Source organism: Cibotium barometz, chromosome 9 (genome assembly GCF_041138505.1).
Source record: "Cibotium barometz isolate CiBa-2024 chromosome 9, ASM4113850v1, whole genome shotgun sequence".
In the NCBI taxonomy this organism is placed as follows: domain Eukaryota; kingdom Viridiplantae; phylum Streptophyta; class Polypodiopsida; order Cyatheales; family Cibotiaceae; genus Cibotium; species Cibotium barometz.
The window spans coordinates 44,601,630-44,671,662 of NC_141054.1; the positions used below are offsets into that span (position 1 = coordinate 44,601,630).

General features: G+C 42.1%; 1 protein-coding gene across 2 annotated transcripts; it reads left to right on the forward strand.

The window, feature by feature from the left end:
• Positions 1-29,082: 29,082 nt before the first annotated feature.
• LOC147635616 (uncharacterized) lies at positions 29,083-59,571 on the forward strand. Of its 2 annotated transcripts, XM_086802989.1 has the most exons (6): positions 29,083-29,412; positions 31,199-32,931; positions 33,022-33,069; positions 33,338-33,436; positions 58,898-59,056; positions 59,139-59,571. In XM_086802989.1, exons 2-6 carry the CDS (start codon positions 31,537-31,539, stop codon positions 59,277-59,279), a joined length of 1,842 nt encoding a protein of 613 aa, XP_086659115.1. In that variant the 5' UTR covers positions 29,083-29,412; positions 31,199-31,536; the 3' UTR covers positions 59,280-59,571. The 2 variants fall into 2 exon arrangements, with proteins under 2 accessions (XP_086659115.1, XP_086659116.1); XM_086802990.1 differs by lacking the exon at positions 33,338-33,436 and having other exon boundaries at positions 29,120-29,412.
• The last annotated feature ends 10,462 nt before the right edge of the window (positions 59,572-70,033 follow it).

Genomic DNA, 70,033 nt, shown 5'->3' on the forward strand with positions numbered 1-70,033 from the left:
ATGCATAGAAATTAAATTCAATGAAAATAACTCTTTTATAATAATTTTTTTTTCATTATGTATCTTTCTATGCATAGAAATTAAATTCAATAATTAATATCAGTGATATCCATGCATATTCATAGGTGAATATGTACATGGAGTAAATAAGAATATTTCTTTTAGAATGCACAAACGGTGGGAATTACTCTTTTAGAATAACATAAAGATAAACTTTCTTTTCCAAAAAATTCAAGAAAATTTTACCGTAACCTCCTTTGTATAGCTGACTATTTCTCAATTTTTAACATTCTATTTTCTATTTAAATTAACCTCAATAAGATATAAAAGACTCTAATCTACACACTTTTTAATTTCAAGAGAGTAAACAATAAGAAAAGTTTAATTAATCTATTTGTTAATCATTCTAGGACAAAGAAAGGCTGAATTTTTAAGGAAGAGAAGGGGATGGCTTTTTCATCAAGGCATAGCATCAAAATTCACTTTAATCAAGTTAAAAAAATAAGAAAATAAAAAACCATAGAATTTAAAATTAAAAATAAAAATTTTAACTTACATGGAGTTTTGTAAGCTTTCCTTTGGCTTGAGGGATTGAGGGTTCTACTCTTGTTTGGATCAAGAGTGGCCACCAATTTCTTTGGAGAGGATTTAGTAAAAAATAATTGAATTAGAGTTGAATTATGAAGAGAATTCAATGTAATTAAACAATTGAATTATGAAGAGAATTCAATGTAATTAACTCTAGGTAGGAGTAGAGTAACATTGCATAAACACTATTAAGCTTTTATACAAAGGGGGAGGCTTCTATTTATAGGAAAAAGTGAACCTCTAACCAAGCAAACTGATTCTATATTTATCCAGATCAGTTTGGTCAATTTTTGACCATTTTTGGATCAATTCAGCTTACTTTTTGGAACTAGACTTGAAATAGGAGAGATGAGAGATGAAAATATCTTATTATTTTTGAGTTTAAAACTCCTCCACACATGTGAAATAGGTGCCTCTTTCGTGAGGGGGAATCCCCACTCTGAGGTGTCAAAATTTTATTTTTTTAATGTTTCCTTTGGTCCTTAGTTCACTCTTCATCTTATGTGAGTATTTACTCATTTTTGAATTATGCTCCAATTAAGGTTCCTATGGACCAATAAGATTAATCCAAATATAAGGACGAGATAAATTGAAGAATAAAATAAAATCTCCCAAAAATGAGTAAATGCTCACATAAGATGAAGGACAAGGTTTATTAGTTAAAAAAGGAGATATTTAGAGGAAATGATACATTTTTAACACCTAAGTGTGGGGATCTCCCCTCATGAAGGAGGCGCCTATTTCACATGTGTGGATGAGTTTTAAACTCACAAATAATGAGATATTTTCATCTCTCCTCTCTCTTGTTTCAACAACTAGATCCAAAAAGTGAACTAAACTGACCCAAAAATGGTCAAAAATTGACCAAACTGATCTGGGAAATTCTAGAATCAGTTTGCTTGGTTAGAGTTTCATTTTTTCCTAAAAATAGAAGCCTCCTCCTTTGTAAAAGGTTAATAGTGTTTATGCACTGTTACTCTACTCCTCCCCAGAGCCAAAAACATTGAATTCACTTGATAATTCAATTGTTTTTGACTAAAATCCTCTACAAAGAATTGGTTGCCACTCTTGATCCAAAGAGTAGAACCCTTAATCCCTCAAGCCAGAGGAAAAAGTTCATAAAACTCCTTTTAAGTTAAAAATTTTACTTTTTTCTAAATTTTAATCTATGGTTTTCTGATTTCTTTGCTTTTTTTGTTGATTAAAGTGAATCTTGATGATTATGCCTTGATGAAAAGGCTTCCCCCTTCTCTTCATTAAGAATTCAAACTTTCTTTATCCTAAAATGAGTAACAAATAAATTGATTTAAACTTTATTATTATTTACTCACTTGAAAGTGAAAATTGAGTAGATTAGAGTATTATACTTCAACTTGGGATCAATTTTAAAGTGTATTAGAATGTAAAAATTGAGAAATGGATAGCCATACAAAGGAGGTTATGGTAAAATTTTCTTAAATTTTATGGAAATAAAGTTTATCTTTATGTTATTCTAAAAGAGTAATCCCCACTATTTGTGCATCCTAAAAGAATTTTTTTAAAACTATAAAAGTGTTATTTTCATTAGATTAAAATTTTATGCATAGAAAGATGCATAAAAGATTTATTTTTATTTCAAAAGTTTTATTCTCATTAAAATTGAATTTATGCATAGAAAGATGCATAAAAGATTTATTTTTATGTCAAAAGTGTTATTCTCATTAAAATTGAATTTATGCATAGAAAGATGCATAAAAGATTTATTTTTATTTCAAAAGTGTTATTTTCCTTAATTTTGAATTATGCATACATAGATGCATAAAAGGATTTTTATAAAAGTGTTATTCCCAGTGAAGTTGATTTTTATGCATAAATAGATGCGTAAAGAATCTTTATATCAAAATTAGAATCCTCTTAAAATCTATGTTTAAATTCTATGATTGGATGTAAATGTGAAAAGAGGTGATGAGAATGTGAGGTGATGAGATGCGATCTCGTCGCATGGGCGAACATAATGAAAAACTAACAATCCAAAGAAAATCAAAAAATGAAACAAGTTCTAGTACGTCACTTAGTGAGGATGAAACAAGTTCTGATTCGTCTCAGTGCACTTCACAGACCAATGAAGAAACTAGAAACCACCTAACCACCCCAAATGGAAAATTATAATGATATGACATATGCGAAACTCAAAAAGCAAGCTCAAGAGAGCATGCTTAGCTTGGTTGAATGTCTTACAGGATCACCGGTTATGATTGAGCCTCATAATGCCAATCCTAAAAAAATAACGAAAATACAAATCCCAGAGGAGTATTGCTTCCCCTTTCAAGAGGAAGACATACTCTCTACAGAAGAGTTAAATTTGAGATAGATTGCATGAATAACAAACATCACTTACATCAGGAATATCTAAAATTTTCTTTATTAAAAGATAGGTGTTTAGGGACATCCTCCATACACAATTGACATCATTTGGCTGGACTGGCACCCTTATCCTACGATATGTCATGCGTTGAACAAGGTTCAGCTCCATTAGGAGATGTTCCAATGCATATACAAACTTTTGAGCACATATGAGAGGTCAAAAAATCCGCATCGACACCTTGGTAAAACTCTATGAAATGAATACCAAGGCACGAAAGATACAGTTGAAGAATGAACTTCATACTATGGAGAAAAAGAGTATGTCTGTGAGTGAGTATGCATTGAAGATCAAGGGTATTGTGGAATCCCTTGCATCTATTGGCATTTCAGTAGATGATGGATGATAAGGTGGAAGTCTGTCTACGTGGTCTCGGGCCACAATACAAGGCGTTCAAGACGTCTATTCAGACTCGGGAAAACATTCCCAATTTCACAGATTTGGTGTCTATGTTGATTATAGAAGAGAAGAGCTTGGGTGAAGACCAACAGCCTCCACAAAACAAAAATAGTTCAGAGCAACAGGCCTTCTACAACAAGTTCAAGAAGAGGACGAGGTAGAGGAGACCGTGGACGTGGCCAAGGAGGTGGCCGAACAGGTAATCAGAATTATGGCGGCCAGCCCCACAGTCCCAAAATTCACAACAACACAACACGCAGGTGGAAGAGGCCAATTCAGAGACAGCGGGAGTCAAAGAGGTTGTGGAAATTAGCAAAGGCAGTATAATGATACACGTGGATGCTTTTATTGTGGTGGTAAGCCTGGACATGTGTAGGCAGATTGTTATAAGAAGCAGGCTAACATGAAAAATGAGAAATTGCAGCAAAACAACTATGCATCCTCAAGCAAAAACAATGAGGATAATGGAAGGTTGTTTGTTATGCAGCATGTTGTTAATGCCATGTCTGAAAATGTTGAAGCAACACATAAAGATGATGTATGGTACGTTGATTCAGGTGCTTCAAACCACATGACAAGTCATGGGGAGTGGTTCAAGGAGATGAAAAACCTTGAAAGACTAGGTTTTGTGGAAGCAGGGGATGACACTGCTTATCCAATTGCCCATGTTGGAGATGTGCCATTGTCTGTGCAGGATGGCAAAGTGAAGTACCTTGCAGATGTACTTCATGTTTCGAACATAACAAAGAATTTGGTTTCAGTTGGCCAGATGATTGAGCAGGGTTTGCAGGTTCGGTTTAACCCTGATGGTTGTTATGTTGAAGACTTTAAAGACAAGTGCAGGTTGGTTACAAAAGGCAACAGAGTGGGCAAAATGTTTACATTGAATGTAAACATGCCTGAAGTGAGTGCTGTAATGTTTGCAAATGGTTCAGGAATTGTTGTAGACACAGACATTTGGCATAAACGAATTGGACATGTGAATGTGCAGAGAATGAAGTCTATGCAGACTAAAGAAATTGTGACAGGGCTGCCAAAGTTTAAAGTTGAAGGTATGCAGAAAATATATGAAGCATGCTAATTTGGAAAGCAAACAAAGCATGTATTTTCACGTAATAGAAATGTGAGTAGAAATGCACTAGATGTTGTGCATTCAGATGTATGGGGTCCTACGAAGACCATGTCTATGGGAGGCTGCAGGTATTATGTGAGATTTATTGATGACCACACAAGGAAAGTGTGGGTATACTTCATGAAGGAGAAGGGTGAGGTGCACTCATTTTCAAATTTCAGAGTTATGGTTGAAAAGCAAACAGGGAAATATGTAAAGTGCCTAAGGTCAGATGGAGGGGGAGAGTACTTCTCCAATGAGTTCTCTGAATTTTCGAAGAAGAATGGTATTCGGAGACAGTTTACATGCAGATACACTCCACAGCAAAATGGAGTTGCTAAGCGAAAAAACAGGCATATTGCTGAGATTGCACAAGCATTGATGGGAGAGAAGAATATGCTGCATAGATAGCTATTGGGCTGAGGCTGTTTCTACAGCAGTTTACATCATGAATAGGACTCCAACTGCAGCCATACATGATGTAACTCCAGAGGAGAGGTTTACTGGCAGAAAACCTGATTTGTCTCATTTGAAAGGATGCATTGTATATGTGCATGTGCCAGATGAGCTGAGAACTAAGCTGGATCCAAAAGCTGAAAAATGTGTGTTTATTGGATATTCCCTTGAGCAAAAAGGATACAGGTGTTATAACCCTGCTACACGTGAGTTGAGGGTAAGCAGGGATGTTGTTTTTAATGAGATGAGCAGCTGGTATGCTACTGAAAAAGAAGCTGTTGGGGCTGATGTGAGTGAAAATGTGGTTGCACAGAATGCAAGTCAGCAATCACAGTCTTTGAGTGGACCAGGAGAGTCCTCATTTAGTGGTTCAGTTTTGATAGACCATGGAGTGGTAGGCTGCGTCATAATACCAGTCCTGCAAATGTGATTAGTACATCACATAAAGGCAAAGAGAAAGTGGTTGAGCCCCTTAGTATGCCTGACATTTCTGCAGGGCATTCTCATGTTGATAGAGAGTCTAGTGGCTCAGAGATGAGCCTTGATGAGGATCTTGGGATACCAGCTATATGAGAATACCTAGTGTAAAGAAGGCTATGGAAGCCATGAATGCAAAGCTGCGAAGATTTGGGAGAGTGAAGAATCTTGTGCAGAGGTTTACCTATGATGGTTATGTGGCACATCACTATGCATACATGGCAAAAGTTGTACAGGTTGTAGAACCCACATGCATTGATGAGGCTATTGGAGATGTATGTTGGGAGAAAGCTATGGATGAGGAGATGGATGCACTATATGGAAATGAGACTTGGGATTTAGTGCAATTTCCTGAAGGAAAGAAAGCCATTGGATGCAAGTGGGTGTACAAAGTAAAACATAACAGTGATGGAAGCATAAGCAAGTATAAGGCTAGATTGGTAGCCAAAGGATATGCACAGACATATGGCATTGATTATGAGGAAACTTTCAGCCCAGTTGCCAAGATGGCAACAGTGAGAGTTGTGATAGTAGTGGCTACGTCAAAGCAATGGTCTTAACATTAGATGGATGTAAAGAATGCATTCTTGCATGGGGATTTGCAGGAAGAGGTGTATATGTTACAGCCACCTGGTTATGAGGATGTGAGTCACCCCTGAGCATGTTTGCAGGTTGAAGAAAGCCTTGTATGGCTTAAAACAAGCACCAAGAGCATGGTATAACAAGATTTCTAAATATCTTGTCACTGTTGAAGTATGGTATGACAGGCTATAAGCCTATCTCAGTGCCATTGGATCAGAATGGCAGTTGAGTGCAGATTCAGGAGAGATTTTGGAGGATCCTGCTATGTATAGGCGCATAGTAGGAAGCTTGATCTACATGACGATCACCAGGCCAGATTTGAGCTATGTTGTTGGGTTGGTGAGTCAGTTTATGCAGGTTCCTCGGAAGCTGCATTTGGATGCATTGAGAAGCATATTGAGGTATGTGAGGTCTACTTTGCATTGTGGACTATTTTATGAAACTGGGATAGAGATATGTGTACATGGGTACACAGATGCTGATTGGGCTGGTAGTATCTCGGCAAATAGAAGATCTACTAGTGGCTTCATATTTTCTTTGGGGAGTGCTGCTGTGACTAGGAGTAGCAAGAAGCAGCCTACAGTCGCTCTATCCAATACTACAGAGGCCGAGTATAGAGGTGCTACTATGGCAGCATGTGAGGTAGCTTGGTTGAGAAAGCTACTTGCAGATTTGGGTCTATCAGTGGATAGACAAGTAGTCATTTTTTGTGACAACATTAGCAGTATACAGTTGGCAAGGAACCCAGTTTTTCATGCTCACACGAAGCTTATAGAGGTCCACTACCATTTTGTCAGAGAGAAGGTTTTGGCAGGAGACGTTGACCTTGTTTATGTTAGCACCACACAGGATCAGGTCACTGACACTTCACCAAAGCATTGGGTACAAAGAAGCTCTGTAGATTCAGGGCTTCGCTTGGTGTACATGAGATGGAGTTGAGCTCAGGGGAGTGTTGAGATATCGAGCTCATCTAGTGAGGTGGTGGACACTGTGATGACCCGCCTAGGGGATATGCCCCACACTTACACCACTGGCATGGTTGGTGAGATCATGGGTGATATGCGGCCAGTGGCATGACAGGCTGTGTGACAGCCATTCTAGAGACTGGCATAGTTATAGCGCCAGCTCATTTAGTTGGGTTCACACTATAGAGAACCCTAGTATGTATTTGGTTGAGTACCTTTTCATAGTGTGTGTACTCTTATCTTTGTATATAGTGTGTTGAGTGTAGAAGAAGAAGATTTTCAGCCTCTCACCTTGTGTGTTCTCTTTTAGGGTTTTGTGAGTGTGTGTGTGCTTGCAAGAGCTCAAGCTCTCTTCTCCCCTGTATCTTTTCAGACCTCGGCCGAGACGTCCTCCATTGACTCTCCATCGGCTATTGTAACTTATGAGATTAGGTCTCCCCATGACCTCATTCACAAGACAGTCAAAATGCTTCCTCAGCATTCTTGACATAAAACAATCATTTAAAAACAGGTCATAAATACAAATTCTATAACGAACTCTTGTCTTTCCACATTGCTCCGCATCAAACCACATTATTTAATTCCACAACCATTTCATATGAATTCCTATTCTCATCCAATCACATCATTTTTCATCTCATCACATCTTTCCTCAACTTATCCTCATCAGATCTCATCCACTCGCATCTACCCATATCCACATCTCATCACATCACATTCATTCACATCACATCCATTTAGACCACATCACATTCACTCACATCTCATCCATTCAGACCACATCACATTCACGCACATCACATCTCATCGATTCAGACCAGATCACATCTCATCCATTCAGACCACATCACATTCATGCACATCACATTCATGCACATCACATTCATGCACATCACATCTCATTCATTTTACCTCACATCTCATTCATTCACATCTATCCCGATTCACATCCCATCGCATCACATTTATTCATATCCATCACATTCATTCTCATCACCACCCCATCACATCACATCTATCCATATCATATCTCATTCATACACATCTCATCTCATTCATCCACATCCATCCAATCGTTCACAAGTACGATTGCCCATATCTATTCATACATTCATATCTATCACTTCACATCCATATATATTCATGTCACATCACATCTCTTTACATCACTTCACATTCTTTCACATACACATCTATATCCATTCTTTCACATACATCCACATCTATTCTTTCACATACTCATTCACATCCATTCTTCTCATACACATTCACATCCATTCTTCACATACACATTCACATCCATTCTTTTCACATACACATTCACATCCATTATCATCACATACATTCACTCACATCCCATATCATTCATTTACGTTTTGATTCACATGACATCACATCTCATCCATTCCTTCACATTTATCTGATTCACATCACATCTCATCACATCTATTCACCTCACATCTCAATACCTCTATTCACATCACATCCATCCATCCATTCAGTCCCATCTATCTGATTCGCATCACATCTCATCACATCTATTGACCTCTCATTCTCATCACCTCTATTCACATCGCATCCATCCATCCATTTATTCCCATCTATCTGATTCGCATCACATCTATTTACCTCTCATTCTCATCACCTCTATTCACATCACATCCATCCATCAATTGATTCCCATCTATCTGATCCACATCACATCTCATCACATCTATTCACCTCACATTCTCATCACCTCTATTCACATTGCATCCATCCATCCATTCATTCCCATCTATCTGATTCACATCACATCCATCCATCCATTCATTCCCATTTATCTGATCCACATCACATCTCATTGTCCCTTGTTTTTTTTGGGTTTAGAAGGTTTTGATTTTTCTTTTGGGTTCTACTTTAAAGCATGTTCTTCTACCCATGTTTAGGTACTTCTGCATTATGTGTATCTTTTGGCTCTTTTGTGTTTATGTCCCCTTTTGGGTTTATGTTCTCCACAGGCTCCTTTTCCCTGTCCTTTAATTCAACCCTGTTTTCGATAGTTTGTTGTCCCTTGTTTTTCTTGGGTTTAGAAGGTTTTGATTTTTCTTTTGGGTTCTGCTTTAAAGCATGTTCTTCTACCCATGTTGAGGTATTGTCTTTTGTGTTCTTTTTGACCGTCTCTCGTGCCTTGGCTTGTAAGCGTGTAAGCACATTCAAGGGTACCATGGACAATTGCCTGTTTTGTATACTTAAGATGTTAAGAGTTATATTTTGTGAGACAAGTTGCATTGAAGCAACTCATCTTGGGCAATCTTAGAACATGTGATTAATGCCACATTGTTCACACATGGGTCACAAAGTGTCAGTGACTATGGACATGGAAGTATTCCAAACTGTGCAGTCTGCCACCTTGTGAGGTCCACGATAATAGAAACACTGAAGTGTTCAATTAACTACTTCTTGAGCAGTTTCTACCCTTTGGACTGTTTCTAACTAGTTAGTGCACGGGAGGGAGGTTTTGAGTCATTTTTATGGATGAAGTGCCACACTTTTTGGTGTCATGATCAAAGGTTTTACAATACATGCAGTATAGAAAAACAGGTGCCTTGTATGCACAATGAGGATTGGGATGGTCATAGTAATTGCACTCAACATAAGGCATTTCATTCCTCACTCTTGTAGAGGCATTAAGCCTTAGCGTTTTACGCCCTGAAGCGGACTTCATAGAAAAGTTAAACTCAATTTTCTTTTTTTTTTGGCCACGTGAACGAAGGGTTTCACGCATGAAGCGGACTTCATGAAAAAGTTAAATTAGTTTTTTTTATGAACGAAGAGTTTCATGCCATGAAGGCAGCCCCGTTTCAATTAATAGCAAGAATGCTTTACAAGGAGGGTTGTGATGGCATCACATTTACAAGGAGGGTCAAGATAGCGGGAATGCTTTACAAGGAAGGTCAAGATGGCATCATGAGGAAATACATTCATGAAGATAACTTTATTGCCATTATTAGAAAGCGTATTCTTGCATAGGTGGAGGACATTTTTCCAGGGACATGCCAGGTTTTCTAGGTTAAATTTTGGTGGCCTACCCTCTTTGGAGATGCAGCTAAGTTTGTCAAACACTGTGAGCAATGAATGCCAAAGGTTTCCATAGTCCATAAGAAGGACTGAAGTCCCTAACCCTAGTAATTTTAACAACCATTTGAAAAATGGTCTTTAGATTTTGTAGGTCCCAATAGCCTGCTAATGGAACCCATGCATGTTTCATCATTGTGCATCATAGATTATTTCACAAAGTGAGCCAAGGCCAAAGCAATGCAAAAGGCTAATGTGAGATCTACCAAGTTCCTCTACGAGAATGTGATTACCCATTTTGGTTGCCCACTAGTGAGAAAAATAATACTCATTTTGGTTGCCCACTAGTGAGAAAAATAATACTCATTTTATCCCCATAAAGTGATATTCTTGCTCTCAAAGAAATAATAGTGAGCAAAATAATACTCATTCTATCCATAAAGTGATAGAGTCCTTGCTCTCAAAGAGTTCCTTGTGGTGCACAGAAAGTCAACACCCTAGTACCCACAAGCAAACAGCTAGATCAAAAGCATAAACAAGACTTTATGGCACTATTCTCACCAAGACAATAGAAGCATCAAGGAGCAATTGGGAGCACAAGTTTCACTTTGCTCTATGGGCTTATCACACATCATACAAGATGGTTGTCAACAGCACACCTTTTTAGCTTACATTTGGGCTTGATGTAATCATGCAAATGGAACACTTACTTCCAAGCCTCCGAACTGTGGCCAGGACATAGCTTCCAGGGAAACCCTCTCATTAAGAGATTAGTTACCTTTTAGAGAAACTTATTGAACAAAGACTCCTGTGATTTTCTTTATGGATTAATGATTGAAAAAATACGATGCAAGTAGTGGTTTGATGACAAATTAAGGATAAGTGTATGGAGATATAAGACATGATTCTAATAATAGTGATAATGTATAGTATCAAGAACACCAAACAGAAACTTAAGTATAAATTCTAAGGTCCCTACCGAGTGACATAAGATTTCTCCTCAAGGTACGTAGTAAAGATAGAGACCCTAGATGGGATTGAAATGGAAGGATACTTTCATGATAGCAAACTTATATGCTACTATATGGACCTCTCACCCCCCAGGATATGCTCTTCCAAATCCACAAGAAAAAAGAGGAAAAATGGGAGGCTGACAACAAAAAACGAGGGCATGCCTCAAGGTAGCTAACAAAAGAAGACATAAAGAGGCCCCTAACCATACAAATCTATGTACATGCAATTGATCTTCATGATGTAGTCAAAGTAGAAACACCCATGGAACTCACTCACGCTTTGAGCTGGAGTTCCCCCAAGAAGGCCATCTAGCACTATAGCTAGCCTTGGATGACACCAGGGCTAGCCACAATGTTTTGTCTTGGGAGACGTGGACCTCACTAGGCCATTTGTCCCTCACAGCGAGAAGGATCATAATGCTCAAGCTCCCCCTTTTAAATGTTTACCATGAACAAGGTACCACCTCAGGTAACCTCTAACACTATGCAACATTCTCACCTCACCATGCGTCCATAGGCCACCCCCTCTTAACCTATGGGAAAACCAAAACCTTGCCAAGACACATAAGAAGACCACCCCCCAAACTTTAACCTTAGCAACCCTTTTGGGAGGTCACTAAGAAGGAATGGGTTACCCTGGCCAGCTAGGGAAAGTACGATGCCCCTACAAAGACCTGGCACCGTTTGGCCCAAAGCCTAACCACGAGCGGAGATATACCAAAGAGAGAACCCCATGCAATAGTGTTCTACCCAAATTATGAGCCCAATTGGAAGCTCATCAAGTTGCTAGAAGCCCAAGACTTCTACAAGGGGAACCCGTCAGTTTGGGTCCCAACAAAAAGCTCGTTGTCTTCGCTACACCACAAACCCTAAAGCCAAACAAATCCAAGAAATTATTCACCCTCACTTGTCTTTGAGTGCACGTACGATAAGCCTAAAACCCTAAGCCCATGTGTAACGTAACCCCCTTGCTCAAGTGTACAGTCAACGACCTTCATTGGGAATGACAAAAACGTAAAAAACCCAAAAACATAACATGAAATGTCAAAAAACAACTAAAAATATGTATATTCTCAATTACATGTGCACATTCACTTGCACTCTTATGTGCACACACATTCTCACACTTGTATGCACCCCACACATGCCCATTTACATCGCATGTGCACGTGCGTTTGCACTTCATACACACACATGCACACCCCCTCACGTACACGCATGCACACCCCCTGATGTACATGAACTTTGCACATGCACAATCACCCCTCATGTACATGAACTCGTGTGTACACCCACAATCACTCGGGGAGTCACTCATGCACGTGCACACATACACTTACATCCCACATTCAGACGCGCTCCCATTTACACCCCACATTCAGACGTGTACATTAAGTTACACTTGCACATGCACCCCACATAGTCACATTTGCACATTCGTGTGCATACATTCACTCACATACACATGCACCCACATGTGCACATTCACTTACACTCACGTGCACACACCCTACCACTGCACATGCACCCTAAACATTCTTACCTTTGCATGTGCACACACGCAACAATTTGCACGCACATGCACACCCATTTTCTACACATATTCAAATTTTCATGTTCACGTTCCTGCCCCCCATGTGAGAGGAAAAAATATATTGATAGTAGGAAAAAGATGAACTATTATTGATACAGAATATATAACTTAAGGACAGGTCTAGGCTTAGCAAATGGGGAAGAACCAGAAATCGTTGATTTTCACCCATCATTCCAAAGCAAGTCATCTTTTTGGTTATCCTGTACTAGAAGTACTAGGTAGCCCAATTCAAGGGAGTGGTCTCCTATAGGTATTAGTACCCTACTCATCTCTGGACAAAAAAGCGATGAATACATTCACACATGCACAAATATATTGTGCAAACATTTGATACTCTTGGGGGATAAGACTACATTGTTGAGATATCGAGCTCGTCTAGTGAGGCGGTGGACACTGATGACCCGCGTGGGGGATAGGCCCCACACTTACACCACTTGCATGGTTGGTGAGATCTTGGGTGATATGCGGCCAGTGGGATGACAGGCTATGTGACAGCCATTCTAGAGACTGGCATAGTTATAGCACCAGCTCATTTAGTCGGGTTCAGACTATAGAGAACCCGTGTATGTATTGGTTGAGTACCTTTCATATTATGTGTACTCTTATCTTGTATATGGCGTGTTGAGTGTTGAGTAGAGAAAAAGAAGATTTTCAGCCTCTCACCTTGTGTGTTCTCTATTAGGGTTTTGTGAGTGTGTGTGTGTGCTTGCAAGAGCTCAAGCTCTCTTCCCCCCTGCATCTTTTCATGGTATGAGAGCCTGGTTTGTGCTAAGGGCTGAGCTACAAGCAAGGGAACCACAAGAAGCGGTACGAGGGTAAGAGCTTCAACTACTCTTCCCTATTTATGTTGGTGACTACACCCTTGTCGGGAGCTCTACGGGAGGCACCGGCACAACGATCTTTGATTGAGGAGCTTTCTTCGCGGGAGTAAAGCTATAGGGCAACTATACTATCTTATCGGACGACTTTTTCTTGGCCGAAAATGCGTTTCGGGCGCGTCTGGACCTCCGTTTTTCAGAAAGCAGGCGATTTTGAGCACTGCAGGTAAGTCATCGATTCTCTGCAGAACTCTGTTTTAAGAACTGCAGGAAGACAGATTGACTGTGCAGACACTGTGGGTGCTGCAAAGAGGTCTACAGTTGCCATTGGGTGTATGTATGCACATTGAGATCACTGGTTGTGACATTTGAGAGTACTACAGTACCGCTGCAGATAATACAGTAGTTTGTGCAGGAAAAACCAGTGCTGTTTCTGGTAAAATTGTGTGTTTGGCAAAATGTCAAATGATGGGATAACCCAGATTGTGGCTGAGAAGCTTGATAAGAATAACTTCCATACTTGGAGGTTCAGGTTGACGAATTTCCTGATGGGAAAGGGCTATTGGGACTACATAGAAGGTGAGCATGAAGAGGCACCATAGATACCGGATATAAATCCGAGTGCTGCAGATGTGAAAGAGTTTAAAGACTGGAACCAAGGAGCCAGGAAGGTTATGTATTGGCTATCCATTAGTATACAGGACACCATGATTGGGCACATTCAGGATGCCAAGTCCCCCAAGGAGGCGTGGGACACCTTGGTAAAGCTTTATGAAACAAATACCAAGGCACGCAAGATACAGTTGAAGAATGAACTTCATATTGTGGAGAAAAAGAGCATGTCTATGAATGACTATGTGTTGAAGATAAAGGGTATTGTGGAATCCCTTGCATCTATTGGTGTGTCAGTAGATGATGATGATAAGGTGGAGGTCTATCTACGTGGTCTCGGGCCACAATACAAGGCGTTCAAGATGTCTATTCAGACTCGGAAAAACATTCCCAACTTTACAGATTTGGTGTCTATGCTGATTATCGAAGAGAAGAGCTTGGGTGAAGACCAACAATCTTCACAAAGCAAAAACAGTTCAAAGCAACAGGCCTTCTACATGAGTTCAGGAAGAGGACGAGGCAGAGGAGGCCGTGGACGCGGTCAAGGAGGTGGCCGAACAGGTAATCAGAATTATGGCCAGCAGAGCAGCAGCAACAACAACAGTCCCAGAATCAACAACAACAACAACAACACGCAGGTGGAAGAGGCAAATTCAAAGGCAGGGGCAGTCAAAGAGGCCGTGGAAATTGGCAAAGGCAATATAATGATGCACGTGAATGCTATTATTGTGGTAAGCCTGGACATGTGCAGGCAGAATGCTATAAGAAGCAGGCTGACATGCAAAATGGGAAAGTGCAGCAAAACAACTATGCATCCTCAAGCAGAAATAATGAGGATAATGAAAGGTTGTTTGTTATGCAGCATGTCGTGAATGCCATGTCTGAAAATGTTGACGCAGCACAAAAAGATGATGTATGGTATGTGGATTCAGGTGCTTCGAACCACGTGACAAGTCATGGGGAGTGGTTCAAGGAGATGAAAAACCCGGAAAGACCAGGTTTTGTGGAAACAGGGGATGACACTGCTCATCCAATTGCCCATATTGGAGATGTGCCATTGTCTATGCAGGATGGCAAAGTGAAGTACCTTGCAGATGTACTTCACGTTTCAAACATAACAAAGAATCTGGTTTCAGTTGGCCAGATGATTGAGCAGGGTTTGTAGGTTCGGTTTAACCCTGATGGTTGTTATGTTGAAGATTTTAAAGATAAGTGCAGGTTGGTTGCAAAAGGCAACAGAGTGGGCAAAATGTTTACATTGAATGTAGACATGCCTGAAATGAGTGCTGCGATGTTTGCAAATGGTTCAGGAATTGTTGCAGACACAGACATATGGCATAAAAGAATTGGACATGTGAATGTGCAGAGATTGAAGTCTATGTAGACAAAAGGAATTGTGACAGGGCTGCCAAAATTTAAAGTGGAAGGTATGCAGAAAATATGTGAAGCATGCCAATTTGGGAAGCAAACAAAGCATGTGTTTCCACGTAACAGATATGTGAGCAGAAATGCACTAGATGTTGTGCATTCAGATGTATGGGGTGCTACGAAGACCATATCTATGGGAGGCTGCAGGTATTATGTGACTTTCATTGATGACCACACAAGGAAAGTGTGGGTATATTTCATGAAAGAGAAGAGTGAGGTGTTCACTCACTTTCAGAATTTCAGAGTTTTGGTTGAAAAACAAACAGGGAAATATGTAAAGTGCCTAAGGTCAGATGGAGGGGGAGAGTACTTCTCCAATGAGTTCTCTGAATTTTTTAAGAAGAATGGTATTCGGAGACAGTTTACATGCACATACTCTCCGCAACAAAATGGAGTTGCTGAGCGGAAAAACAGGCACATTACTGAGATTGCGCGAGCATTGATGGAAGAGAAGAATATGCCGCATAGCTATTGGGCTGAGGCTGTTTCCATAGCAATATACATCATGAACAGGACTCCAACTGTAGCCATACATGATGTAACTCCAGAGGAGAGGTTTACTGGCAGAAAACCATATTTGTCTCATCTGAAAGTCTTTGCATGCATTGCATATGTGCATGTGCCAGATGAGCTGAGAACTAAGCTGGATCCGAAAGCTGAAAAATGTATGTTTATTGGATACTCCCTTGAGCAAAAGGGATACAGGTGTTATAACCCTGCTACACGTGAGTTGAGGGTAAGCAGGGATGTTGTCTTTGATGAGATGAGCAGCTGGTATACTCCCTTGAGCAAAAGGGATACAGGTGTTATAACCCTGCTGCTACACGTGAGTTGAGGGTAAGCAGGGATGTTGTCTTTGATGAGATGAGCAGCTGGTATGCTGCTGAAAAAGAAGCTGTTGGGGCTGATGTGAGTGGAAGTGTGGTTGCACAGAATGCAGGTCAGCAATCACAGTCTTTGAGTGGACCAGGAGAGTCCTCATCTAGTGGGTCTGTTGATAGACCATGGAGTGGCAGGCTGTGTCATAATACCAGTCCTGCAAATGTGATTAGTACATCAAGTAAAGGAAAAGAGAAAGTGGTTGAGCCCCTGGTATGCCTGACATTTCTGCAGGGCATTCTCATGTTGATGGAGAGTCTAGTGGCTCAGATATGAGCCTTGATGAGGAGCTTGGGATCCCAGCTTCTATGAGAACACCTGGTGTAAAGAAGGCTATGGAAGCCATGAATGAAAAGCTGCAAAGATCTGGGAGAGTGAAAAATCCTGTGCAGAGATTTACCTATGATGGTTATGTGGCACATCACTATGCATATATGGCAAAGGTTGTGCAGGTTGTTGAGCCCACATGCATTGATGAGGCTGTTGGAAATGTGTGTTGGGAGAAAGCTATGGATGAGGAGATGGATGCACTATATGGAAATGAGACTTGGGACTTAGTGCAATTGCCTGAAGGCAAGAAAGCCATTGGATGCAAGTGGGTGTACAAAGTAAAACATAATAGTGATGGAAGAATAAACAGGTACAAGGCTAGATTGGTAGCCAAAGGATATGTGCAGACATATGGCATTGATTATGAGGAAACTTTCAGCCCAGTTGCCAAGATGGCAACTGTGAGAGTTGTGATAGCAGTGGCTGCGTCAAAGCAATGGTCTTTACATCAGATGGATGTAAAGAATACATTCTTGCATGGGGATTTGCAAGAAGAGGTGTATATGTTGCAGCCACCTGGATATGAGGATGTGAGTCACCCCGAGCATGTTTGCAGGTTGAAGAAAGCCTTGTATGGCTTAAAACAAGCACCAAGAGCATGGTCTGACAAGATTTCTGAATATCTTGTCACTATTGGTTTTCATGTAGCCAATGCAGATTTCTCATTGTATGTGAGACATGGTGATAGAGGGGTTGTGCTTGTTGTCATCTATGTAGATGACTTGATCATTACGGGGGACCATGATGCAGAGATCTTTGATGTAAAGATCTTGCTTAGACAGAAGTTTGAGATGAAGGGTCTGGGGGAGCTCAGATATTTCTTGGGCATTGAGGTGATTAGGTCACCACATGGTATTGGATTACTACAGAGACAGTATGGCTTGGACATGTTGTCCAAGTATGGTATGACAGGCTGTAAGCCTATTTCCGTGCCATTGGATCAGAATGGCAAGTTGAGTGTAGATTCAGGAGAGATCTTGGAGGATCCTACTATGTATAGGCACATAGTAAGAAGTTTGATCTACATGACGATCACCAGACCATATTTGAGCTATGCTGTTGGGTTGGTGAGTCAGTTTATGCAAGTTCCATGGAAACCGCATTTGGATGCAGTGAGACGCATACTGAGGTATGTGAGGTCTACTTTGCATTGTGGACTATTCTATGAGACTGGGACAGAGATATGTGTACATGGGTACACAGATGCTGATTGGGCTGGTAGTATCTCAGATAGAAGATCTACCAGTGGCTTCATGTTCTCTTTGGGGAGTGCTGCTGTGACTTGGAGCAGCAAGAAGCAGCCTACGGTTGCTCTATCGAGTACAGAGGCCGAGTACAGAGGAGCTGCTATGGCAGCATGTGAGGTAGCTTGGTTGAGAAAGCTACTTGCAGATTTGGGTCTATCAGTGGATGGACAAGTTGTCATTTTTTGTGACAACATTAGCAGTATACAGTTGGCCAGGAACCGAGTATTTCATGCTCATACGAAGCATATAGAGGTCCACTACCACTTCGTCAGAGAGGTCTTGGCAGGAGACCTTGACCTTGTTTATGTCAGCACAGAGGATCAGGTAGCTGACATCTTCACCAAAGCATTGGATACAGAGAAGCTCCGTAGATTCAAGGCTTCGCTTGGTGTACATGAGATGGAGTTGAGCTCGAGGGGGAATGTTGAGATATCGAGCTTGTCTAGTGAGGCGGTGGACACTGATGACCCGCCTGGGGGATAGGCCCACACTTACACCACTTGCATGGTTGGTGAGATCTTGGGTGATATGCAGCCAGTGGGATGAGGCTGTGTGACAGCCATTCTAGAGACTAGCATAGTTATAGCGCCAGCTCATTTAGTCGGGCTCACAATATAGAGAACCCGTGTATGTATTGGTTGAGTACCTTTCATATTATGTGTACTCTTATCTTGTATATGGCGTGTTGAGTGTTGAGTAGAGAAAAAGAAGATTTTCAGCCTCACCTTGTGTGTTCTCTATTAGGGTTTTGTGAGTGTGTGTGTGTGCTTGCAAGAGCTCAAGCTCTCTTCCCCCCTGCATCTTTTCATGGTATCAGAGCCTGGTTTGTGCTAAGGGCTGAGCTGCAAGCAAGGGAACCACAGGAAGCGGTACGAGGGTAAGAGCTTCAACTACTCTTCCCTATTTATGTTGGTGACTACACCCTTGTTGGGAGCTCTACGGGAGGCACCAGCAACGATCTCTGATTGAGGAGCTTTCTTCGCGGGAGTAAAGCTATAGGGCAACTATACTGTCCTATCGGACAGATTTCCACACCCGAGACTCCATGACCCAACACTCATACATGGCAAAGGCTAGTTGCAATGGTGGGTGAGTGAAATGAGTGCTTGTACAAGTTGCACGTCCACAGGGCTCTTCCCGTCGTGTAAAGAATCGGGTCAAAATCACATGTCCATTTCCACACCCGGGACTCCATGACCCAACACTCATACATGGCAAAGGCTAGTTGCAATGGTGGGTGAGTGAAATGAGTGCTTGTACAAGTTGCACGTCCACAGGGCTCTTCCTGTCGTGTAAAGAATCGGGTCAAAATCACAATCGATGTGTAGTTTGGTTTGACACATCACATCCTTGTTTGGAACCCTTGGTATGCGGATGATTCTGATGGCTGTTGGTACCCAAGATGTTGCATTTGGCAATAACACTATGCTCTAAGTTTCTCTTACTAAACGAAGGTGGGAGACCAACTCTGCTATGGGAAAAGGAGATTCTTCATATATAGATCTCAAGGGTTTGGGTCTTCAAAAGCTTCCAAATTTGAAAAGGTTTATGCTATTCTCACAAATTTTCAACCATTCAAACATCCCGACAATGGTGGAGCTTGAAAGCTAGGGAGTGAGAGGCATTATGAGAGAAAGAGAGGGAAATATCTATTTCCTTCTAACTATTAACTGGCATCTCTCATGGGGTTTACATGCTATCTTCTTTTAGGTACAAAAAGGAAGAGTGTGTGGAGAGAGAGTGGAAGAGCGAGCATGACATTTTCTTAAACTCTCAAGGCTAATGATTGCTCATGCTCATGTGATAATGACCTTCTTTTATAGCATTTTGCAATGATGGTGTTGTGTATTTCCTCAAGTAGCCAAAATCATCTTGTTTTTAGAGCCATACTTAATATTAGGCACATCTAGCTTTAACTAGTACTGGAATAAGTCCATTTTTTTTTGGGATCAATAGTATATATTTATATATAACTACTGAAAAAGGTCCAATACACTTTTAGGACAAAAACATCAGAACCTTCCTCACTACAGACCACTACTTTTCACTCTTGACTTTGTTAAGGAGTTTACAAAGCAAAGACCATCTCTCTTCCTCTAACAAAAAGCTAGACTGCTCCCAAGAAATCTGATAACCCAACATGATGCAAGCCTCCATCATTGCTTCTGTGGTACAACCCCTTGGGATTTGCTTTCCCAAACAACCTCCTTTCTTTGACCAAATTTTTACTATGGGTCTCGTTCCCACTGGATGCAACAAAGGTATGATCAATCTGTTTTTCATTGAGGTACCATCTTCTAGTCCTAGGCCCAAAATTGGGTAGTCTGCATTTCCAGCCTACACACAATCTCTCCTGCAAAAGAGAAGCCAAGGTTTTGGAGCCCCCCCCCCAATATGCTTGAGGTCCTACCATACATCAAGTAATGGTCCTTTACAGATTCAATAGGAGTAGATCCAGTCCATCACCTCTCAGCCTATTCAAATTACATATAGACCAACACATGCACACACATCTATGCATAACATTTGTTGCATCAATAAAGGAGACCTTCTGAAAAACAATAGCATTCTTGGTGCTCCAAATTTCCCATTAAAAACATGCCTTGATTATGTTAAACAGGAGCCCTATATTTTCATCAATGGCAGACCATTTGCCAAGAATCCAGTCCCCCCAAAGTAGTAGGGCACTCCCAAAAGGCATGCTTACCATCCTCAATTGCAAATCTGCACCTGGGACAACATCCACTAGAGATATTTTTTTGAAGTAATTTAGAGCCAATAGGAAGGTCCCACATGCCTATCCTCCACAAAAATACCTAGAACCTCTTTGGAATCTGACTCTCCCCAACTAATTCCATCTCTTCTTCCAAGTATGAGAACTCCAACTCACTCTCCAAATCTTATTGTAGTATTCAACATTGCCTTCACCTCTTCTCATCACAGAGTAGAGATCCTTGGTTTTACCATTTACTATCTCGACACCACTTATCCAAGTCCAATCCTTGATCCAGCAAGCCTCATCTACAGTAGTAGAACACCACCCCCTTTGAATTTGCTCAAAAGCCTGAATCACCAAGTCTCTCTTTCTTCTAGAGAAATGGAACTCCCAAGTTAGATGATCCAAATCTTTCCACACCCAACCTTAACCCTTTATTGTTCAGCTTCTTAGCAGAAGTAATGTCAAGTAGCCCCAAGTGGGGATTGAATTTATGTGACCACCATATCCCCAAGCTGAGCATAGAGTTTCTAGTTACTTTGCATCCCCCTTCCCAAGTCATCAAACACAAGCAATCCTTCCATCTTTTGCATAACATCTTGTAGAATGCAAAATGTGATATTTTCAAAGGAGCATAGGAAAACAGTTTATCTTTCCATCCCAAGTCCAACCATTTGCCTTTAGCATACACCTCAGATGATTTAACTAGCTCCCTAACCATTATGGTCCAAGATTCAATCTGAAGCAGGCATTTAGGGAGCAATAAGGCACTCCTTGCTAGACAATGTGTAGGCATATGTAAAATTCCAATACCCCCTCCCCTTTAGGAACTGTCAATTTGTCCAAGGCCAACCAAGTTGGAACCCTTTTAGACATTCTTCCATTCCTCCATAGAATCTGATAGGACCTATTTTTTTTTCCAATGGCACTTCCCAAAATCTAACACTGGGCATAAAACATTATGTAAGCATTTAGCACACCATTACAAATGTCAATTCTGTTATGAAAAGGAACTCTAACACCCTCCCATTTCCTTAACTTCTCCAAGAACCTGTTAATAGCTCAGTTAGTCAGTTATTTGTTAGTGACACCAACTCCGAAAGGGGTTCCGAGCAATCTAACAATTTGTCCCTTATGCACCACCTCACACCCCCAACTTTGCATATCAAAATCATTGTCTTCTATCAAACTAATAATTCTGGATTTCTAGATATTACATCTGGATCCTGAAGCAATTGTAAATTCATGTACAATAATGTCTAGAGCCAGTCTAACATTGTTGTTCTCAGCTCTTAGGAATAGAAAAAGAGTCATCAACAGAGCACTGTATAATCAACTGTTCACTTAGCTTCAGCCATGTGATGCTTCCATCTCTACAAGAATTTTCCAGTGACACCACCAAAGGATGAGAGGCAATAGCAAACAAGAGGGGAGCCAAAGGGCAACCTTGTCTAACAAACCTATTGATCTCAAACCCTCCCACCACTCTCCCATTTAACAACACATTGGAGTACCCTCCCCAAGATAGAGTATAAATACAAGTTATCATTTTAATCCCAAATCCATGCCTCTCCATGATTCTTGCTACAAAAGACCAATGAATTCTCTAGGTCAAGTTGTAACATAATGCATTTTTGTTGAGTTTTAAGGGCCACATCTCTTCCTAGCATAGCAGCAAAGATATTTTCATAGATTGACCTACCCTTGATAAACCCATGTTGCCTCTTAGACACAACTTCTTGGAAAACTAGAGTGATTAGGGCAATCACTTGGCCAGAATCTTATAAATCACAGTCAACAGAGTAATGGGTCTCCAATGTCCAAATCTATTTTACAAGTATCTTGTTTTAGAATTAGCTTAACAAGACCTTCTTTAAAGTCCTTATCCATGCTGTCAGTACTAAAAGCTTTCTTGCATATAACAAGACCTTCTTTAAAGTCCTTATCCATGCTGTTAGTACTAAAAGCTTTCTTGCATATATCACCCACTATATTCTTCAAAGAGGGCTAGAATGAAATGAAGAACTATGTAGAAAGACTATCCTAGGCAGGGGCTTTGTCTTTTCCTAGGGAATGTTCCTAGGGCCCAATAGGCGAACAAGTCCTCCTTCAGCCTCAAGGTAGATCCCAAAAATTCTCCCCACTTCCTAGCCATAACATTCATGTCATTCAGAGGCTGCCCATCCTCATCCAAGATATTCCCCACCACCTCTCTACTATTCCCCCATTTTGAAAGTTTAAAAAGACTACTTTTTGGTTCCCTCTTATTATTGAAAAATTTCTATTTAGCCCATTTCTCCTCCTATCTAGCACATCTATCATCCTCTTACTTTAAGCCAAACTGACATTTGAAGTACAAGTTGGTTTCATCAGCAACACTAAGACCACCTCTTTGTCTTTTAATATGTAATCTCTCTAGCTGTACAACCCATTTCCTCTTTCACTCCTCCTTTCCCCAGTTCTCAGTTTCCCTATAGCTCTAATAATCCCTTGCATTTTATTAGTGGCAAAATGCCTTCATACACCCTCTGACCCGCCTCTCCTTTTCAGTTTTCTAATAGCATCCACTATATATTCCACAAATAGATCATCCTTGAGTAGAAGGTTATTGATCCTCACCTTCCTTGAGGGGTACTAGGAGAAATTAAGATTATCCCCATCATTAAAAACAGACCAACACCATTTCAAGGGCACATGATCAGAAAGAGCAAAGCTATAATCAATAGAGACTCTCAGGGTGTGGGGAATCCATGAGGCTTGTTGGCTAAAAAAAACCTTGTCAATTCTAGAGGAGGAGGAAAGATATTGCATGCTAAAATACGTATGACCCGGGTTATCTCCCCAGTCCCCAAGGTGCCAGCTATTTATTAAGCCCATATCACTTCTTAATTCCACCCACTTTCCTTTCTCTTTGTCTATAAGAACAATGCTTCCACCACATCTATCGACTATCTTTTCAACCATATTGAAGTCTCCCAAGAGAATACAAGGGACCTAAATATTTAAACTAGCTATTCAATGCCACATCTCACATCTGATTTTATGATTATGAGCCCCATACACATTAATAAGTGACATTCTTTCTCCCTTCACCAAAATCTCTACCACAAGGATCCTACCGTTAGGATGATTAGCTATTATGCTAGGGCTAAGATCATTTCTCACTATTGTCATCACCCCGTTATAACCCATATTTACACCCCCATAAAAAATTGTCCAATCTCTGAATCTATCCTTCCAATAAATCTTTCCAAAAGAATTATGCTCGTGTATGGCCATAATTGAATAATCGCATAGCTTAACTAACTCCTAAAAAGAGGAATACTTTTTTTTATCTTTTATCCCTTTTACATTCTGTGTGCACCCTGAGAATTCAGATAATTTATTCATGACGGTACAGTTTCTAGGACCATATCAACTTCCTCCTCAACCCTTGGTTCAACATTCTCTATCTACAACCCTTTCCAGACCTCTTCCACCATGAAATCAAATCTTTGTTCTGAGGAAGGATGACTATCACTATCCTTCAAGGGGCTATAGGGATTGGAATACATAGTAGGGCTCAAACTACCTTGGGAATTAGGGTTCTTGATGTCTATCCCTTTATTAAGCTGACCTTTCCTAGCCTTAACCTTTGCCTCTCTTACACTAGATTTCCCTTTTACCCTAACCCAGTCTCCTTCCAAGCCACCCTTACCCACCGTTTCCTTCCTTCCCCTTAGATTCCATTTTCTAGCTTGTTGCTGAATCTGTAGTTTTCTCCCCTTCATCATCTTTTTTTTTTCCCCTTTTCCCCATCTCCTTTAGCCATAGGCTGTTCAAGGCAATTTTTTCCCCTTTTCCCCATCTCCTTTAGCCATAGGCTGTTCAAGGCAATTTTTTGCTATGTGACCAATCCCTCCACATTTAGCAACAAGCACCCAGGAAGGCTACGAATTTTAGACCCTACTCTAGAATACCCAAAGATGGTACGAAGTGTTGTAAACAAATGTAACCAGATGCAAATAGTAATGTCTCGTTTGTCATCTCACTAAGGTAAACCTCCGACCAAGTAAGTAATGCCTCCATATCTTTAGGGCATGCATAATCGCAAGTAGTTTGTCGAGAGTTTGTCATGCATTGCATAGTTTCTTTCATGGGCTTTAATCTTTCTAGACTCATATACAACCAGTCTTGCCCTTCTTGAGTTAAGAATCCCCCTATTGCCCGCCCACTGGCATTCGTGACTACTTTGAATGGCTTATCAACCTTTGGTAATTTAAGAACAGGGCTTATTTACTAAAGTAGATTTTAAATTATCGAAATCACTCTAGCACATGGGCCTCCATTTAATGGGACTTTCTTCTTGAGGAGTGCAATCGATATGGAAGCTATTTTTGCATACTTGGGTATAAAGATTTTATACCAACCTGTTAAACCCAAAAATCCTCTAACTTGCTTCATTGTGTTTGGCTCTAGCCATCCTACCAACAACTTGAACTTTGGCTGGGTCTACTGAGATCATGTCTTTTTGACACTATAAAACCTAAGTATTCAATCTGATCTATGAAAAATGTACACTTACCCTTCTTAGCAAAAAAGTTGGTGCTTTCTAAGTATCCTTAGAACCTTGCACACATGTTCTTTATGAACTAGTAGCATCCTTTGAGTAGACTCAAATATCATCGGACAAATAATATGAGGACAAAGTCATCCAGGTGTTCTCTAAAGATATCTTACATTAATCGATTGAAGGTTACTAGGGAATCGGTTAACTGTGGTGAGCTCATAATGTCCATATCAAGTGTTAAAATCTATCTTGGATACAAAAAGGGAGTAAGGATTCTCTCTAGGAAGTATACCTACCAAGGACTAATCTCATTCACTACCTAGATTTGCAAAGCCTTCTCCTTAACATCATATATTGTGCTATTACACTTGCGATGTGTAATCCTTAACCACACTCTTTTTCACACCACCACACTGCTCTTAACTATTCATACTGAATGAGAGACATGATACCCAACTCTTTTGAGGTAAGATAGATAGATCATTACACTCTATACTATGCTAGATTAAATTTTTACCCCCCCAACACACACACATGTGTATATACACATATATGCACACATGGCACGTATGCACAGACACATGCATGCATAGACATACACAAACAAATACACACACACACACACACACACACACACACACGTGCGTGCATGCATAGATACACATACTCTCTCTCTCTCTCTCTCTCTCTCTCTCACACACACACACACACACACACACACACACACACACACATTATCCCTTCCCTTCGATCTAAATGTTGAGTGGTGAAGGCCTAGAGGAATGAGGCCTCTCATTACTAGAAGAAGTGTTACATGTGAAAATTCCTTAGCCTAGTTTATAAGATTCTTTGTTAAAGAGTAGCCTCTGTTAAAGAGAAGCCTAAACTTTGTGAGCAAATTATCAAATGCTTTACATAAGAAAGAGTTAAATACGTGACCCCAAATAAAATGTTAAAAGAATTGAATAGTTTTAACACCACCATATTTTCCATGTTTTTAAACCCTTTCACTTTGACAAGAATACAAGTCAATGCTTTTCAAATTCTAGACAAGAATATTATACATCATCAATCTTCTTTTACCTCTACATCCATCAAACTATTCTAGAGTTGCTTGCAACCTCTTGACATGCGTGTAATAAAATTCACTTTATTTAATCTCATCAAATGACAAGTATTTGAGGAATTAACAAAATATTGTATATGTATGAAACAAGTGGTTAGTCTCCATGCTTAATCTTTGTCCCTCATGTTTACTTCAAAAAAAGTTAAATGACTTGGTATCTAATTATATAAAAGTGTTGCTCAATTGACAACCATGTGCAAAAGTAGCTTAAACAAAACTCCAATTGGGATTGTACATATGTCATGTTTCAAAGTATCACACGCAATGCCATTTTATGAAAACTAAGTTTTCTAGACATGCTTTTGAGATTATTTATTAAAATTCTATGTGTACGCCAAGCTTAGGTACTACAATGTCTTTGTATTGTAATGTAAGTTCACAAAAGGACCAATTATGATATTATTAATTAAAATTCTATGTGTACCGAGCTTGGGTACTCTTAATGTCTTCATATTGTAATGCAAGTTTGCAAAAGGACCAATTGTAAGAAGTGCAAAGATAAAAAAGGGTGTAATTTTTACATGCACACTTAAAGAGATTCTTAGAAAGGAAGCACCTTACATTCTTTCTTATATTGAGTACCTTTGAGTTAATTACCTCCTTCTATTCTTGCATCTAGTGACATGCGCATGTCCATGTGAAGCAAAGTTGCATGTCTAGGCATGCACACACCTACTCTTTGTGTGTGTATGTGATGTGGAGTATACTTGTGTGTTTGGACACTCACATGCACAAGTGCATCAACACACACATGTGCATTGATACACAAATGAGCTAGTGTTGTCTCGAGGGGGTACTTAATTAGAGCTAATAAGGAAATAAAAAAAGTACACTCCAATACTACATTTAGTGCACCTTACATTCTTTCTAGCACGAGTACAATCAACGCGTAGCACCACCACACTTAATGCACCTTACATCCTTTAAAACCTGGAGTATTCATGCTCTTCTTGCATCTAGTGACGTGTACATACAATGATGTTAATCAAAGTTGCATGTTTATGTAGGCACAAACCTACTCTTATTGTAAACACGTGATGTGGGGCTTATTTGGACATTCACATGCACATGCACATCAATACTTGTAAACATGAGGATTAATACACACACAAGTTGGTGTTGTGTCTAACGAGGGAGTACCTACTACTAAGAGCCAAGAAGGGCCAAAGAAAAAAAGTATGATCAACCCATAGTAACATCCTTTTAGTGCACTTTACATTCTTTGTATGATTGGGTACTTTTCGATTAATTGCCTCATACTCTTCTTGCATCTGGTGACATGCATGTCGGTGTGAAGCCAAGTTGCATGTTTAGGCATGCACACACTTGCCCTTCTTATATGTATGTGGTGTGGAGTATAGCTGTGTGTCAGACACTTACACACACAAGTGCATTAGTACTACACACACACTCTCTCTCTCCTTGATATACACACTAGTTAGAGCTATCTCTTAGCATTTTAAAGCTTCATATTTAAGGCAAGGGCTCTAATATGAAAGAATTGAGAGTGGGTGTGAGTGGGACTCCTAAACAGGTGATTAAGGACGTGAGATATGAAAGAAATGGATGGAAAAGGGGGTGGGTGTGAGTGCGACTTCTAGCAGGTGATCAAGGATGTGATATAAGAGAAATGGATGGCAAAGGGGGCCACATCAATACATTGTCTAAGTGGAATCATTATGGTGAGGGAAGGGAAAACTTCACTCACAATAAAACTCTACTTTGTTGATGCACTTTACACATGGCTTTTGATGGTTAAGTAACCCTCTCTAAATTCGTAGCTCCTCAAGCCATGCTCTAGTTTCTATCAACACAATTTGAACATGTAGAGAAAGATCCAAAGAAAATTCATATGGTCGAGGAGGATGGGAAGAAGAAGAGGCTCTGCATAGGGAAGGTAAGACGAGAGAGAGAGAGAGAGAGAGAGAGAGAGAGAGAGAGAGAGAGAGAGAGAGAGCTATAGGGAAATCTCCTCTATATTTGTTGATGCTTCATTGGAAAGATTTTGCTATTTTTAAATATGCAGATGCTTTTTTTCGAGTGCTTATTTTCATCTCCTCCAAGAATATTCCCTACTTTGTAATGGATCAAACCATTTTATTTATCATACCACCCATAATAATATACAAAGGAGAAGGAATCTAACCCTTTGTGGAGAATATTGCCTTAAAAATAGTTACACTTCTAGGCCTTTTTTGTTTGGGTTGTCAAGGGCAATGGTTTTTACACCGGCTCGTTACACTATTCATTGCTTGTTTCTTCATTGAGTGGGCTTTAGTGTGGCCACAACCAGGGGGACTTGCATTCGGCCCTATATGGTTTGGTTTCAGCTAGAGAAATTAGCAAGCAATTTTCTTGGACTCTTCCCTTCCTTGCTAGGCGACCGCACATGACAAGCCACCGCATGACCATGGCTAGCCACATAGGTGAGGATATAATGTCTTTGGTCATGGTGGTTTTCAACTTGTCCAAAGCTTTTGGCTACAAGCATTGGCTTTCTTATTCTTTTTTTTAAAATGCATAAAGAGAGTTGTATTGACATTCCAGAGAGAGAAGATTACATCATCATACCCTATACATGATTGGGCTAATGTCTCTCCAACCTCCTAAGCATGTACATGAGTGGGCTAATGTCTCTCCAACCTCCTAAGCAGACTACCTACTATAGCTTTCTGATTAGGACAGCTATTGTTGTCTTAGGATATTATTATATTTAACACGACTATTACCAACTAACGACTACTAATTGAAATGAAAGAAAAAGGCCGTTTGTCTTCTTGCTTTACGTTTTCATCTTCAACCTGGGGTTCGATTTCTGACAACAGCGACAAAAGCTTCCCTCAATATTGTTCCCTTCTATTTCGGGTCCAGGATTTGAGACACGCCATGGAAACTCCATAGCAAGTGATCTCTATTCACCATCCATGGCTGACTTGTAATAGTTTTTTTTTTCACAATCCCTGCTATCAGAGCTGTGATTAGTGTTAGGGTTTTGGATCTGCTATTGGGGCCAGGTTTTGATCGATTCCATGGACTTTTATTTACCGCAGAAGCTTTATTCCAAGTAAGTCCCTTTTCCCCTGGTTCTGTGTTACAAATCTCTAGGGTTTTGATCTCTGTGATGAGGTTAGGTTTTGATCGACGCATGGATTCTTCACATAGGAGCGTCATTTTCTTCACATAGGACAGTCGGCCATTTGGTTCACTTTCAATGCTAGGAATTTTGTAGGTTACGCTAATCAAACCTTGCAAGTTTTGCTCAAGATTTGCAAAATGGCCACACCTCGTATCTGTATTAGCCAGGGAGCGCATCGAACTCAAGCCTTTTGTGTGGGCTGTACAAGAGCGATACGTTGTGGCCAGGATTGCACTTGCTGCCAGTGGCAAGAAGTTTGTGGGTGACTGGCTACACCTCATATCTCTATTAGCCAGGGAGCGAATCGAACTCAAGCCTTTTGTGTGGGATGTGCAAGAGTGATACGTTGTGGCCCAGATAGCACTTGCTGCCAGTGGCAACAAGATTTGCGAAATGATCACTTGGATTACGCTTGCATGTGTGCGTACGTCTATTTATGTATGTGTGTATGTATGTATGCCATGATGCAGAAATTCAAAAAGACGTATACTTTCAGTTGCCATTGACTGTATAGAAATCAAAGCTCTTCTTGAGAACTATGGAGCTTTCTTAGATGAAGTCGTTGCTTCACGTCGAGCTTGTCAAGCATGTACTTCAATATTCCCAAGCCACGTTGTGCAGGAGTGTGGATAATAAATCTAATGATTTTCCTCAAAAGGCTGTAGGCAAGGAATTAGAAGCCCATGAACAGTGATTTACTGTTGTATATAGAGAAAGGTTGGCATGACACAGCATACTGGTCTGCCAACATGTCTTCAGCCAGCATGCGGTTGGCCAGCTCTGGTGCCATTACATGGTTTACATGTGGTTTCCTGGCTTGGGTATGGCGTCAAAAGGCACGTCCCCTACCTCTTTCTTAGGGGATTTGTGTCAAGACATCTCAGAGACTTGCAGCATCCAAGACCAAGGATTGGTACCGGAGGAGATTATGAGCCAACAAGACACACCAACCATGGAGGCATTGTGAAGGTTCAACATTGAAGCCGTTGAAAATGGAGATTCTTAACCCAGTTTTGTAATCCCATTTCACTGTGTGGAAGTTACCCTGTCATAGTCATGATGAGGAACTGGTCTTGCTTTGAGATCATCCTGGACGAGAGTAGCTCTGGCTGTATGTATGTCCTATAGTTTTAAATATGCCAAGATGACTCTTTTCAGTACCTGCCTGTGTGAAAGCATCACAACTTGTAGTCTCTCTATGTAACGCCATTACAGTGATGTCAGGTTTATTGCCCGAAATGTGTTCGATGCATGGCTGTCTGCCTGCCTAGTGAGTCAAACAGCTGTTGGACCTTCTGGAATTGTGCTTCAAAATATTACCTCCCAGACTAATTATGCCTCCACTGCTAACTTCGTGAAACTTTTTGGGTCTTGAAAACTTCAGGCATTTTTATTCTCACTACCACTTCTTGGCCATCAATGTAAAGATGTCTTCCTGTAGTCCCTTACAGAGAGGGTATAATGCTTTCAGGTGTCTGTATATGCTTTGTGTGACAGCAGTGCTATTCATCTGCATAGGATAGAATGGAGACTAGCATCTTAGCTGGAGAGAGAGAGAGAGAGAGAGAGAGAGAGAGAGAGAGAGAGAGTAATCTCATAGTCTATAAACGGGTGTCTTTTAATGAAGCTAAGCATCAGAAATTGGAAGCTTTTTATAGTTCCTGTAATGAATGTACAAGTTTTTGAGGCCTTGTAATTATGCATTTTTTTGCAGATGGAGTTGAAATTATTATCTGTAGGATTGTGGCTTACATTTGGAAAACATAAGAGGCTGCTCTAGATCCTGCAGACATATTAAATAGCATAGTAGTAACACAAGGCATCCACTAGGTAGAGTGGGAAACTTCAACCAGAATTCTGGGGAATCTGGTGAAAGGTCAGCAGTTTATAATTGGTACTCTGCAAGCTATGGTAGATCAAAGGGACTTATTTTGACAATCGTTTGGAGATACTAACGCTAAAACTTAAAAGGAATGCCTTCCGAAGCAGTTTCTACTTCAAGAGCAATCAGTTTTGGATCATTCTGCAAGTGATCTGGTAAGGGGAAGCAGTATGACCACGGTATCAAGGCGGCTCCAACAAAACAGTTCTGATAGTTTGAATCAAAATAGAACAGCTGGGCCGTTTTCTTCAGATATGAAAAGGGCATGTAGGAAAAGCAGGGTACCCTATGTTGAGGAAAGTTCCACTGCCAGCACTGTAGGAGGTCGGCAATGTAGTGGGCAGTCTTTTGCAATCAACGGAAGTAACAGAAAAAGTGCAAGAAATGGCAGAGAGACAGAACAAGCCCCCAGTTGTCTACGTGAAGGAAGAGATGTTGAAGGTTTTGGGATTGTGTCCGGTTGTTGCTTTGGCAGAGTTGCAACCACTACAAGAAAACTTCTTAGCGAAGAAAAAGTGTTTTCAGGTTATGGATCATCTGAAACCAGTTCTCATGCTATGCAATGCAAGAAGACCAAGCATTCTTTTAGAAAGTTCAGCTGCATGTCCTCTGCTGATGTTCTTCCTTCTGTGACCTCCACAGCTGCTGCATCAAGTCATTTATTTGGTAGCAGGCACAAACCAAGGGCTGGTAATAGCAACCACAAAAGCCAACTTTTCAGTGGATCAAGGAATGGCAGAAGCTTGCTGGCTAGAAGTACGGGATGTATGCTTCGCAAAAACATCCATGGATCAGAAGGTTTACTGTCAGAAGCATGTGGCCCAGCGAATGTGGATCCATTACCTGCACAATCAGTAAGGTCTTCAACGTCAGCTCTCAGAGCTGGCAAATGGTGCTCAACAAGGCCAATTGTTATCAAGCCTGATACTGTGGTCTCAAGTGGCAACATGTCCCAAGTTAGTAGTGTTTTGCAAGTAAGGAATGATGGATACAACAGAAGAGGCTGGGGTATCTCAAGATTGTCTTTAGATTCCTGTGTAACCACTCCTGAAGGATATTTTGTTGAAAATGAAGGGATATCACAAGGGTTGGTAGCAACCCACAACAGAGATCCTGGCTTTTGTGTGAGGGACATTGGAGAAACAGATGCTGACAGAAGGAATACAACCAGAGGATGGTTGGATTCTGGGCTGTCCACCAGTACCCCTGATTGCATGAGTGCAGACTCTTCCATCTTGTCCAGGTCATCATCCACCTCGAGAAGTGCAAACATACCCTCCTTGTACAGCATGTGGCACCTCACAGGGTCTCTGGAATCCATGTCATCCCCTTCATCTTACATGAGTAGTCCCGATCTGCACCTATCAAATTCGGATGGGCTTTGTTCATATGCAAGCACATTCCACAGTCCTGATTTAAATAGAACAGTCTCTTCTCCAGACTACCACCAGGAGGGTTATCATGGACAGGCAGCCAGGAGTCCTGTTTTCAGGCCTTTTCGCCGATTTCCACTGCGGTCATTTGAAGAAAATGAAGAGTACTTCACTTTTGAAGGAGTTTCTGAGGTTTGTTGTCCTCTGACTATATTGTCTGATTTGTTTTGTTGTGGCTCACACACTCTTCTTTCTGATTTGTATTCATTGTACTTTTCTTAGATTCTCTCAGCTCGGGAACACGTGGAGAGAGATGAGATCTCTTATGAGGTTTTGCAACCTAATCCATTTCTCCATCTGAGAAGTTTAATCAGTTTCTAGGCTTGATGCATGTTTTGAAAACTATTGCAAGGAAGGAGGAGGGGGGGAGGGAGAAGAGGGACGGGGTGTGTACAGGCTATGGTTTGTGATGGTGATGCTTTTTTGTTTGGATTTTTCATTGATTTTACATTTATAGCTGCTACAGAAGAATGGAATTATACAGCAACGTTCCCTGCTTTATGACTCTTTACCTTGTTTATGGTCTTTTTGGTAACAGCAAGTTTTTATGTTGGAGGCAAACTTACTCCTTGGTGGGATGTCTTCACGTGACCATCACAGGGATCTGCGCCTTGATATAGATAACATGTCATATGAGGTATTTTCAGAGACTAGGAGTTGCTCAAGTATGGTGTACAAGTGAACAATCCTTTCAAAGGAGCTCAAAACATTCACACACACATGCATGCACGCGCGCGCGCACACACACACACACACACACACACACACACACACACACATGTACCCATGAAGAGAGAGAGAGAGAGAGAGAGAGAGAGAGAGAGAGAGAGAGAGAGAGAGTTCTATTAATGTCTACAAAAGAATAAAGGGTCTATGAGACCAAACATGTTACAATGTGTCCATGAAGTGACAAAATCATGGAGAAAAAAAACATAATAAAAAACAGAAGGGTCTATGACCCATGAGACCAAAAGTGTTACAATGTGTCCATGAAGTGACAAAATCATGGAAAAAAACATGATTAAAAACAAAACCCAACTAGAGCTGAGAGAAGAAACAACAGCTGTGTAAGTGCCACTGGTACAATGCTACAATGATATAATGTGAGGGGATCCAAGTGTCGACATCTATGACTGTATAGAGACTCTCCACATTCCCTGCCTGTGGAGGGGCACTCTTGTATCTGTGGAGGATCTCTCGGATGTGAAGTTGTTGGGTGAAGCATCTCCTAGGAACGGTGGGTCTTGGCCATCTAGCTCACTGCACTTGAATTGCTCTGTTTAGGGAGACGCCTTTTAGGTGGGGTGGCATCTGTGGCACAACTGTTGTTAGCGTGCGTTGCCTAGGGGCATGTGGGTCAGGCCTATCTCGTGGTCATCGACAAGGGCCTCCATCTTGGGTCGGGATAAAAGAAACTCGTGATGGTGCGTTGTGAGTTATCTGGGGTCTGCCTCTGTGGCTCTTTGCATAGGGGATCTTGTTGGATGGAGTGGGAGCACTCCTACAAACACACAGACACACACATAGAGAGCAAGCTTGAACAGAGAAAATGTGAAAGAGAGCTTGATGTTGGAAACGTACACAATAGATAATAATCTCAAAGTATAGGTACTAAGGTGTAAGAAAGTAAAAAGACACTTACACTTGTCCCGACTCCCAAGGCCTAACACACTGAAGTGTGTTCACACGAGAAAAAACCCTTGCCAGCACAAGGTAAAAAGTGTCCGTGTGTTCACACCATGACTTCCCGGAGGCCAAAGGCTAACAAACCCCCCTAAAGTGAATGGTGTGAACGTGTATATGGTGTGTGACAAATCACCCTGAAAATGGTAGTGAGCCTAAAGCTTTGCGAAATGTTGGATTATATCATCTCCAGAGGGTCTACATCATGTTTTTCATGCTTGTATTGGCCATTTATGAGGCCATGCATTGGCATTTCTTAGCAAAGATTATTCAGCATTTTTCTACCATTTTTTGGTATTTTTAGGCATTTTATGTAGCATTTAATGCTACAGCCATGCTGTCGGCTTGCTACAGTTGGCCGACTAGCATCTTGAGGTAGTATATAAGGGCTGGCTCCCTTTCCCTCAGTCCATCTCTTTTTTCAGCATTCAGTTGAGGTCATTAGCAGTTGCTACTGCTTCTCATCATTGTACAGCACCTACGGGCTTCCCTCGTGCTCAGATTTCAGCAATAAACATCATTTCCAGCATTTACAGGTCTTGTACCGGGGCCTACATCTGTGTTTTATATTTGCTTCACTTTCTTTCATGGTATCAGAGAAAAACGCTGACTTGTGAGCAGAAGAAAGCTGTGTTTTCTGTTTTGGAGCATAGGCTTCGACAGTTTGCTGCGTTTTCTGCAGATTTCAGTGTAGAAGGTGCTGCGTTTTCTTTCGGGAGCAGAGGCTTCTTCAAGAGTGCTGCGTTTTCTTCATCTGACACTTGGGACTGTTGTATTTGTGAATTGTCAACGAAGATTACTGATTTTTCTGATTGCTGAAGCCCTCTTCTAGGTGTTGAGGACAGGGAACTACATCTTGGAGAGATCTTCTTCCTCTCCTTTCAGTTTCCCACCCTCCCTCCCTTTCTTCTTGCTGTGCACAGCCTGAGAGGAGGACTTGCTGATTTTTTTCAGCCCCTTTCTTCAGAGAAGGTTTCTTGTCAGAGGACATGGCTTCACGAGATTTCTCTACTGCTGCGCCTTCTCCTGTTGATTCTCTAGCACCATCACAGCCTGGATTCCCTACTCCCACCGCTCCACAGGTGGTTCCTATTCCCAATCTTTCTTCTCTGAGTTTCTCTCATCCAGGTCTTGCTCCCACCCCTACCCACATACCATCCTACAATCCTCCCCAAGTTAGTGACTCCATGAAGCTTTCCGCAACCAACTATCATACTTGGTCTTTCTACACTCAGTTGTTGCTGGAAGGAGCCGGTGTGTGGATGGCTATCTCCATACCTCACTTGGTGGACCGTGCTTTGAGAAGCATATTGGATGCTCGGGCTCGTCTTATCATCATCCATTGCATGACTCCATCCATACATGCATAGTTTGTCTCTTGGAGTAATGCTCATCAGATGTGGACAGAGATCCAGAGGAGGTATGGGAGAGTTTCGACAGTGAAGACTGCCAAATTGGAGTCAAATCTGGAGAAGCTTACCATCACTGAGTCAGATAAACCTGATTGAGAAGATTGGAGAGTTTTCCCGTATCAAGTTGCAACTTGAGGAGTACGGGAGCACCATCAACAATCCCATCCATAAACTTCTTGGTAAGTTGCCTACTTCCTTTGATTCTTTCAGGGATAATATTTATTTCCGTGATCCTCGCTTCCCTTTTGAGGAAGTCGTGAGTTATCTCCATGACAAGTGCATGCTTCGTGGAAAAGGCAAGTCGGAGTCTGCTTTTGTTGCCTTTGACAAGGGCAAGGGCAAAGGCAAAGGCAAAGGCGGAAAAGGGAACTTCAACAACAGTAGCAACAACAACAAAAACAAAGGCAAAGGCAAGGGTAAACAGGATTCTAAGGAATCCAAGGACAAAAGCAATGAATGTGATTATTGTGGCAGGACAGGTCATACTGAGGCTCGTTGCTTTGCTTGTGATGATGATTCTCGAGCAGCAAAAGCCAAGTATAAAGACCAGGATGCTACTAAAGCATTTGACAAGGTGTCAAATCCCCAAAGGATCTCCTCGTAGAACGCTCCTGGCACGAGACGCGAAACTTGCAAACAAACAAACAAACAAGAAGGGGGTGCAGGCCTGACTCACCTCCTAACCACGACAACCGTGGGCAAGCCCACAGACTTGGCTGTCCCCACTGAGCCACGAGCTGAGCTAACCAGATGGACGTACCGACCAATCTCTACCTCGCGATGTCCCATACCGCCACGGAGCTACCCTCCCGGGCCTCGAGATTGTTGCCGGCCTTGGCTGCATGAAGCAGGTGCACGTCTGCACTAGATCCAAGCTCTTGACCATAGAGCTCTCACAAATCATGCGAGACTTTATATGACTAATGACTAACCTTGGCCACCCTTTTATAGGCTCTTGGCCGGTCATCGGGCGTCCACACTTGGGCGCCTGCCCGTCCATACTTGGGTGCCCGCCCGTTAGTCTATCCCTAACTCAGCTCGCCAACCAGATGGACGTACCGACCAATCTCTACCTCGCGATGTCCCATACCGCCACGGAGCTACCCTCTCGGGCCTCGAGATTGTTGCCGGCCTTGGCTGCATGAAGCAGGTGCACGTCTGCACACTAGATCCAAGCTCTTGACCATAGAGCTCTCACAAATCATGCGAGACTTTATATAACTAATGACTAACCTTGGCCACCCTTTTATAGGCTCTTGGCCGGTCATCGGGCGTCCACACTTGGGCGCCCGCCCGTCCATACTTGGGTGCCCGCCCGTTAGTCTATCCCTAACTCAGCTCGCCAATCAGCGTGCTTAGCTCCAAGCTTTCCCAAACCTCGAAGCTAGTCTTGCGTGCGTGTAGCACACGGTAGATACACACTGTGCACATGACATACTCCCCTTCCTCTAAGAGCTCACTCCTGAGCTCACTAAAAAGCCAGGGTAATCTCTCTGAAGAGTAGTCAATGTCTCCTATGTAGCGTCCTCCTCAACACGATCCTTCCACTTGATCTTGTATTCCGTGAAAAGCGTATTACGCAATCTTCTTTCACGAAATCCAAGAATCTTTTCAGGTCGGTGTGGAACAAATGTCATGTCCTCGACATCTATATGATTTCTTGAGGTGTAACTAACTGGTCTGTTTCACCCAGTACTTCCTTAAGTCTACTGACATGAAATACAGGATGAACTTTAACATGAGAAGGCAAATCCAATTCATATGCAACTGAACCAATCCGTCATGTAATACGAAATGGTCCACAGTATCTAGGGGATAATTTCGGAGATCGACCTGTTCGTAAAGTCTCGGAATCTTTCGGAACTCGCAAATACACCATCGTTCCTTCAGAGAACTCTTTGGGTGAACGATGTCTGTTAGAATAAAATCTCTCTCGGTCTTGAGCACTTCTAATAGATTCCTTCGCAACTTGTAACATTTCTTGCATATCTTGCAAAAAATTACGTCTGCATCATGCTGAAGTCCTGAGAATCCCACTGTAACAGGTGATCTAGGTTTAAAACCATACATAAGCATGAGAGGACTAAAACCTGTACTCGTATGCTTAGTACTGTTATATGTAAATTCTAACATAGGAAGATAATCCTTCCATGAACTCTGTCTTTTGGATACATATGCTTGAAGCGTATCCTCCAAAATTTGATTCACTCTTTCTGTTTGGCCATCAAATTGAGGATGATCTGAGGAACTCAAATTCAAAGTTGTTTCCAACTTCTCAAAAACAAGTTTCCAAAAATCACTCGTAAACTTAGAGTCCCTATCACTGACTATGTCCTGCGGTAACCCATACAGTCTAAACAATTGCTCAATAAACTGCCGTGCTGATTGCGTAGCTGTAATAGTCTTCCGAGGCGGTAAAAATCTAGCCATTTTTGTTAAGCGATCTACCACAACCCATTTAGAATCGTGGCCTTGATGTGTTCTTGGCAATCCGGTAATAAAATCCATGGAAATACTTTCCCATTTATTACCTGGGATTTGCAAAGGATGCAACAACCCAGCCTGTCTAAAGCGTTCAGCTTTATTTGCTTGACAAACTTGACACTTGAGAACATAATCTTCTACATACCCTTTCATCTTTGGCCAATAAAAAGTGTGTTTCACTAACGATAGTGTCCTGTGTACCCCAGGGTGTCCAGCAGAAGGGGCGTCGTAACACTCCTTAAGAATCTTGGACCTAATGTTCGGGATCTGTGGTACACAAATTTTGTCATTACGGAATAGTAAACCATTCCAAATCATCCATTGGCCTCTTATAGCCTGAATGGTAGGCTGTTCAGTCATCAAGTCTTGGTCAATCAATGAGCCCCCGTCTTGGATCTTCTGCCAAAATGGACCAAAATAACTATCAATCCTGCAAAGCCCTCTCAATGACTGAAATAAGTCAGTAGAAATCTTGGTGAACGACAAAGTATTCACCTCTCTAATTCGACTAAGCGTATCTGCAACACTATTCATGGACCCTTTTCGATAACAAATCTCAAAATCAAAATCTTGCATTAACTCAGTCCAACGAGCTTTCCTTCCTCTCAAATCATCCGCATCACACACATACTTGATTGACTGATGATCAGTCAATACCACAAACTTGGAGCCATATAAATAATGTCTCGCATGAATCATAGCATAAAGCTCCTTCTCAAGGGTTGGCCAACGAGATTGAATGTCGTCTAGCTTTTTACTTTCAAAAGCAACAGGTCTACCATCTTGAAATAATAGAGCAGTCGTGATGGCATAGTCACTGGCATCAATTTCAAGAACATAAGGCCGACTAGGATCGGGTAATGCTAAGATAGGTGTTTCCTTGACTTTATCTTTCAAAAGTCTGAAGGCCATATCCAAATCGTTATTCCAAGTGATAGGCTGATTTGACTTACGTCCACGACCTTTCAACAAGTCGGTCATCGGTAGTGTGAGCTGAGAGTACTCCCGCACAGATTTCTGAAGAAAAACAACAAAACCGAGAAAAGAACGAAGTTGTTTCACTGTTCTTGGTATAGGCCAGTCCAGAACCTTCTGAACTCGGTCATAGTCAATGCTCAATCCATCTCTAGTGATCTTGTGTCCCAAGTAAATGATGTTTGTCATAAAAAACTCACATTTACTTAATTTAGCATATGGTCGATTTTGTCTTAAAATAGATAAGATAATCATGAGGTGTCTAACATGATCCTCAAGAGTACGACTATATATCAAAATATCATCCAAGAACACCACCGCAAATTTTCCCAAATGTTCACGAAAAAGATCGTTCATCATTTGCTAGAAAGTGGCTGGAGCATTGGTTAACCCAAAAGGTAATACGAGAAACTCGTAATGGCCATACCTAGTCTGAAAGGCGGTTCTTTCGACATGCCTTTCATGAATACGTATCTGGTGATAGCCAGTGCGTAAATCTATCTTCGTGAAATATTTCGCTCTTGCTAACTAGTCAATCAGGTCATCTGATCCAGGGAGAGGATAACGGTTCTTAATTGTCAGCTTGTTCAATCTCTTGTAATCTATACACATTCTCCAAGTGTTGTCCTTCTTTCTCCTAAGCAACACAGGTGCACCCCAAGGTGATTTACTTGGACGGATTTGGCCCATCCTCAAATAATCTTCGAGTTGTTTAGCCAACTCATCTTCCTCAGCTTGGCTCATCCTGTAAGGTGGAATACTGACAGAATGGGCACCAGGGATCAAGTCAATACGATGATCTACTGCCCTTCAGGTGGTAAACTCGATGGCAGTTCCTTAGGAAATACATCTTGAAACGAATCAAGTATCTTCCGTAATTCTTTGCTTTCAAATACACTTAATTCATTGACATCCATGGAAGGTATGGGAAATGAAGAAAGTGGAATCAATACACAATGGAAAGCGGTATACAAAGAAGAATCCATTATATTTCCAAAATCAACTGTATTTACAAGAGGTCCCTGAGAGGGATGTTTACAATCACCTAAAATACTATATTGGGTGTTCCTATGTTGAAAAGAAAAAATATGACTAGACCAATCTATCTAGACTTGAAGAGTCTTAAACCACTCAATTCCTAATAACAAGTCTACATGTTCTAGGTGCATAACAAAGCATTCTAGAGTATCTTTATAGTCCTGAATCTGGATTGGTAGCATCTCCACCTTTCGATCCCATACTTGGCGACCCGCTGGGTGTCGTATCAAGACTCAATTTCTGCACAAGTTTGTAGTTAACAAAGTTGTGTGAGCTGCCAGGGTCTAGAAGAATGTGGATTCTATGGCCATTTACTTCTCCATAAACTCAGAGAAGATCATGCAAGCCAAAAACTTTAGAGTTGAATAGACAATCAGAACATGTACTAGGGTGAGAAAGTACAGTAACTGACGTACCTGTCAAAGACAACTGGTTAGCTGCCTTTGGCTTGGGTCCTGCGTTGGTCTTTGCACCCTTTTGCTTCGGGCACTCGTTACGCATGTGTCCTTTTTCTTCATAGATGAAACAACGTCCCTCCTTCTTGAGCTTCAAAGTCTTAAGGAGTCGTTTCTTCTTCGCTGGTGTCGAACTTGAATTCTTTGAAAGTTGGTCCGAAGACTTTCCTTCAGTCGTGTTAGCCATTTGTGCAGAGAACTTTCTTTTTCCTTCAGTCGTGTTAGCCATTTGTGCAGAGAACTTTCTTTTGTGCTTGCTCCCCTGCTCGGTAACGGGTTTAGACTTGGAAGAGACCAGTGGTTAAGAGAGAGATGGAGTTCTGCAAAGCTTGCATCTGGGCGGGGATTTGTGCCTGACGTTCCGAAGAAGAAGCTTCAAGAGCTACTTTGAACTCTTGGAAATCAGATTTGGACACATAATCGTCAAAAAGATTGGCATCGGTATCTTCCATAGCCGGCAAGCCTTCGCGTTCGATAAGGGGCTCCAACTTGGATTCTTGGGTCGACATCTTGAAGAGGACAAGTGGAGAGAAAATTCGATCTTGCACAAGAAAGTGCTAGAGAACTTGAGAGCTTGAAAACTTGAGAGATGTGCGGCAAGAAGCCCACTTAAGGGGTTTATATAATCTTCCCCAAAAGCAACTTGAGCTTTTGCTTTTGTGTTTATATATATATATATATATATATATGGATATATATATTCTGTTTTCTATAAAAAAAAACACCTTTAAACCTTAGGGGGGGTCTTTCAACTCTTTTAAAAATCCCTCCCCCCCTATTGTATGATTTAGCCTCTCAGGTCTTTGTACTGATGCTTGTATTTTGCAGCACCTAGGGAGAGTCTCCCGGGCTGCCATGCTGTATTCTTTGCTCTGTCTCTCTTATGAGCAGGCGAGATCTTTTGTAGCCCTACGGGTGTTTTTTATATAACTAATGAAAGGATCTTTTCTCGGAAAAAAAAAACTCTTTAAAAAAAAAAGTTTAATCTAAAAAAAACAAAAGCAGCCCAAATCGGCGTTCGATTGCTTTTACTGTTTTTTTTTCTCTCCCCTCCTGGATTTAGCGCAGCAGGCCTGCCCTGCTGCTGTAGCTTGCTTGGCTGCTGTCGCATGCTCTGCTGCCAGGTGTCCATGGTCGCCTGCGCCAGCCTGCCTGCGTAGGCGTGGCCCCTGTGTAGGCCTAGCCACATGCCGGCGTAGGCTTGGGCGCCTGCCAGCCTGGCCTGGGCCTGCGTAGGCTTGGGTGCCTGCCTGCCAGCATGGCAGCCCACGTAGGCCTAACCGCTTGCATAGCCGGGCCGCCTACAACAATCGGCAACAACGACTATACTCTGCCATCAGCACGTGACCAGCGGTACCCGGCCAGCACTCGACGATGCATAGCCAGCAATCGCTTCTCTCGCTCTCTCTCTCTCTCTCTCTCTTTCAAACAAAAGTCAATGTGCTTTTTTTTTTCTCTCTCTCACACAACTGTTCATGCGACTGCACAAACACAATCAGCCTTCTTCTTGCAAAGCAAACAACCCTGCTAAACCACCTACTCCCTCATCACGGGTTTCTTTGATGAAAAAGCAACATACTAATTTGAAAAAACAGCAGTATGCATAAACAAAACAGCAAGCTTCTTGAATACATACCTATCCTCGACCTCATCTTCTCTACCTACCGACTTGCTCGTTCACGAGGCACGCTCTGATACCACCGTCAAATCCCCGTGGGCAAGCCCACAGACTTGGCTGTACCCATTGGGCCACGAGCTGAGCTAACCAGATGGACGTACCGACCAATCTCTACCTTGCGATTTCCCATACCGCCACGGAGCTACCCTCGCGGGCCTCGAGACTGCTGCCGGCCTTGGCTGCATGAAGCAGGTGCACGTCTGCACTAGATCCAAGCTCCTGACCATAGAGCTCTCACAAATCATGCGAGACTTTATATGACTAATGACTAACCTTGGCCACCCTTTTAAAGGCTCTTGGCCGGTCATCGGGCGTCCACACTTGGGCGCTCGTCCGTCCATACTTGGGTGCCCGCGCGTTAGTCTATCCCTAACTCAGCTCGCCAATCAGCCTGCCTAGCTCCAAGCTTTCCCAAACCTCGAAGCTAGTCTTGCGTGCGTGTAGCACACGGTAGATACACATTGTGCACATGACACAAGGACAACACCAAAGATAAAGGCAAAGTTTCAAAGGAGGGATCTGTCAAAGTTGCATACATGGCAGTCACAGATTCATCCACTTCTTCAAAGGATTCATTCCTCGTGATCACAGATATGACTTCTTCTGAAGAGGTTAGTGTCACACCTGAAGCGGTGGAATGGGTTGGTGATAGTGGTGCTTCTGCCTACATGACCAATCAGGCCCATATCTTGGAGGACTACCAGACTATCTCTTCTTCAGTTCGTATCGGTGACAACACTTTGCTTTCTGTCATCGGTGTTGGTAATGTTTCTTTGGGTTCCTTTGCCACCTTACATGATGTTCTGCATGTACCACGAATTTCCAAAAATTTGTTTTCAGTATACAAAGCTTATCAGAAGGGACTTGGTGTGTACTTTGACGATGAGGTCATCGAAGTAATCGATAGGAAGACACTCTCGGTTGTTGCCAATGGAGCCCATGATGGGGGTCTCTACAAGATCACCAATTTTTCTTCCGAGATCCCTCACATTGATTCCCATATTCATCAGCTTTTCTCACATGTTTTGGCTTTGGTTTCTGAGGCAAATACTTCTTTGTGGCATTCTCGCTTTGGTCATGTACCCATTGCTGCCTTATAGAAGTTCCATTCTAAGCAGGTTGTCAGAGGACTACCTCAGCTCGGTCTCTCACACATCTGCTCATCTTGCATGATGGGCACGCATTATCGAGATGCATTTCCAGAGGAGGCCACTCATTGAGCAACTCGAAGACTGGAGCTAATACATGCAAATCTTGCAGGACCTATGGAGGTTGAGTCTCTTGGCGGGGCTTGATATTTTCTTCTTCTTGTGGATGATTTCACTCGCAAGGTTTGGGTATGGTTTTTGGCTTGCAAGTCAGATGCTTTTGCCAATTTCAGGACTTGGATCGCAATGGTGGAAAATCAGTCTGGGGGTAGAGTTTCATTCCTTCGGACTGATAATGGTGGCGAGTTTGTACCATTTAATGACTTCCTTGCTTCGAAGGGCATTCACCAACAGACTTCAGTTCCTTACACTCCTCAGCAGAATGGAGTTGTGGAATGAAAGAACCGGACCGTCAAAGAGATGGCTCGTGCTTTGTTGCATCATGCAGGTCTCCCTCCTGCTTTTTGGGGTGAAGCTGTGGCTACATCAGTTTATCTCATTAACCGCTCTCTCACAAAAGCGGTTGAGGGGATGACTCCGGAGGAGTCCTTTACAGGACACAAGCCTTCTGGATCTCATCTTCGTGTTTTTTGGCTGTGTTGCTTATGTGCATGTCGCAGATAAGAAAAGGACCACATTCGCCCCAAAGTCAAAGAGGATGATCTTCACAGGCCTTCTGTAGCTCATCTTCGTGTTTTTGGCTGTGTTGTTTATGTGCATATCGCAGATAAGAAAAGGACCACACTCGCCCCAAAGTCAAAGAGGATGATCTTCACAGGCCTTTACAGGACACAAGCCTTTTGTATCTCATCTTCGTGTTTTTGGCTGTGTTGCTTATGTGCATGTCGCAGATAAGAAAAGGACCACACTCGCCCCAAAGTCAAAGAGGATGATCTTCACAGGCTACAGTCTGAGATCCAAAGGGTACCGCTTCTGGGATCCGGAGGTTGATGACATCATCATTTCCCGTGATGCTCGATTTGATGAGAGCTTGTTTGGCATTGATTCCTCTCCACGTGATACATCTTCCGACTTTTTGGATGATCCATTTTCGGCAGATGCTAGTGATCTTTTACCTCTTCCACGTCCAGCTCCTCCTCCTCTCCCTGCTGCAACCCCGGTGCCAGCTGCTCCTTTACAGTCACCCGTTCCCATTGCATCAGCTTCTCCCAGTCCCTCTACGAGTCCTGCTTTGACTCTGGGATTACCCTCACCAATGCTTTGACTCTGGGATTACCCTCACCAGTGCTTACCTCATCACCACTTCCAGCAGCATCGAATGAGTCCTCTACTGTAGCTAGATCTTCTTCTTCATGCTTTGAGAGGAAGGGTGGCCTACCTCAGTGGGTTTAGCAACTCTTTAGAGATTTTGGTCTCACTGATGCACACCTCTATAACAAGATCTCTACCACCTCCCTTGGACCTCGCCGTTCATCTCGGGGTTCCACATCTCATCACACAGTGAATTATGCTCTCATGAGTTCTCTCCAGGAGATTGATGAGCCTGAGAATCCAGAGGAGGCTCTTTCACAGCCGCAGTGGCGGCAAGCCATGGAAGCAGAGATGGCCTCTATTGAGAGGAATAACACTTGGTCTTTACGGCCTTTACATCGTCGTGTTATTGGTGTGAAATGGATTTTCAAAGTCAAGTTTCATGCAGATGGTACTTTGGACAAGTACAAAGCCCGCCTTGTTGCACGAGGATATGCTCAAAAGGCAGGTGAAGACTTTGATGAGACATTTGCTCCTACAGCCAGGTATACCACCATTAGGATTGTTTTGGCTCTGGCTGCACACTTCAGATGGCCCGTGTTTCAGATGGATGTCAAATCCGCTTTTCTAAATGGAGATTTAGAAGAGGAAGTTTATGTTGAGCAGCCTCTTGGTTTTGTGATTCAGGGACAGGACACACACATGTTTATCTTTTGCAGAAGGCTCTTTATGGTCTCAAACAGGCACCCCGTGCCTGGTATCAGAAGATTGATGCCTTCTTGTTATCTCTTGGCTTTGAGAGGGTAGATGCTGACAGCAATCTCTATGTGCTTCTTTCTGATGGAGATATTTGTGTCATTGTTTTGTATGTTGATGACCTCATTCTTTCTGGTTCAGATACTAGGTTGGTCACATAGGTTCAGTTCAAGCTTTCAGAGACATTTGAGATGACTGATCTTGGTCTTCTACATTATTTTCTTGGGCTGGAGGTTTGGCAGAAAGATGACTGTATCTTCATTTCTCAACAGAAGTATGTGAGGAAGCTGCTCAGTTGTCAGATTGTACACCACTCTCTTGTCCCATGGATCCCAATGCTAAGTTATCCAAGGAGGATGAAACACCCTTGGTAGATTCCACAAAGTACTGGCAGATTGTTGGCTCATTGCTTTACCTTGCCAACACCGTCCAGACATCTCCTATGCTATGAGTATCCTCAGCCAATTCTCATCAGCCGCTCGAAGGTCTCATTGGGAAGGAGCTTTAAGAGTTCTTCGTTATCTTCGAGGTACTTCAGATTATGGCATCACTTACTCTTGTGGTGGTGATTTGGTTGGCTTCGCAGATTCTGATTGGGCAGGCTGTATTGATACTCGGAGGTCTACATGTGGATATTGCTTCATGCTTGGTTGTGGATTGGTTTCTTGGAACTCTCAAAAGCAGAGCTTCTTCCACCGAGGCTGAGTATAAATCCTACCTTCTCTCCTCTACTGAGGGACTTTGGATTCATCAGATTCTGGAGCATTTGTGCTGTGCCGACACTTCCCCGGTTACTATTTTCTCGGATTCTCAGAGTGCTATTGCTCTAGCACAGAATCTTATGATACGGGGACGATCCAAGCATATTGAAGTGCATTATCATTTTGTACGCGACTGGATCGAGTTGGGCCTATTGTTCTGCCAAGGACAATGTGGCTGATCTCTTCACCAAACCACTTTTGAGAGCTACTATGGAGGTGTTACTTCGACGTGCTGGTATTGGACCGCTCCTCTGGCGCTGAAGAGGAGGTGTTGGATTATATCATCTCCAGAGGGTCTACATCATATTTTTCATGCTTGTATTGGCCATTTATGAGGGCCCTGCATTGGCATATCTTAGCAAAGATTATTCAGCATTTTTCTATCATTTTTTGGTATTTTTAGGCATTTTATGTAGCATTTAATGCTACAACCATGTTGTCGGCCTGCTACAGCTGGCCGACCAGCATCTTGAGGTAGTATATAAGGGCTGGCTCCCTTTCCCTCAGTCCATCTCATTTTTCAGCATTCAGTTGAGGTCATTAGCAGCTGCTACTGCTTCTCATCATTGTATAGCACCTACGGGCTTCCCTCGTGCTCAGATTTCAGCAATAAACATCAGTTTCCAGCATTTATAGGTCTTGTACCTGGGCCCACATCTGTGTTTTATATTTGCTTCACTTTCTTTCACGAAAAGCTTCAAACTTCTCCCTGGAAAGGGGTTTTGTAAACCCATTTGCCACATTGGCATGTGTAGGCACATAGGTCACGGCTCTCTCTTCTGCATGGAGCCTCTCCCTTATATAATGATAATGCACCTCAATGTGCTTCGTCCGTGCATGAAAAACTGGATTCTGCGCCATTGCCAATGCACTTTGACTGTAAGTGAAAATGGTGGTAGAAGATTGCTATCTAATACTAAGATTTGCCAATAGACGGCGGAGCAATACACACTCCACAGTAGCTGTGAATGCTGCCGTTCACTTAGCCTCACAACTAGAAGTGGCCACTGTCGGTTGCTTCTTAATAAGCCATGAAATGCATGAACCCCCAAGAAAGAAACAATTATCATTGGTTGACACTATAGTGTCATAGCATCTTGCGGCCTGCCCAATCCTTGTAAGTGTAGGCGGACAAGCATAAAGAAGATGCATTGCCATAAAACAATACGAATTCCAAAGTGCCTTTAAGGTAACGAAAGACACGCTTCACTGCTTGCCTATGCCTGGTGCCAGGGAAATGCATAAATTTGCTCAACTGTGACATTGTATATTGAATATCAAGACAGGTAGTGCATAGGTAAATAAGGCATCCCACATAAGTGGCAACATCAAATGGCTCGGAAGAGTCCTGAAGTGATAGTCAGAAGCCTAGTTCCATAGGAGTAGAAACAGGTTTGCAATGTGCCATTTGGAACCTTTCTAAGAGTTGCTCAATGTATCTCCGCTGAGATAGCATGATGCCCCCTGAATGGGTATAAACTGAATACCCAAATAGTTTGTAACATCAAATGCATGCTGTAATTCAGCTATGAAAGCTGAAATTTGCCTCTCATCAGGGCTAGTCACGAGTAAATCATCCACATAAAGGTTCAGGGTTATGAAATCATCTCGTTGTCTGCAAACATAGAGGCTACTCTCAATAGGACTATTCTGTTGAAAACGATGAGAGATCAAGTACACATGAATCTTTTGATACCAAGCACGAGGGGCTTGTTTAAGGCCATAAAGTGCTTTACGCAATCCGCATACTTTATGCTCTACACCTTTTTGAACAAAGCCAGGAGGTTGCGATACATAAACCTCCTTCTACAAATCACCATTCACAAAAGCAGTTTTGACATCCAAGTTTCCAACTGATGCACATTCCAACCTTTATGCGCAGCCAATGCAGCAATAGTGCGTATGGTAGTCACATGTGAAGTAGGCGCAAAGTCTCCTTATAGTCAATGCCCTCTCGTTGGGCATGCCCTTTGGTGACTAAACGAGCCTTATAACGATCATTCGAGCCATCAGGCTTGTGTTTCAATTTATACTCCCTTTGTGCCTATGGCATGCTTACCTGCGGGGAAGTCACATAACTCCCATGTAGCATTCTTTTCAATAGAGGCCAACTCTGAACCAGTGTTGCGAGGCGTTTCTGAAACGGGTTTCGCACGTTTTGAAACGTTTCCTAAAAGGTGACTAGACCATGAAGGGGGAAACCTTGGTAAAGGGCCTTGTGGAACATATCGTCTAGCAAGGGAGCTAAGGTATCACATTCATGAGCAATGTGCTCAGCTAGTAATCCCTCATGATCCTTAGCTTTGCTGATCTGAAGTTTGTGTATGGCCTTGGTAACATTGGAGATGGTGAAAAGAGCGGTTGGGGTGGTTCGGGAGTGTTCAGGGGTTAGGGAGAGCTGATTGGTACATTGTATAGGGCCTCTACATAGGTGTGCCAAGTGGCGGGGTCAGTGATAGGTGTGGGCTGCCGATGCTCAAGTAGTCTATGCCATGCTTCATTGTGTAGATGACTAGAATGCCTGTAGAAGAGAGAAATGAATAGATAAGGATTTGCATCATGCTTCAATTGAATGCGAAACTCCCCTTTTTATACAGTGGCATATTACAATCCCTTGCTAATGGGATAACTCAAAACACACTTCCTCCTTTCATACGGGCATTCGACACCTCTATAGATACCATGGGTCATGACTCAGAAGGATTCACTCATAAGTGTGGATATCCATCCCATACAAAGATAACCATTATCAACCGTAGACGTATGAGAAGCAATCATGGTACCAAGTCATCTCCTCTCTAATGCACCAATGGTAGGTCTAAACCTTTGCTCCCTTGGCTCCTAAGCTAATGCTCCACGCACCTACAACTTCTCATATGTAACTGCTTGACTTTGGAATAAAACCCATGCATACAACCATCAAAACCATTTGGACTTGTGTAAAGAAAATAAATAATTGTCTGCATGTAGAAGGACCCAAGATGTGACTGAAGCACCATTCCTGTAACCAAAAGAGGTTATCGATTGTAACATGACTACTATGCGGAAGCGTGCTTAATGATGATTAACGCAAAGCAATAAAGACTAACGCTAATCACATGCTTATGACATAGGGAAGTAGAGAGAAAGAGAAGAGAGAGACTCTTTACCTAACCTACGCCTACTGTATATTATTGAATGAATGAGTAGTTACAATGATTGTCATAGATCCAATGTAGATCTAGATAGATTATGAATGCTATGAATGAACTTATGCTTACTGTTCTCCACTGTGCGTTAATGAAAAACGCTGATTTGGAGATGTACTTGGCTGATCCAAACTGTTAGACTGCATATCCTTTGACTTGGCTCTGCAATCTGTCTTTGAATTATTATGAATGACCCATGACCTGCCTTTATATAATAAAGTGATAGCAAGTCGTAATCAGGTCGGTTTTCACTTTTCAGGCCATAAGAAGTCATCAAAAATGTCATAAAATGTGGTCATATTGTGCCCATAATATGTCCCAACCATTGGTGCATGTCCTGGGCACCTCTGGGCACCTATAGGACCACCAAATTGGCTCCAAACTGCCCATATACGACCTCTAACTTTGCCCTTAAGGCGGCTGTAAGGAATGTGTGCACGTGACATCGATGAAGTTCGAATGAGGAGTCTACGTGGCACCAGATTAATGTGTGCACGGGACATCGATAAAGTTCAAATGAGGAGTGCTGATGATGCAATCCTCGTGCCACACAAATATGTGAACAGCCACATACCAATGGGGGCTGCCATCCTGTCAGATCATCCATTGAAAGTCTGTTGACTAGTAAGTTAGAGAGCCTACCATCAGCCACCTGAGATGCCACAAAGGAGCATTCACACCAGGTTGGCCATGGGTCATTACTGAAGTAGCTACTTACAAGGGAACACCTCTGTAGCGATGGTGGAGGAGTCAAGTTCTACAATAGCTGAGTTGCAGAAAGGAAGCTGGGGCTTGGCTGTTGTAATGATGTTGTCTTACAGAGATAGTGTTGGGGGGCGATGAGAAGGTGATAATTGATCGGAATAGGTGGTTGGAGGAGGTTGTGGCGTGAAGCGATAGTGTTGGGGGGCGATGAGAAGGTGATAATTGATCGGAATAGGTGGTTGGAGGAGGTTGTGGGCAATGTGGAGGGGCGATAGGTCGAGAAGCGGGAGGAGGCGAAGGGGCGGGGGTGTGACGGGGTTGATATGGGCAGAGTAGGGGTAATAAGTAGGGTGGGCGGATAAGCACTATGAGAGGGGTGGGTGATATCTGTGGCAGAGAAGTAGGTGGTGTAGGTAGGTGATAAATGAGAGGAGGTTCCAATTGATTAGGACAACATGGTGTGAAAGGGTGGGGTCCTTGTAGAAAACATAGAGGTCCAGGCTATGGAGGTTGGAATAGCTTCATGATGTGGATGTGTGCATGTAGGAGATTAGGCTTGAGGGAGAAGATATATGGGGCTCAAGCCATGGATGATGGCAGTGAAGCACCAGGGTTGAGAGAGAGAGAGAGAGAGAGAGAGCAGTGTTGTTTCCATACGCCGCACGACAAGATTTCGTACGGAATACCATACGGTACATAGGATTCGACCGTTTCTGCCCGTTGCCGCCTGTGCGCAGTTTTGCCAGTAGCTGTTTTCGATCGTTTTTTGACCGTTTTCTGCCTGTTTTTAGTGGTTTGGATGCCTGTTTTCAGTTGTTTGGATGCCCGTTTTCAACCGTTTAGCCTTGGCTTTTTAGCCTTTCATATGCCATATGCTATAGCCTATAGCCTCTACCTATTTAAGGCTCAAGCCTTCAAGCTCTCAAGCCTTCATGCCTTCAAGCTCAAGTCTCAAGCCTTGGCCCTTCAAGCCATCAAGCTCTAAGCCTCTAAGGCTTAAGCTCTCAAACCTTTGAGCTCTAGAGTCTAACTCTAAGGCTTGAGCTCTCAGGCTTCAAACCTCCAAGCTCTCTAGTCCCCCCCCCCCTCTCTCTCTCTCTCTCTCTCTCTCTCTCTCTCTCTCTCTCTTTGCCCCCCTCTCTATCCTCTATTTTCAAGGCTCCATAATCCATTTCCCAAGCATAAGTTCCACCCTTCTCCCCCCCCTCTATACTTCTCTCTCTCAAGCTGCTCCTCTCTTCATCAATCACAATGACGAGAGACATGAATGAAGCTTTCATATTGCATGCCATCCATGTGTCACAAGCTGCCGGAAGATTAAAATGCTATCGGTGGACATGCAAATATTGCGACAAGTCTTATGTGAGTGGTCTCACTAGGCTTCGGGAGCACATTGCAAAGGTGGGGGGGCAAATGGCACCATGCAAGGAAGTGCATCAAAACATCGCTGATGAGATGTTTAGAGCCATTAGTGGTGTCATCCGCCCAAGTAGGAACTCAAGCGCTCATTATGAGGTCATTTCCCCGCCATGGGATACTTCCTCTGCTGTTGCCTCCGCCTCCGCTTCCACCTCCACAAAGAGGCCAAGGTCCGACCAAGGCACGAGGCAATCTACTTTAGCCGAAGCTAGCAGGGGTTCCATGGGTCCCCTATCACATCTTCGAGAGCGTCAACGTCAAGTGGAGATAGAGATTGCACGCACCGTTATTGAGAGCAATCTCTCCTTTAATGTGCTCGAGGTGGAGCAATGGAAGACAATGGTGAAAGCCATTGCAAATGTGAGCCCGACAGAGGATGGATGGACCGGCGTCTCATACCACGACGCGCACAAAACGACTTGACGAAGAGAGGGAGAGAATTGATAATTCACTAGCACCCGTGCGAGCAGGATGGCCAAGTATCTCTCAGATGGGTGGAGTGATAGAAAGAAGAGGAGAATCATCAACATACTTGTGTCTTCCCCTCTAGGCACATACTTTGTACAAGCGGTGGATTCCGGGAAGAAGGGAAGACAACGGGCCGCTTCATATATTGCCATATCAAGCAAGCCATCATTGAGGTGAGAATCGTGAGGTGTGCCTTGCTTTTTTTCTCTTGAAAGTATGATTATGTTACTTATTTAAATGTTTTGGCATGTATACAATATGATGTAGGTTGGTCCAGAAAATGTCTTGCAAGTCATCACCGACAATGTGTCGAATTGTTGACAAATGGGTCGCTTGTTGGAGAGGGATTATCCCTCCATAGTGTGGATGCTATGTGCATCCCATTGTGTAGACTTGCTCATGGAGGACATGGGCAAGTTGGAGTGGATGAAGACCATCATGCGGCAAGCCACCTCCATTGTCACCTTTTTCACCTCAAAGGTGAAGGTGCTTGCCATGTTCCGTGCATAGGTTTTCGCACCTTTTTTGGGCCGAGGTGCGGAGCATTGTCATTGCCATAACCCCCTTCTATAGGGTTTTGCGCATGACCGACATGGAGGGAGCTACCTTGGGCCTCTTGGTGCACTTCATGTGAGAGGCCACCGTCGGGTTGCGCGCTTGTTCTTCCCTCGATGAGGACAAGCGTGAAGATCTTTTGCACATTGTGGATAGGAGATGGAGGTGGATGCGGCGACCTATCCATGGTCTTGCCGCCTTGTTACATCCGGCCTACAAATCACCCGTCCTCTTCACCGACATTGAATTGCTAGAGGACCGCGATGCCTTCTTGCCTAAGGCATTGCTAGAGGAGTTTCATGGGAAGTTCCTAGAGGAGCTCATTAGCTACAATGACCAGAGGGGGGGAGATGCACTTGCATCACTGCATGCTTGGAAAAGGGAGTATCTTGTGAAACTCCTTTTTTGGTGGGAGACATTTGGCTACACGCTCAGCCGCCTCCAAAAGGTGGCTTTGAGACTCTTGGCTCAAGATTGCGCTTCAGGTGCATGTGAGAGGAATTGGAGCACCTACTCTCTCATAAACACGAAGCTCCGCAATCGCTTGAGTACACGACAGTTAGAGCGGCTAGTGCATTGCTGCACTAACTTGTGCATGCTGCGTGCCATGCACAAGATGGACTTGGCTAGACAGATATAACTTATAAGTTTACAACTAATGATCACTTAAAAGCTAAACTTAAGTTCTAAACTTCTAACTTTTTGCTTTTTGAGTTTTGTTTGATAATAAGTGTGTTAATGCGCATTATCGCTTGTAGGTCAATGTGGATGAGTTCAAGCTCACAAGTGACTCTCTCAAGAGTGTCCACAAGAAGGTAGATGAGGAGGAGAGACTATATGCGGAGCTCTATGCAGAGCTCGAGGAGATTGATCGACGAGTTTCTTGTACTCGTCGTGGGCATGCAATAACTTGACCTGGTAGTAGAGGAGTGCGAGTAGCGCGACGCGGATGCACCTTTCGTCTCGGCTCGAGTGGCATAGCGCAAACCTACACACGATGAGGTTCCGGTAGTTCTTCGTGCGCTCTTGCAAATGAGGATGCTCCGATTGCCTTGTCATAGGCCATTAGAGAGCCCAAGTTTGATGACAAGGGCAACATCCTTAGCGAGGGTGACTTCTGCGAACGCTCCGATGGGCACTCTTCTGATGGAGATGATCCTAGCGAAAACTCTGATTTTGATAGTGATCACTTTTCCATCTAGCCTCCTCCATTCACAGGCACTAGTGACACACCAAGTGCTTCAGACACTGATATGTCTTGCATTGCATCTGACAGACAGAATGCATCATGGTATTTTGATAGTGGTGCTTCGAGCCACATCACTTCATGCAAAGATGTATTTCAGCACTTGGTTTATGCTTCAAATGGCCGCACTGTATCATGTGCAGATCATACCACATATCCAATAAAGGGAATTGGTAATGTCATACTTATTGCAGCCAATGGTGCCAACATATGTATGAAAAATGTATTGTATGTTCCAGGAATAAAGAAAAATCTGCTCTCCGTCTCAGCCATAAACGACCAAGGTTTAAAGGTTGAATTTGAAGATGGGAAGTGTTTGGTAAAAGACCCATCAAAGGGTTATGAAATAGTCACTTCTGGAACACGATACAAAGGCTTGTATAAGCTGGACAGCTATGACAAGCGCACTTATGATGTAAATACAGTGGCTGCCCACACTCCTGCTATGCATGATGCAGAGCTATGGCATGCTCGTTTTGGGCATGTAAATTTTCAGAGTTTGATGCTTTTGCAGAAGCATCATATGGTTGATAATATGCCGCCTCTTGAGTCTCCGCCAAGACATGTATGTGAGGGGTGTATTTTGGGAAAGATGCAACGGAAACCATTCCCCAAAGATGGAGCTGTTAGAGCTGAAAGTAAATTACAGCTCATACATAGTGATGCATGTGGTCCAATGCGGACACCATCCATAGGGGGGCATCTTTACTTTGTCACATTCATTGATGACTACTCCAGGTTTGCTTGGGCTTACCCTTTGAAAGCAAAAGCAGATGTGTTTACATGCTTTCGACACTTTGTAGCAATGGCTGAAAATATGTGTGCATGTAAAGTCCAAACACTCCGCTCCGATAGAGGTGGAGAATACATGTCAAATGCATTCAATGATTATATGCTTCAAAAGGGCATCAAACACCAATGTATAGTGTCTTATACACCGCAACAGAATGGTGTAGCTGAAAGGAAAAATAGATCTCTCATGGAGATGGCAAGATGCATGGTGAAAGCACAAAAGTTGCCTCACAAATTTTGGATGGAAGCTATAATGTGTGCAACTCATGTGTTGAATAGGTGTCCAACAAAAGCTTTGAATACCATAACACCATTTGAGGCTTGGTATAGCCGAAAGCCAACGGTGGATTATATGCGTACATTTGGGTGTTTGGCATATGCACATGTGCCAGAACAACTCCGAACAAAGCTTGATGACAAAGCAATTAAATGCATTTTTGTGGGCTACAGCAATGAAAGCAAAGGATACCGTCTTTATAATCCAACTACACGAAGGATTTTTGTGAGTAGAGATGTGGTATTTGCTGAAAATTCAGAACAGCCCATGGTCAGCTTGTATAAAAGCAATGATACAGGCTTACAGGACATGTTTGATGAAGGGGGGATTCAGATCAGCCAGCCCCTACACAAGAAAATCCACATGTAGAACATGTGGACCAGCCAGCCATTCAACCCCCTTCTATGGAAGAAGTGGAAGATCTTGTCAGGGAAGAGCAAACAGCCATAGACACAGCCAGGTCAGTGCCAAGATGGTTGCTGAAAACTTTGCAAGAAAGCAAACTTGCAGCTCCACTCACAGGTAGAACAAGGGCTAGTTCCAGCCATGCTTTGAATGTACATCGTGGGGAGTCTGCATTCGCAATGGGTGGTCTCTTTGATTCAGAAGAGCCTTTTTCTTATGAAGAAGCACATGAGAATGAGCATTGGTTGCAAGCTATGCAAGTTGAAATTTCTTCTATCATGAAGAACAATACATGGGATCTTGTGGAATTGCCTAAAGGCAAGCATGTAATTGGAACAAAGTGGGTGTACAAAGTCAAAAGAAAGTCTGATGGTACTATTGACAGGTACAAAGCAAGACTTGTGGCTAAAGGCTACTCCCAGAAAAAGGGAATAGATTATGAAGAGACTTTTGCTCCTACTTCGAGAATGACCACAATAAGATCAGTGATTGCATTGGCTGCCCATAAAGGATGGAAAGTGCATCAATTGGACATCAAAACTGCATTCTTAAATGGGGATTTACAGGAGGAAGTATATGTAAATCAGCCCATTGGTTTTGTAGTTCTTGGTGAGGAACATAAAGTATGCAGGTTGCACAAAGCATTGTATTGGTTAAAACAAGCTCCAAGAGCTTGGTATGATAAGATACATGCTCATCTAACCAGCCAAGGTTATGAGAATAGTCCAGCTGAAAGCACATTGTATGTGAAGAAAACCGATGCCGATATTCTCAGTCATCTTGTATGTAGATGACATGCTCATTACAGGTACAAGCAAAGCACAAATTTCAGATTTCAAAGCTGATTTGAAAGCTGAATTTGATATGTCAGATTTGGGGCCTTTACACTACTATCTCGGCATACAGTTTATGCATACAGATGATGGCATTGTTATGCAGCAAACTAAGTACATAAAAAGTTTGCTAAAAAGGTTTCACATGGATGAATGTAAGCCCATTTCTACTCCGGTAGAACCAGGTGTACGGCTTACTATGCATGATATTGGAGAGCCTTTTGAGGCCGGCATTTACAGCCAGGTAGTGGGATGCCTCATTTACTTGTGTAACACGAGGCCAGACATATCTTTTGGGGTGTCTTTGTTGAGCAAATTCATGCACAGCCCAGGCACAAAGCATTGGCAAGCAGTCAAATGCATTTTTCGTTATCTTTAAGGGTACCCTGGATCTTGGTTTATTCTATCCCAGGGGAGGCAGCTTGCAGCTTTATGCATACAGTGATTCAGATTGGACTGGTGATTATGATACCAGGCAATCCACCAGTGGGAATTGTTTTTTTCTTGGCAGTTCATGCATATCTTGGTTGAGTAAAAAGCAACCCACTGTTGCTACATCTACTTGTGAGGCTAAGTACAGGGCAGTCTTTACAGCTACAGTAGATTGTGTATGGTTGAGGAGACTATTGGCTGATCTTCGTAAGTGTCAGCAGACACCCACCACCATTCTCACTGATAGCTAGAGTGCTATGGCCGTGGCACGAAATCCGGTATTTCATGCACGTACCAAGCACATAGAGATTCATTATCACTATGTCAGAGAAAGGCTACATGCAGGAGAGATCAGTTTATCTTATTGCCCTACACAGGATAATGTTGCAGATCTATTCACAAAGGCTTTACCTCGAGAAAACTTTGAAGCTTTCCGCAAAGCTTTGGGCTTACTCTCATACAGAGAGTGATCTGCTATCTTGTACAGGTTCACACTTCCACTACAGGGGAGATTTGTAGGCATATGCTCACTTATGGTAGTGCTATGTGTGAACAGGGCTTAACCAAGGGCACTTTTTCCCATCTGGTTTTTCCCCTTGGACATCAAGTGTGAAAGGACACTATTTTGTACTTCTATATTATATGGATGTGGCACACATGCAAGGGTTGACTTGCATTTTGTGGATACCACACTTTTGGCTCTCTCTCTCTCTCTCTCTCTCTCTCATTTCTTTGTGTGAGCTTCTCTACCCTACACCTAACCCTAATGTGCAGGTTTGTGTGTGTGAGTGTGTGAGTCCAACACCCAACAGTAGAGTGCTGTTTGCATAGATCCACTTGGGAAGGAGACCTAGGCTGAATCATGCAAAAGGGTAGTAAGTTGAGATGTGACAGGCAAGAAGCACGAAGTGTGAAGTGTGGAGAGATGTTGGTAGAGCTGATCTGGGTACACGTTATCAAGATTGTGATGGAAGTGTATTTGAGTGCAATATGTGGGGAAAATACTGGAAATGGATTGTGTAGCTGGCCCCAAGAGGGCGGGGGTAATGAAGTCATGGATGTGTCAGGCTAAGGTCGGGGATCCCATCAAATAGTCTACTGTGCTGGAGTTTCTACTGCCTAAAGAGGGCCATCTAGCTATTCTGTTATATATAATGAGCCCATGTGTATCCCCAACTCCAGGAGATATATGCCAAATGAAGTGACATGGCCTGTGTCGTGTGACACACCGTGTGTCCCCATGTCCTCTGTGTTGAGCTCATGTAATAGAATGGGGTCCTCAAAATCAAAGAGTTGGACCTGCATGCTGTGTCTGTGCGTTGAATCAATTATCACCCAGGAGGAGGATTTCCCCAAGTCTAGAAATTTCAGTGATGTCAGCAAACAGAGACAAGGATGGGGAATGCTGCCCACTTTTCATGGAGCTCTATGCATATGCAGATGTCCTTGGGAAAAGTACCATACTGCGATGTGGACCAATCAAGCGCCTGGAAGTGACAGCCTCATCCACATGTATCTAGCCTCCTCATCTCTCCTAGCCACTGTGAAAGTGGTGCAGAGGTGTGGTCTAAATAGGGCTGCAACTCCTGACCCCAGTACTCCTCCACATGTCCTAGTCTCTCCCCTCTATACTCGTATACTGACTCCCACTCATAGCCTGTGACTTATGGCAGCCCCCTTTCCAGCCTCTAGTGTGTTTGTGTGAAAAATAATATGCCTCCCTGTGAGGGTCTCCACAAGCCAGGTGGTTGCTGACTGAAGTCCCATTACAGTTCCAAGTGGCTATTTTCAGCTCCAAGATCCAGTGCGCCGTTTAGAGCGGTGATGAGGCATGACTCTATCATTGAGACAAGTGGCCCATTTCCTTTCTCTACAAGCTTCATGTACCTGCACCATTCCAAGCTTCCTTTGCCCCTACTTGTAAGGGGGTAAGATCATCTCCGATATAGACCTTGTTACTTCTCAGTGCTGCTTTCTTATTCTTGAAAGCCTGATGTGAAGGGCCTATGGGACCAATTACAAATAATAGACCAGAGGAGGTCACATAGACAAGCAATGTGTGTGTGTGTGTGTGTGTGTGTGTGTGTGTGAGAGAGAGAGAGAGAGAGAGAGAGAGAGAGAGAGAGAGAGAGAGAGCTCAACTACTTATTTTTGCTTCTTGTGGCCATGCGTTTAGGACCTCCTAGCTTTGGAGGAAAGTATTGGCTATGTATGCACGGGCTTAGAAAAAGATGCGATTTCAAGGTGTTTAAAGAGTGAAAAATACTACGTTACAAACAATGGTGCCCCCAACCCTATTTCACAAGACATTGAAGTCAAATGCAGCATATGCCAGGTAAAGGCTTCTATTCTGGGAATGCTCATGAGAGCTCTTATTTACTACTCAGCTATGGCTTAGATGTTAACCTCTTTTGTAGGAGGATTTTGAGGAAGGCATTGAGCTGGGTATACTTCAATGTGGTCACAATCACCACTTTTCTTGCATTGAGCAGTGGCTTCAGCGAAAGAACGAGTGCCCAATTTGCAAGGCAACTGCTTCTTGGAGACATGCAATTTAACAGTGCATGAAACGAGTGATATTATGCTTGTGCAATCTTGATTCTCTGTATTTTGAAATGCCACCCCTTCCTCCCTCCTGTGTGTTACCCTCCATTGCCCCCTGTATTGAAGGTAAATGTTGTAACGCCTGGCTTTCTTAAACTTCTATGATTTTATGCAATAATCAGGCCCGAAGTACATGCGAAAGTATAGGCCAACATAATACAAACGGTGCTACGTATTTTGAGATATTGCATAGACAGCAAGGATTGAAGCAGTCTATTTTATAGCCTCCATATGGCTTTTACATTTTGCTCATCAATCGTTCAATCAAATTGACGCATTTGATCATCTTTAAACAAGGATTGTGTAATGGAAACATTTACATAAACGTGCAGGTTCCTTTACCGCCTTGCGGCTCAAGATTCCACCTCATCCGGCCTTCTTCAAAGAAGTTTACCAATTCTTATTAAGGTGATGATCCATAAGGCACCATTGTTGCCACTTCTTTCAACTCCTCTTGCTTCAATGTGTTCTTCGCTTTGATTGGCTTAAGAGAGTTGCACCCTATATCCCTTTGAGGGAACCATAAGCCTGAAACCCTTTCTGTGACTAGTTTCTTAGGTATCTACGTTTTCTGTAGGACTAAGGGTATCCGAATCTGTTCAGTTTCTTCAACCCCCCATGCCCCATTTTAGTCCTCCCCACTAGGAGCATGACTTGCTGAAGTTTGACGTAGTTGGATTGGAAGCTCCTTTATCATTAGATTGGATTGGATTGTGGTAGAAGATTTGATGACACCATCTACAAAGAGCTGCACTTAAGAGGATGTTGAACTTCCTTAAAATGGAGATGTTTAAAAAGTTCAATCCAGTAATTCATCGTTGGATGACATCAGTAAGTTAGCAAGTAGCATACTTCAACCTTTTAATTATCCCGAGTATCTATATGAATTCAAGCTTGTTCTAAAAGAAGCTGATCATTGTCTTCCATTGCTTCTGTAAAGACAATGATATTACATGGAGAGAGGGCCTCAGTATCAAGAATCACGGGTTGTGACAGATCATTCCATGTTAAATTAAAGCCTTTGTTTCCACACATCAGTTGAACGGGCTTCCCTCTCCATGATGGACTTCATAATTGGAGCCACCACTAACTCTCTTGAGGTAACCCTACCCTCTATGTTACCAAAAGTCATTATATCATGCCCCCAATTATGTCTTTCTATTGGTCTCCCAAAAATAGAACTCATGGTTTCAGACAGCAATAATGCAATTTAGAAGCTAGAGCTAGCTCTAATCACTGCCTTTTTGTGACACCATCACACACATGATATTCTTGCAAGAAGGCTTATTCTTGCAAGAAGGCTTCATGTCTTTGCTCCATTGGTGATGACCCGTACAAGCCTGAAAATATAGCATTTATAATTGCTCAAATGTTAATCAGAGCTATGCCCTTGTATCTTTTTTCTTTAGCTTCATACACAAAAGTGAAGATTTAAATCTTCAAAAATCAACATAGGAAAGGTCATATTTGATGTTTCATCACCATATAACATGTCGATCAGATTGCTTTCTTGGATTGTGCCTTGTTCAACCACGTGGAGTTATTATTTAAGCATGGGTTTTAATTGAGTTGGAATTTGATAGCTATTCACCTTTTGTATGGTATCTCTTCAATTACTCCCGTTAATTTAGCAGCTAGGTCTTAGACTAAGAGTTTCCAATTTAATGGTGTTATTTTGATTTTCTTAAGAGGGTGCAAGGCTTATGTTGCTTTGAGGTTCCAATCAAGTAAGGCTTTTTTCATTAGTGGTTCTTTGCAATGCTTTACAATAGATTTCATCTAACCTTTCTAGCTCATAGCATTTCAAGGGTATTTTCTTCGAAGCGTGTTTTTTTTTGGGGGGGGGGGGGTGGGGGGGGGGTGGTAGCTATATGGAGAAAGTTTGGGTATCACTTGGCACGGGGAGGAAATATTCCAACAATCTAGGTTAATATATATTCACTCTTTCAAACATGCATTCATTGCTTAAAAGAGGACCACTTAATGAGCATAAGGAGTGGATGGTTGCCAAAACTAGGGGGTTTTGAAACATGAGCTGCCTTCATTAAGGCTTTACTAGTTGATGGTGCACTCACATAGACACTATGGTGCACACACTCGGACGCACGTGCACACTCGCAAAGTTGGTGTGCACAAAGTTGACACACATGCGCATAAAAATGCGCAAGCATAATTAACTAACAAGGTTCTATATGGTACACTCACAAAAAACGTGGACTTGGGTGAAGAGTTTCATGCAATGTAATGGTCTTTAGGGATAGACATGTAAAGATGAAAATTATAAACCACAACATTATTATTTTTTGAAGGTGGCAAAGCTTCATTCTCTTCAATTTCCGTTTCCATTTCCCCCCTCCTCCAACTTTCAGTCTTCTTTTTGTTGTACCCTCACGCTCAAGTTGTGTGTGTCGACTGTGTGTGGGATTGTCTCAACTTTGGTACACAAGTGTGCAATTGTGTTTGCCATTCCGCACATGCGTGTGTGCGTCAATGTGTGCACGTTTGTATGCATGTGCGCAAGAGTGTGGGTGTGCATCCACACACTTGTGTGTGTGGATGCACGTGTATATACGTGCATGTGTACGTGTGCGCATACATGAATACTTGTGTGTGCATGTGTGCATACATACGTGCACGTTTGTATGTGTGTGTGTGTGTGTGCACGCTTGAGTGTGCATGCACGTGCATGTGCGTGTGTATCTGTGTGTGTTGTGTGTATGTGTGTAAGTGTGTGCATTTATGTGTATGCACATAAATGCATGTGTGGGTGTGTGTGCATGCACATGCATGTATGTGTCGATTCTATGTGCACGTGCAAGTGTGTGATTGTGTATGTGTCGATTTTGTATGTATAAGTATGTGCGTACACGTGGAAGTGTATGTGTGCATGTGCGTGTTGTGTGTGCATGCCAACTCTGTGCGTACGTACGTGTGTGAGTGTGTGTGCCTTTATATGTTGATAGTGTGTATGCACACGTCTGTGTGAGTGCACCTTTATGTATTAAAGCCTTAATGAAGGTAGCTCTCATGTTACTCTCATGTTGAGACTGTGTATCAACTTTGTGTGTGTACGTATGATTGTGTGTGTCAATAAATCGCATGTGTGTGTGCAATACTAAGTTTGCGCTTATGTGTGCATGCACTTATGTGTATGCACATGTATGTGTCTACTTGTACGTACACGAGTGTATTTGTGCATGTGTACTTGTGTGTGTGTGGATGCATGTGCATGTGTGTGTACGTGTGTGCATTGCACGTGTGTGCATGCATACATGCACGTGTATGTGTGTACTATGCATGCACATGTATTTGCATGTGTGTGTGTGTGTGTGCATCATATACACGTGTGTGTGTGCGCACAAGTGTATGTGCATCATATACATGTGTGTGTGTGTGCACACATGTGGGTATGTGTACATGCATGTCCATGTGTGTGATTGGGTGTGTGTTGATTTTGTGTACACGCATGAGTGTGTGTCTGCGTGCGCCTATATGTATGCATGCACATGTCTCTGTGTGCACATGCACAAGAAAGTGTGGGTGTGCATCTATGTGTATATGTGTATGGATGCATATGTATGCGTGTGTACATGTTCGTGTGTGTGTATGTGTACATGTGTGCATACACATGCACTTATGTGTGCATGCATACTACGTGCACGTATGTGTATGCTGCATGCTCACGTATGTATGTGTGTGTTATGCAAGTGTGTGCAAGTGCAAGTGTGTGTGTGCAAGCATGCAAGAGTGTGTATGTGTGTATGTCTATGTGTATGTTCATCATGTGAATATGTGTGCACAGGTGTGTGGTGTGTGCATGCACATGCATGCATGTGATTATATATGTGTGGATTCTATGTGCACGTACAAGTGCGTGTGTTTATGTGTGTGCACGCGAGTGGAAGTGTGTGCGTGTGTATACATGTATGTGTGTGTGCATGCCAACTCTGTGTGTGCACACACATAAACACACGCACTTGTACGTGCACATAGAATCCACACATATATAATCACATGCATGCATGTGATTATATATGTGTGGATTCTATGTGCACGTACAAGTGCGTGTGTTTATGTGTGTGTGCATGCACATGCATGCATGTGATTATATATGTGTGGATTCTATGTGCACGTACAAGTGTGTGTGTTTATGTGTGTGCACGCGAGTGGAAGTGTGTGCGTGTGTATACATGTATGTGTGTGTGCATGCCAACTCTGTGTGTGCACACGTGCGTGTGTGTGTGCATGCCGACTCTGTGTGTGCGCACGTGGATGCAACTATGTGTGCCTTTATGTGTCAATAGTGTGTACATGTCTGTGTGAGTGCACCCTCATCTATTAAAGTCTTAATGAAGGCGGCTCTCACGTTACCCTCACACTGAGACTATGTGTATCGACTTTGTGTGTGCATGCATATGATTTTGTGTGTTGATAATCACTTGTGCACATGCACCACGCGTGTGCTTGTATGTACGCGTACCTATGTATATGCACGTATATGTGTCTCTGTGTGCAGGTACAAAAGAGAGTGTGTGCATGTACGCAAGAGAGTGTGTGTGCATTTATATACCTGTGTGTGGATGTACACATGTATGTATATGTGTGTGGATGCACACATGTATGTACATGTGTGCACGTGCGCTTGTGTGTGCATGCATACATGCATGTGTATATGTGTGTGTGTACACTTGAGTGTGTGCACACACATGTATTTGTGTTGTGTGAGTGTATGCAAGTCTCTGTGTGTGTGTGTGTGTGTGCATCCACGTGTATGTGGGCTATTGGGTGTGTGTCGATTCTGTGTGCATGCATGTGAGTGTGTGTGACTTTGTGTACATGTGTAGTGTGTGTGTGTGTGTGTGTGTGTGTGTGTGTGTGTGTGCAAGTGTATGACTATGTGTGTGTGTCTGTGTGTGTGTATGTGAGTATGCATGAGTGTGTGTGTGTGTGTATACGTGCGACAGTGTGTGTGCATGTGTGTCTATGTGTGGGTACACGTGTGTATGTGTATGTGTGCATGTATGTAGAAATTTTGTTAAAAAAATTAGTTTAAAAAATAGAGATGGTTGTTGCTTTTTTTTTTTTCCATCGGTGGAGATGTGTGGTGAGGTGTGCTCACTTATTATATCCTCAAATAGATGCATATTACATATAATGATTGGTGTTCTATTTTTAAACAATGATGATGATAGAAAAAATGAGAGATACTTTTTCATCATATAAGTGACCTCCCTATAGCATTGCCCTCTCTTTACACTAAAATCTGAATTTGAAATGGGAATAAATCTCGTCTTTCACTCTTTAACTCTCCCTTCTTACACATGGTAAAATGAGATGGCCATAGAGTGACAGATCGGTGAATGCTGTGACAATGGCAAAATAGTGAGAGATAGTGTAGGATGTTGATTAGTTACTGTGTGTAAGTTATACTCTTTAGGATATCTAGATCCTTGGATTTTTCATCATATGAGAACTTATTGACTTTGTTCATTTGCAACTATTAGTTGATTGTGGAAAAAAATATTCTAGCTATCCACTCTATTGATTACTTTTATGTGGAGCCATCCACACCTTAAGCATTTGAATCTTCCTTTAGTAAAGGAAAACACTTGGGCCTAAGGTACTAAACATTGTAAGCAAATAAAAATTCATTCAAGGTGAGAAGAGGAGGTAATTGCAAAAAGAGAATCAAATCACAATTCAAACAACACAAATTGAACTCAAAGATGTACTCAATATGATTTATTTTTATCTAAGAAATGTAAATAAAACTATGAGAAAGGGATGGATTAAACCTTTTATTGCATTGAAGAAATTGCTCAACTTAGAGTACAGCTAGACACAACTGAGAAACTCTAATCAACTTAAATGATGGAATATTCCTCAATTAGATGAGGAAAATACTAATCATGTTGCTGAGCTTGTAGTCACTGTCATGTGCCTCTTAAGTGTCTTAGTGAAGTTATAGAGAGTAGCTATATAATTTGTAAGTCTATGAGTGCTTGAAAATTAGCTAGCTCCCTATAATTTGGAGATGAATTCATAAGAATTTTGATGGTGAAAATGTTCCTTGCTAGTTAAAATACACTCATTTGATTTGATAGTAAAAATGTGAGTGAGCATGTATCCAAGAGAGGCTGGTTGTGCAAGCAACCATCAATTGTAGCTCTTTCACCCTGATGTGTAGAAGTAACATATCTTAGGATCTAGAATGAAACTTTAAGATTCCAATAGTGAATATATCCAGCACAATGTGACCTACAGTTTGTTTAATCATGTATTATTACTTAAATATATATTAGCACATCACATTAGATGTCCAAAAATTTGTTTCATGATCAAGATCATAGATATTTCACACCATATCCATTAAGTTATAAGACAAGAAAACTGTCAAGCCATAGTAATGTTGAGAATAGTTGTATTGTTTATTTTCATCATTTCACTTCAATATTACCACCTTTATAACATGTAACTCGTGATAAACAAGTATTTATTCTAGGTGAAGAAGAGGTTGCAATTAATTCTTCATTACTCGCCCATAAGTGTAGCTTGTTTTTAAGCAATCTAATTTGATCTCTAAGTAAGGGAAACTTTTCTTATCTAATTGGTTTAGTAAAATACCCATAACTTGTTGATTTATAGGGTAATTTTACTCAAAGTCCTTGCTCAAAGGACTTCATTTTTTTCTTGAAGTCTCTTCTTTTATGTATCAGCATCTTCTCTACATAATTGCTTATTACCTAGAGGCTATCAAAACATAACCCAACAAAACCCTAATTTATGGGAACCTTACCTTGCATGAGCTCATCACCATTACTCTTTTAACAGAACTCAAAATACAAGAAAAAATGGCAACTCCATGCTTTGTTAAAAAACCAGTTTGGTTTTTCATACCATATGCATAAAGTTAAAAATTAACACCCAAATTTATCGTAAAGACTAAGGTTTTTTATGTTGTGAAAAACATGAGGGTTTATTCTCATGCCAGAGAATTACGCGATTTCCATCTTCTTACATTGATTATTATTAACCCTTACTTCTGTCAGCTATCCTTTCTCAAATCATAGAAACTCAAAAGGATGTCACCGTGAAAAACTAGTTTTTTCACGGTGTGAAATCTACTCTGGCTATTCATGACCAAAAGATTTGAATAGCAATAGGATCAATTCCCTTTTATAGTGCTCCATCCCACTTACAATTTGAACTTAGAAAACGTGTTCTAATAATGCTTAGTCCTTGTAAAAAACTACATTTTTCATGTCATGAAAAACCAAACTTTATTTTTTCACGCTGTTATGGCTCACCCAAATCCCCTTCGTGAGGATCTTTCCAATGGCTGAGCTCGTAACCCTCGAGGTCTCCAAGCTCCACAACTCCTTATGAAGCAATTCTACCGCGCCTCTCGGGAGCATTGTCACATCTCCATGTTGCACTACGTGTACTCGTCCCTTCTATCACCTCACTTCACTCACACATATACTCACTAGCATGGATTAGAGAGAGATTAGCAAGAGGATTATAAAGAGCAAGACTCTATTGCACAATGGGAGAGTTCTTTGTATTATGAGAGATATTCACTTATATACATGGCTTTAAGTGTTCACACTCACTTAAACTGTGGCCAACCGAGCTCTTTAGAATCATAAGAGGCCTAATGCTATTACAATGACTACTCTCATAATATATCCATGAAGTACATCACTTGGGACTTCATCCTAACTTGCTACCACATGCTCTTGAAGTGAAAATTGCCATAAGTATTCTGTCAGACCATTACAAGCGCCCATCCAAGTTATAGATTTGGACACCATTGCTACATATCTTGAATGTATGACCTTTTGGTGTATCTACCTTGACTCCTTGATGTAAGATAATGGCAGTAGCTTTTGTTAACCCTAGGAATGGGTTCCTAATGTCGATCGTGATCACGTTGAAGATCTTTGTGTGGAGAGAATTGACAAGTTTTGTTGATGGCTTTTGATGTTGAGTGACATTTAATGGTTCTTGTTCCTTCGGAAGGAATAAGAAAGGCTAGTTAGTAGCAAATGAAAAGGTTAGGAATTCCTAACGGGATGGGGGTGGTGGGGGTTTTTACGAGTGATTGCATTTTTATATTTTTGTGAGCATTTTTTTGTGGGTATATTTTTTGCTCACTGTGTTTTTGGAAATCATAAGTAGAGTTACATGTTATTGGTGTTAGTGGGGAATTGAAGAGATGTTAATAATGGGGGAGAAGAGAAGGAAGGATCCAAAGGAACGTAGACAATCAGTAGAACGAGATTGTGATTCTCAGTTTCTCAATGATTCATGAAGCGACATTCATCACTTTTTGGCCTTCGATGATGTCCCTTTGTGTGGCAAGATTCTTGTCAAAAGTTATTGAGGAGGACATGTTCTTGCTTGCTTCTTTCCATGTGCTTTTTATGCTTTTATGTATATTTAAGTCCTCTATGAGGCAAATAAACTTGAAGTACATTAAATGAGTCACATTAGACTCTTATTGAGTTGTCGCTTGTTGAAGTAGCCACCTGTTGTGGTGGCGAGGCATGAAAGAATTATGTCGACTTGCAAGGCTAATTTAGATATCTTCACTAAGGATTAGAGATTAATATGTTGTGAAGATTCTAGCTTCGTTTGGAGGGTTTTTCAATTTTAAGGAAAATTCCAAGCGAGATGGGTTGTACCATTGACCAGGCTGTCGCCCATTATGCCCCTCCCCATCTAGAGATGTACATGAAAAGTTGTCGATATGATGAGGCTCTGGTGCAAATGTCCTCTAGTGTATGAGTATCAATATGTACTCATGGAGCAATGGCTAGATTAACTTAGCCAAAAGAATTGTAAGCTATATGCTTAACAAAAATGTATTAGCTATTTGAAGATCGTTGGGAGTCTCATGTGATATTCTACCATTTTTAGGTAGGCCATTTGTGTGACTCCTTTGTTGTTTTACTTTTTTTCTCTTTCTCTTTCTTTTTCTTTTTGTTTTTTGATTACCACCTTGCGAGCAATAGGTTCTTGTGGCTACTCTCATTTTTGAGAGAATAGGTTCTTATGTCTGCCACGTAGCTTCTGCACTCATGCTTCTCATCTAGAGGGGTGAAAAGAGCATTATGAGTTTCTCCTTGATGCGCTCATAAGTCTTCGTTTGCAGACATGGGTGTTGATTCTTGAATTTGTGGCTCAAGTGTTGTTAAGGCGGTAGGTACAGCTTTTGGTTGGTTGCCCCAGTGGTGTTGACGGAACACACAAGCTCTTGGGTATGATTTGTATGCACACGAGGGGTTGAGTGGCTTGCTTGGTGTTACTTGGGTCTCCATTCTTGTCAAACTTTATGTGAAGTTCTTGGAATTAAAGTCAGTGGTGAGGCTTTCTTCACTTTGTTTGATCTTAGCAACCATATGATGGGATTTCTATCATAATATCTTTGTTCTTGCAGTACGTGCATAGGCACCCATCTTTGATGAACATTATGAAGTGGTGGCTCTGGTGCTTTATGTGACGAGGTTTCTTTCTTTGTGCAAGCTTAGGTGACTTCTTGATGCGCTTGGGAATCCAAGCTTTGGTATTACCTTGGTAGTACCCTTGTGCTTGCAGCAACCTTTTTGGTACCCACACTTGTTGAGTGGCTGGAGTTCTTTGAGGAACTCGCATAGACTTTTGTGGACGACATTGTGGAGTACTTGTATTCTTCCTTGGCCTTTGAGTTTTGTGTTGAGAAGGAAGAGGCTTTGATTATTGAGGCATCCAAATTGGATTGACACCTTCGTTGTAGCCTTGAGCTACAAAAACCTGCTTCCCCACGCACATTTGGATGTCATTAAGATACCTTGATCTTGGTTATCGAGTGGAGTTTTCTTTTTGGATAAAGTGGAAGATTTGGGGCCCTCCTTCACATTGGTTGGCGTTGAGGTTGTGGGTTTGAGACTCATGGGCATGGTTGACAATGAGGCTTGAGTCTTGTGTAGAGTGGTGGCTACTGATGTTGAGGCTTTTGAGCTTGCAGCTTTCTCCCATGGTGAGGGTGGTTGATGAGGAGGCATTGGCTTCGGGATTTTCCTTTGAGGTCCTATTTAGAGATAGATGGTTTAACTCGTGGAGGACTTCTTTCGGAATAGTTGTTGATTGCGAGGTTTTGGCATTGGAATTTGTTGGTGAGGATGGAGTTGAAGGGTTAGATGCTTTGTTTGAGTTGGTCATTAATGCATATGTGGTAGGTCTCTGGGTAGAGGGACTTCCGAGGATGAGGATTGTAGCCTTTTGCATTCAGCATCATAGAAATCCATTAGGGTTGGATCCTCTTCCTTTTGCATGGATTAGTCAATCGAATACCATGAGTCACGTACCCAAGTTCCACCCAGGATGACATCATATTCTAGGGTATCTAGGGTAACATGGAATCTAAATTCCACATTTCGATCGATTGTTTGAGTAGCATAGCTAAAGCAATCTGGAACTTCATATTTTTATTCGAAGGATAAAATCTCTAATGGTTTCGTTTTGTTTTCGCTCAATCGAATAGAGTTCTCGTGCTTCTGCACTCCACTGATTACCTTGTCTTGAAAAACCTTGGATGATAAAGGTTGTTTTCAAGGTCCTAAAATTTATTTTAATCACTGGCATCAATGTGATGAACCATCGACTAGCCTTTCCCACTAAGAAAAGGTTCAACACATGTACCTTGGTGGGACAGTTTGGATTTCCA

Bases quoted from the DNA above. Each gene is read 5' to 3' on its own strand.
- LOC147635616 (XM_086802989.1), top strand. From the start codon at position 31,537: ATGACCACGGTATCAAGGCGGCTCCAACAAAACAGTTCTGATAGTTTG. The intron at 33,070-33,337 runs GTTTTGCAACCT...TTTTGGTAACAG, and splicing joins GAGATGAGATCTCTTATGAG to CAAGTTTTTATGTTGGAGGC. The intron at 59,057-59,138 runs GTAAAGGCTTCT...CCTCTTTTGTAG, and splicing joins TCAAATGCAGCATATGCCAG to GAGGATTTTGAGGAAGGCAT.